The 70280-nt window shown below is 38.4% G+C and overlaps 1 protein-coding gene across 2 annotated transcripts; it reads left to right on the forward strand.

The window, feature by feature from the left end:
* The first annotated feature begins 30366 nt into the window (after positions 1-30366).
* On the forward strand, positions 30367-60130 carry LOC113925356 (vesicle-associated membrane protein 8-like). 2 transcript variants are annotated; one of them, XM_027600042.2, is made up of 6 exons: positions 30367-30511; positions 33871-33941; positions 37138-37234; positions 38927-39028; positions 46065-46223; positions 59792-60130. In XM_027600042.2, the coding sequence occupies exons 1-6, from the start codon at positions 30434-30436 to the stop codon at positions 59930-59932; spliced, it is 648 nt and encodes a 215-aa protein (XP_027455843.2). In that variant the 5' UTR covers positions 30367-30433; the 3' UTR covers positions 59933-60130. The 2 variants fall into 2 exon arrangements, with proteins under 2 accessions (XP_027455843.2, XP_027455844.2); XM_027600043.2 differs by lacking the exon at positions 38927-39028 and having other exon boundaries at positions 59792-60127.
* The last annotated feature ends 10150 nt before the right edge of the window (positions 60131-70280 follow it).

Below are 70280 nucleotides of genomic sequence, written 5' to 3' on the forward strand. Positions count from 1 at the left end.
CAGCCCCATCTCCCCACAGGCCCACTGTGCCTTCTCACCAGATCAATGCCAGAGCTTGATGATCAGATCACAGTTTGTATTACAGGACCCACCTGGGACCCTGGGTGCAGCCTTACACTGTGCCCGTGAAAGCTCAGATTTCCTAGTGGCAAAGATGGGTGGTGATGGATGTCTAGGACTCCAGAGGGCCACTGTGAAGATTAATGACTTATGTTTTGCAAAGTGTTTTTAAATCCCCACATGAGAGCTGCTCCTACAGCTGGCTGCTGCATGATTAGCATTTGCTTGTTTTAAATTGGTTGTTCCCACCATATTTCAAGGCCCTAAGAAAGACCCAGATTAAAAGAAATGCCCAGGACTCCACTGATGGCTTTTAGATTGCACTTCCCCAGAGGCTGATGGGCTGACAGAGACAGAACGCTCCTGTTCAGCACCACCTTCACAGAGACACACTGCATCTTGACTTTCAGATGTGGGATCAAGATCATGAAAGTCACATTTGAACCAACATCTGATGTCCCCCTTGAGGCCACACTGCAGACTGCCAGCACACTGTTGTGCTTTGGGAACATTGCCAGGCTAATGGCAAAATGATTTCTTATGGGACTAATGCAGGGGGAAAGACTGAGTGGAGATTTATCTTGCTATTTAGAGAAATAATTAGTAAATAAGTTTGAGTGATAATCACAGCAAATCCAAACCAGTTTAATATGTGTGGCTTCTAATGATGTGAAAATTGATTAGAAACTACACTCACAATCTGATTATCCTTAGAAAACCTGGAACAAAGACCAGTTTTGGAATTCTATTTTATTTCAAGACTGATTTTGGTGGGGGGGGAGGGGTTGACAATTTGAGGAACTGACACTTTAAAAGATAAAAATAAATTGCATTGATCCAATAAAGAGAAAATAAAATTACTGTACTGCTTTTCCCCTGTGAAGTATTTTCCCTGGCCTTTCAAGTTTTGTTAAAGAATATTAAAAGCATCAAAATGAGCAAGAGGTGTAATTTATAATTGTGTGACCCATGCACAGTCTAAAAGGTTTCCATAGTACCACTTGCACAGATTTGGAAGTCAACTTTGAAGTAGTTACAAGTGCTGCGAAAATCTGCATTTGAAAAGTTCTAATGGCTGGTGGAGTCAGAGTTTTCACAAAAATAGAGTAAACTCTTGCCCTCCAGATAAATTAGATTTTAAATGAATAGCTAGTAATAATGCATAAGGTAGTCACATGAATATTATCAAACATTATTGACTAAATGTGCCAAATGTAGAAGTACATTAGGAAAAATGGTGACTTCATCATGGCTTATTTTGAATTTTCAATTTTCTTAATATTTAGTTAAAGTCCAAGTGGCTTGAGGAATAATAATAAGTTCTATAGCCTTTGGCTTCTGGGTTATTCTCAGCAGTCCTCATTGAGTCTGTATTGAAAAAGAAAAAGAAAAATTTACAAAGGCCACCCTTTGACAACATCTTCCTATATTCTTGAATAAATTTCACAGGTGACTAGGAATAATATTGAATGGTTAGGCTTCAATAAGTAATTCAGAGAATATCCTTCTTTTGATCAGCTAAAAAGAAACCAGGGATTATCTGGCACTTAGTTATATTTTTACCATTTAGAAGTGGCAATATTCACTGAGACAGAGACCCAGAAAGTGAGGGACAAAGCTACATCTGCTCTATTCCCAGTTACAGTGCTGGTCCACTACATAGCTAGGTGCCATGGGAATGACAGAAGGGACCAGAGTAATCCAGTAAGCATATAGTCTTAACTAAGAATGTGACTACTAGGAGCCTAGTGGTAGGGCCTGAATAACAAAGAACCGAGTTGCTACTAACCTTAGAAACCCTGGAAAATGGCCAAATAACAATAACAATACTTACCACCTTTTCTTGAGTGTCTACTATATGACAGGCGCAATGCAAACATTATTACTAATATTCACAACTCCATAAGACCAGAATGATCATCCCCCTATTTTACAGATGAGAAAATCAAAGACCAAGAAATTAAATCACGTGTCCAAGTCAAGAAGCACAACACAGGAAAAGCATAATTCAAACACAAACTACTGTGATATCCCAGCCAGTGTACCAGACCCCTCCACAAACCCAGTGAGCCTGAATTGCAGAGCTGCAAATACATGTTTATGCCTCTTGTATATTTATTTACTTGGGTCTGTATTAGGGGCACAATCTTTAGTAACAAAAGCACAGAAATCGTATATAATGGTGATCATATTTTACACAATACGTATTGAGAGCTATCACCAAAAAATTACTTTTGTGTCCCTTTCCAGGTGTGATAGTCGGAATGGCAAAATCGAGAAAATCAAGAATAATATACCTAAATCAATCATGCACAAAGGATTTTGGATCGTCATGACTGGCTTAGACCAGTGATTCTCCAAGTATGGTCCTTGAACCATCAGCATTACCTCAAAGCTTGTTAGGAATGCCGCACCCCAGACCCACTGAATCATATACTCTGGGAATGGGTCTCAGCAATGTTTAACAAGCCCCCTCCCCCCAGGTGAAAGTGATACATGCTCAAGTCTGAGAATACTTAGGCTTTGACCAGTTCTGATTTGACCTCGGAAGCTAGAGCATGATCACATCCCTGAGGACACCTAAACAAATGTGGGGCTCTGACAGCCAGAGGGGTGTCTGACATTGAGTCTCCGAGTCAAATGCTCCAGGGGATCAGAGAAAGGTTAGAAAGGCCTCAAGGGAAACGACAAGTGAATCAGCCAGCAGGATGGGGAGAATTTCAAAGGACCAAAAAGGGCACTTCAAAAAGTGGAAACAAAATGAGAGAAGGAAGTCGCTATAGTTCCTATAGCCCAGAGCCGCTTAACTGATGAGGATTCATTTGTTGCAGATGAAGCAAAAATTCATTTCCCCTAATTTCAATCTAATATACATGAACACCCCCAACTCCTTCTTTTTCAATTATAAATATGCCTAAAGGAGAATTGTAATTTAAAGTACCTCAATGTGAACAAAGCAACTAATTCCCTTGAGGTTATTTTTCATATTTAAATTAACTTAGTGAGACCTTATATTACCCACATCATAGTTCCTCTGTATACCCAAATTATTACTACTTTTCTCAAATGACCAGTACAAATTTTAACAACAATACCTGGGGTAATATTTTCAACTACTGCTTTGAGGTTTTCTAATGTGAACAAGAAATGAATACCAAAATGTGGCAAATAAATAGGTTACAGATAAGTAACAGACTGAGGAGAATATTTGTAATACATAGACTAGAAATGGAGTTAATATTCATAATATATAAAGAGCTCCTACCAATAAAAAAGAAAAACAACTCAATAGAAAAATGACCAAAGAAGAAAACGGGTCATTCATTCATCATTCAACAACTATTTATTTTTTTAGATTCAATATAATTTGCGTCCTGACTCCACCCTTTCTAGTTGTGTGACTTTTAGCAGTTTTTTTTTCTTTTTTAAGTAAACATGGGACTTGAATTCATGACCCTGAGATCAAGAGTCCCATGCTCTACCGAGTGAGTGAGCCAGGCACTCCTGGGCTTTAGCACTTTATTTAACCTCCCTCTGACTTGGTTTTGTCACCAGTCATAAGCATCCTAATAATATACCAACTTCATAGGGTCTTTGTAAGTATTAAAATATATGTAAAGTATAAGAAGGCTCAGAAAATGCTAGAGATTGCTATTATTATGTTATACAGATTATATGATAAATACTCTACTAGGCACTAGCAATTCTCAAAAGAAGAAAAATAAATGGCCAAAAAAATAGTACAAGATGTTTACTATCAAAGATATGCACAGGTTTGTGGGGAAATTGCATTCTCATACTTTGTCAGTGTTAACTGGGGGCAAAGAGGGCGCCTGGGTGGCTCAGTTGGTTAAGCAACTGCCTTCGGCTCAGGTCATGATCCTGGGGTCCCGGGATCGAGTCCCGCATCGGGCTCCCTGCTCAGCAGGGAGTCTGCTTCTCCCTCTGACCCTCTTCCCTCTCGTGCTCTCTATCTCTCATTCTCTCTCTCTCTCTCAAATAAATAAATAAAAAAAAAAATCTTAAAAATAAATAAATAAATAAATAAATAAATAAACTGGGGGCAAAGATTGTGGAGCAGGTGGACAGTATCAACTTTAAATGCACATACCCTTTGATGTCAGAATTAGAACACTAGGAATTCACCTGAGGGTACTCAACAAAAGCATGAAAATATTCGTCACAATATTTTTATAACAGAAAAAAATGGGAAATATCCTGAATATCCATATACAGAGGTGATTAAAAGAAATATGGTACATTCAAATAATAGGAAACCCATTAAGAATAAGATGGATGTGTAAGTACTAAAATGAAGACATCTTCAAAATATATTGTTTTTCAAGAGTGTAATGTGATCTTTTTGTGGACATCTCAAAAGGATTTACACATTATATTGCATATGCATGAAAATTTTCTAGAAGAATAACTTGGTCACCTTGGGGTGAAGAACTAGAGATTAGGGGTGATGGATGTTAACTAAACTTATTGTGGCAAACATTTCACAATGAATACATACATCAAATCATTATATTGTATCCCTTGGACTAATACAAAGTTATAAGTCACTTACATCTAAATAAAACTGGGGAAAAAAAGAAATAGAGATCAGGGATGGGAGAAGGAGAGTTTCCTTTTAATTTTTCCTTTTTATACTATTGGAATTTTTCCAGGAATAGATATTATTCTTTCTATGAAATTACAGATTGTCTTTATTCCCTTCTTTATTTTTCAGTATTTTTCAAAAATCTAATTTAAAAAAAGAACAAATATTTATTCTCTCACACAGTTTCCAAGAATCAGAAATCCAAACACAGCTTATTGAGATGGTTCTAGCTGTGAGGTTGCAGGGAAGATGTAGGCTGGGGCTACAGACTCATCTGAAGGCTTGAATAGGACTAGACGATCTGACTACAAGTTCACTGACATGCGTCTTGACCAGAGGCTTCAGTTCTTCACTCTGTGGCCCTTTTCACACAGAAGTTGCTGTCTCTTTCTCAACATGGTCTCTATTTATACACCATCACTTCTGCTTCATTCTAATTCATTAGAAGTGAACCAGCCCAAATTCATGAAGAAGGGATTTAGAAGTATTAAAGAATTTGTAGACATTACAAAACCATAACAGAAGAGGAATATTTGGGAGGCAAAATTCAGAGGAGAAGGAAGTCAGAATCAACATATTGATGTAGATATGTGGAAAGAATACTGGCCTTGAATCAGGAGAGCTGGGGTTTATTTCCTGACATACAGCCAGCACATAATAAATGTTTGTTACATGAATCCATGAATAACAACTTGTCTGAGATTGTTTTCCAGTCTTTGGCCACGGGCATAAGAGCAGTCCCCACATTACAGAGCTCTCCTGAGGGCTGAGTGGAATAATGGATAATAGAGCTTTTTGTAAACTCAACACTTGTATCCAATGACACCTGGAGGTGAACATGGCCTAGAACATGAAGAAGGGGCTCCAGCACCCAGGAGTCCTTGCTCATGCCAGATATCTTCTCTACCTGTCTAGGGGCCTAGGACCTAGGGCACTGCTCCGATTCTAGCTCTCTATCTCTGCCCCAGTCAAGACTCCTTAGCACCCTACCACCAGTTGCTGCTACCAACCTAACATTTTATTTTATGAAACACCACCAAACTCTACCAGTATTCCCCATCTCAATAAATGGCAGCTCCATTCCTCCCATTGTTCAGGCCAAAAACTTGGAGCCATTCCCAACATCTCTGTCTCTCTCACTCCTCCTATCCAACCCATCAGCAAGTCCTTCTAACTATATCCAGAATCCAGCTACTCCTCACCATTTCTATAACCACCACCCCCTGCCAAACATGTCACCTGACACACCAACATGATTTCTTTACATGACTTTTTTCAACAAGCCATTTGCCCGGATCTAACATCCAACTCTGGATACAATTTCTTATGCTGCCACCAGCATTGTGTGCAACATTTTCCACAGGTTATATAACACATTATTATATAATAAGTAGGCATGATGCCTGCCTAATGGCACTACGTTACAACCATATCATAAGCAATCTGTGAGAATCATCTGTCTCCTGCATCCCAATACCCAGGCCTGACCAAGGTCTACCATGGCATATGACATCTAGAACTACTACGCTCTTCACAACAAGGAGGGGACACTGCCGAACACTGAGGTTTGCAGAAGAGTAAAATAAAGTATACATGGTCCTCTTTGATATTGTTGTACCATCCAATTTAATCAAGCCTTGAACTGCCAGGCCTGTCAGGTCAGATAATAAAGACTTTATTGCTTGAACTATTAGTTGGCTTTTCTGTTGCAGCAAAAACATCCCTATCAGTATAACAGCTATAACTAGGAAGGAGGGTGGCAACTTAGAATAAAAACAAATACAATAGGTCAGTTAAAAATAAAGTCATAAAATGATTTTAGAAACCCAGCACAGGAACAGAATAGATGATGCCACCAAAAATCTGAGCTCAGGTAAATATCAGCATTAAATTTAAAGTTCCAAACTACAAAGACAGAGAGAGGGAGAAAGGTATACCAGCTCTTCAGAATGAGAAAACCTTTTCCTCATGCTAATTCCATGAGATATTAACCATGAAAAGATAAAGGACACAGAATAACATAATGGAGGCACAGTGTGTCTGTAACAAAAACTGTTGATGCTTCACCAAATATCCATGTGCTCCTCTCTATTTCCCAGTCCCATAAATCCCAGTGGGACTGTGTCACTAACTCTTTTTTTTTTTTTAATGGGAAAATTTGTAGCTGCCACTACTTTACTTAAAACTATCTTTTAGTCCCAGGGCACCTGGGTGGCCCAATCAGTTAAGCATCTCACTTCGGCTCAGGTCATGGTCTCAGGGTCCTGGGATGGACCTGCATCCGGAGCCCCGCATCCGGCTCCCTGCTCAGCCAGGAGTCTGCTTCTCCCTCTGCTGCTCCCTCTGCCCCTCCCCCTGCTCATGCGCTCTCTGTCTCTCTCTCTCTCAAATAAATAAATAAAATCTTTTAAAAATATATATATTTTAGTCCTTGAACTGTGTCAAGTTGTTACTCTTTTTTTTTTTTAATTCCACTTAACAGTTAACATACAGTGTTACATTAGTTTCGGGGGTACAATAAAGTGATTTAACAATTCTATACATTTACTCAGTATTCATCATCTAAGTTTACTTCTAATTCTATTCACCTATTTCATCCAGACCCCCACCACCTCCCCTCTGGCAACCATCAGTTTGTTCTCTATAGTTAAGAGTCTGTTCTTTGGTTTGTCTCTTTTTTTCTTTGTTCATTTGTTTTGTTTCTTAAATTCCACATATGAGTAAGATCATATGGTATTTGTCTTTCTCTGACTTATTTCATTTGGCATTATACTCTCTACTTCCAACCATGTTGTTGCAAATGGCAAGATTTCATTCTTTTTTATGACTAATATTCCATTATATATATACACACACACACACACACACACACACACACACACACACACATATATATATATATACATACACACCACACCTTCTTTATCCATTCATCTATTGATGAATACAGGGGTTGCTTCCATAATTTGGTTATTGTAAATAATGCTGCAATAAACATAGGGGTGCATATATCTTTTCAAATTAATGTTTTGTATTCTTTAGGTAAATACCCAGTAGTAGAATTACTGGATCATATGGTAGTTCTATTTTTAATTTTTTGAGGAACCTCCATTATGTTTTCCACACTCCACCAACTTGCATTCCCACCAACAATGCACGGGGGTTCCTTTTTCTCTAAATCCTCACCAACACTTATTGTTTCTTGTGTTTTTTATTTTAGCCATTCTGACAGGTGTGAGGTGATCTCATAGTGATTTTGATTTGCATTTCCCTGATGATGAGTGATGTTGAGCATCTTTTCATATGTCTGTTGGTCATCTGGATATCTTCTTTGGAGAAAGTCTGTTCATGTCTTTGGCCCATTTTTAATTGGATTACTTGGGTTTTCTGACGTTGAGTTGTATAAGTTCTTTATATGTTTTGGACACTAACTCTTTATCAGATATGTCATTTACAAATATCTTCTCCCACTCAATAGGTTGTCTTTTAGTTTTGTTGATGGTTTCTTTTGCTGTGCAGATGCTTTTTATTTTGATGTGGTTCCAGTTTATTTTTGCTTTTGTTTCCTTTGCCTCTGGACACATATCTAGAAAAATGTTGCTACAGCCAATGTCAGAAGAAATATTGCCTGAGCTTTCTTCTAGGATTGTTATGGTTTCAGGTCTCTTGTTTAAGTCTTTAATCCATTTTGAGTTTATTTTTGTGTATGGTCTTCGGTTTTATTCTTTTGCACATAGCTGTCCAGTTTTCCCAGCACCTTTGTTGAAGAGACTGTCTTCTCCCACTGCATATTCTTGCCTCCTTTATCAAAAACTAATTGGTCATATAATCATGGGTTTATTTCTGGGCTCTCTGTTCTGTTCCACTGATCCATGTGTCTATTTCCATGCTGCCAGTACCATACTGTTTTGATTACTACAGCTTTGTAGTATATTTTAAAATCTGGTATTGTGATATTTCCAGTTTTGTTCTTCTTTTCAAGATTGCTTTGGCTATTCGGGGTCTTTTGTGGTTCCATACAAATTTTAAGATTATTTGTTCTAATTCTGTGAAAAATGCTGTTGGTATTTTGATAGGGATTGCATTCAATCTGTAGATGGCTTTGGTAGTATGGACACTTCAACAATATTAGTTCTTCCAATCCATGAGCATGGAATATCTTTCCATTTGTATCACCTTTAATTTCTTTCATCAACATTTTATAGTTTTCAGAGTACAGGTCTTTCACCACCTTGGTTAAGTTTATTCCTAGGTATTTTATCATTTTTGGTGCAATTGTAAATGGGACTGTTTTCTTAATTTCTCTTCCTGCTACTTCATTATTAGTGTATAGAAATGCAACAGATTTCTGTATATTGATTCTGTATCCTGCAACTTTACTGAGTTCATTTATCAGTTCTAGTAGTTTTTTGGTGGAGCCTTTAGGGTTTTCTACATACAGTATGTCACCTGCAAATTGTGAAAGTTTGACTTGTTCCTTACCAATGTGGATGCCTTTTATTTCTTTTTCTTGTCTTTTTGCTGTGACTCATACTTCCAGTACTATGTTCAATAAAAGTGGTGAGTGTGGACATCCTTGTCTTGTTCCTTATCTTAGAAGAAAAGCTCTCAGTTTCTCACCATTGAGTATGATATTAGTTGTGAATTTTTCATATTTGGCCTTTGTTAGTTGAGGTTTGTTACCTCTAAACTTTCTTTGTTGGGGGTTTTTACCATGAATGGATGTCATATTTTTGTCAAATGCTTTTTCTGCATCTATTGAGATGACCATATAATTTTTATCCTTTCTCTTACTGATGTGATCACACTGAATGATTTGCAAATATTGAGCCATGCTTGCATCCCAAGAATAAATCTCACTTGAGCGTGGTGAATGTTTTTTTTAATGTATTGTTGGATAAAGCTTGCTAATATTTTGTTGAGGATTTTTGCATCTATGTTCATCAGAGATATTGGCCTGTAGTTCTCTTTTTTTGTACTGTCTTTATCTGGTTTTGTACTGTCTTTATCAGGGTGATGCTGGGGCGCAATGGATAGTGCATTGGACTTCTATCAGGGTGATGCTGGTTTCACAGAATGAATTTGGAAGCTTTCCTTCTTTTATTTTTTGAAATAGATTGAGAAAAACAGGTATTAACTCTTCTTTAAATGTGTGGTAGAATTCACCTGTGAAGCTATCTGGTCCTGGACTTTTGTTTGTTGGGACTTTTTTTTATTACTAATTCAATTTCATTGCTGATAATCATCTGTGTCAGTTGATATTTCTCCTCTTTGATTTCTTGCTTGACCTATTCATTGTTTAGTAACATGTTATTTAACCTCCATGTATTTGTGTTCTTTCCAGATTTTTTCTTGTGGTTGATTTCTTTTTTTTTTTAAGATTATTTATTTATTTGACAGAGACACAGCGAGAGAGGGAACACAAGCAGGCGGAGTGGGAGAGGGAGAAGCGGGCTTCCCGCTGAGCAGGGAGCCCAATGTGGGGCTCAATCCCAGGACCCTGAGATCATGACCTGAGCCGAAGACAGACGCTTAATGATTGAGCCACCCAGGCACCCCTTGTGGTTGATTTCTATCTGTGGTTGGAAAAGATGCATGGTACAACTTCAATCTCTAAATTTGTTGAGATTTGTTTTATGGCCTAATATGTGATCTATTCTGGTGAATGTTCCATGTCATGTCACTAACTCTTAACAATGGAATATGAGCTGAAGTGATGCATCACTTCTAATCCAAAAAGGATGTACTTTATCCATACTCTCTCTCCCATCCATGCAGTGGTAACCAAGTACTCCAAGACATCAGAGTTGTGAAAGAAAAACAACTTGGACTCCCGAGTCACCTTTTGGAGGAGAGCCAAGCAGGGGAGCTACCCAACCTACATCAGCCTGTGATATAAAAGAGAAAAAAACCTTTGCTGTGGTAAGCTCCTGAGATTTTCAGGTTAATCTGTTCCATAGAACAGCTTAGCCTAGCTAGGCTACTACAGTCTACTTAATTAAGATTCTGGAATCAAGAATGTCATTTAAAAAAGATAACTAAAGTTTAATTCTTCTAAGTTGACCACACCCTTCCTTTTACATAACCATCCTCAGCCTGTCTCCCACACATACACAGAAATACACACTTTGGCATCTTTCCTTGAGTCCACTAGGCATCCTATATCTCTAATAGATGCCCCCTTCTCAGGGAAGTCTTTTTCACATCAATTCTATTTCATCCTTTCTCTGCAGCAGTTGAAAACAGAGAAGGAAGATGAGGGTAAGTTGAAAACACAAATTTAAATGATGATAAGAAAGAGAAAATCACCTGAATGTTGTATATATATTGGGAGAATCCTCTATTTTTCAGCAATAAAAATCATATCACACTAAATATATCACTTCAAATGCTCTGTTAAGAACTTCATAATCCATTGCTATAAAAAGTTTGCCAAACCAAAAATATTTGAGATCTCCAAACAAGAGATTTTTCTTGACTAAAAAAAAATCATTAGCACATACATTATTTCAACTATATAAAAATAAACTCTGAAGGAGCTGAACACTGAGAGGATAAAAGGGATAGACATGCAATGAAATACTGTTGAATTTCATCATTTCCGGGGCCAATTTACCCATTTTTTCCTCCCTCTGTCTTCCTGGGTATAACGCAAGTACTGATCTTCTTTTACTTGAGCTGCTCCAGCCATCACCCTGGAGATGTTTAATGCTGAGGCATCCTTTCTGTTAGATGACTAGGGAAGGAGTTGATAGATCTCTAATTCTAACCTGAGCCCCCCATACCGCCACTTGTACCCAGGACACTATCTCTCAAAATGACCACTAATTTCCTTTGTGAACCTTGAATCTTTCCCCCTTAAGTTCCCATTATTAAGTTCCTGCTTATGAGTTTATAGGAATCTTTCTTTGGTCCCTATTTCAATTTATTGTTCCTAAAATTATTATTACCAGTCCTTCACTCCCTCCCCGCAAAAAACCCTACCCCCTAAGTTTAGGGCATATACCCAAGTGTAGTTAATAATACTAAGTATTCATCAGGCCATATGCTAGCAGTTTTTCTACAGCATCTTTAAATCCCCACAACCATAACTCTAAGGTAGGTACCATTATTAGCCCCATTCTGCAAGTGAGGAAACTGAAACCCAAAGGTTAGGTAACTCGCTCAGAGTTTCTAGGCTAGGAAGTGGCAGGGTCACTGCTGCCTGACACTATGTAACTTAAGGAATTAAATGTGCCACAGTATAATGGGTTTTAATAAACTAATGTCTTGTCTAGAGGCCAAGACAATGAGAGTGATCATTGGGTCGACAGACCACATGATCTTCCTAATCTGTCTAGGGCCTCCCAGGCTTGGATGGATGGGGCAGCACCTGCTCAAAAGAGACCTGAGGATGTGTGTGCACGCATGACAGTGGCAAGTGCAGGGAGGGGAAGCTGGCCCGGCCAGGAAAACATATTACCCAAGTCAGTCCATAAATGGGCAGCTTGGATTAAAAAAGATTAATTTTTTCCACCAGTAAATCAAGAAAAACAAATGCAAACTTCATAATTTTTGGTGTTAGCCAAATATTTAGATAGGCTAATCCAAAAACTGAGTGCCCACAGAAGAGAATCCAATTTATGTAATGTCTGCACTGTGAGGATTGGGTCAGAGGAAAAGGGTCAGAAGGGCTCCTTTAAGGAGTTTCACCAGCCACTGACCATCTTCTCAGTGCTGGTTTGATCCAGCCTCATTTCCCACCTCACACCCTCCCTCCGGAATCAGAGTTAAATCCATCTCCTTTTTGGAAGGTTCTTTATCCTTTTAAATCTATGGTATATTCAAAGTTAAGGGGAAAAGACAAGATTCCACTTCTTTGAATAGGTAATACATACAAATATATAAATATATATATATATTTATATATTTGGTCCAAGAAATATACTCAAGCTCACACTCATTTATTTAATCAATATGTAAAGTTATAAACTAAATTTAACATCAATTCTCAAACCTTGAATTGAAGAAGAGCACCCTCCTCAGGCCACAACTAACTTACTGAGTTATATTAACAGTGCTAAACTGTCACTTAGCTTCCAAGATGAGAAAGTTGTGCAACAGTAAGTGAAAATTAAATAAGTATATGCCAGCCATCCCATAATTACCCCCCAAAGTCATCTTAATTCAAATTCTCACTTAATAAAGGCAATTGTTGGGCAATGTTTTGTGTGGGGAAAAGAACATTAAAGTCAAAATGTTTTAGTTCAAGTTCCACCACTAACTGTGTGACCTTGAGTAAGTTGATGAACCTCTCTTAGTCTCCATTTACTCATCTCTAAGATGGGTATAACCCTTCCTAAGTCTGCCTCACTAGGGTCCAATAAAATACATCTCAAATAATTAAATAAAATACATCTCAAAGTACTTCGTAAAATACAAAGCATTTAAAAAAAATACAAAGCAGTTAAAAAATACAAAGCAATTATAAATGTCAGGTATTATTAGTATTAATCTTTACTGATATAGCATGAGGAATCACTTCATTTTGTTCAGATCTAGATCATACTTGAGAAAAAAGACATTTGTTATTTTTGTATAATAGGTATCCACTTGTTTAAAAGGTGAATAAAATCTTCACAATTACAAAAACAAAAGCAAAACACTGATTCTGCACAGGATCTTTGCCACACATAAAGATGTGCACTTCAGACTCACATCTTAAATGATCTGCATTTCAGCTCCTTGTCAGGCTTTGAATCATTTAGGTCAGTATCAACAAAGATTCATTAAGCATCAGAGGTAGGGCACTGTCTTAGGAATTCAAGGCGAGCTCAGTGAAAAGCACTGAATTTGTACTTAAGTCTTAGATGCTGGGAAGCACCTCAAGAGATCATCGAATGTACCGAGTAAGTTTCTCTTACAGCTCCTGTGTCAGAGAAAGATCTCAAAGGATAAAAATCTGTTAATTATGATTAACATCTAGAAAGTGTGGTTAAAAGTAGGACCACCGCATCTGTTTTGTTCAAAAGTTTTAAGTAATAAATGCATATTGCTTTGTCATCTAAGGAATCAAACAAAATGATTTGAAAAAGCTGGTAAACTTTTTTTAAAGACTGAAGCCAAAAAGTATAGTCAAAGCCTTAGTTTCAAAGAACATCCTAGGGGCGACTGGGTGGCTCAGTCATTAAGCGTCTGCCTTCGGCTCAGGTCATGATCCCAGGGTCCTGGGCTCCCTGCTCGGCGGGAAGCCTGCTTCTCCCTCTCCCACTCCCCCTGCTTGTGTTCCCTCTCTCGCTGTGTCTCTCTCTGTCAAATAAATAAATAAAATCTTTAAAAATAAATAAATAAGTAAATAAATAAATAAATAAAATAAAAGTTAAGAATGTTACATCCTTCATCTTTCTCCTTTAACTCTGACTGAACCAGTCAGGGTTCAATGCAAGAAACAGATGCCTCTGGGGGCACCTGGTTGGCTCAGTCAGTGGAGCATGTGATTCTTGATCTTGGGATTGTGAGTTCAAGCCCTACACTGGGTGTAGAGATTACTTTAAAAATAAATAAATAAATAAATAAATTTTTAAAAAGAAACAGAAGGCCCTCAAGGCCTTTTAAGTAGAAAGGAATTTAATACAAAGAATTACGTTCTTACAGAATCACCAGAACAAGCTCTAAGTAGACTTCCCAACGTCCGGCCTGGGCAAATCTATAGAGATGCCTCACCTCACTTCCTAGGGCCGGTGTGGGGGTGAAGGGAGTGACTGTTAATTGGGGAAGTAACTTCACTGGAACACAGCCCTGTCTGTTTGGGTATTGTCTGTGGCTGCTTTTGTACTATAACGGAGAGTTGGATAGTTGTCACACAGACTGTGATCCTCAAAGTCTGAAATATTTACTATGGGCCCTTTAAGAAAAAGTTTGCCACTCTCCCTTTTATTCAAAGATGCAATGTTGAACTGTCAGAAGCAATATGTAATTTTTCACCTTCTCTTCTTGAAATGACACTTGAAATAAGCACCCAGGGCACAGAATGAGACACTAGGGAAAACAAGTCCTCACCAAGCTGTTTCTCATTAACTAATAAGAATTGTAAAAATACAGAATGATCCTCCTTGCAGGTTGGAATTTCCCAGCATGTTTCTTTACAAACTTTAAATATGTGAAATCTAAGAAAGATAAACAATAGTTTTATTTTTAAATGGTAATATTTATAGTACACCAGAAATTGCATCTTTGGCAACATCTAAACTTATGATGAAGAATTTTAGATGTGAACTTAAAAATGTATGTGGAGAACATGGCTGGTTTTGTTTGTTTGTTTCAAAAGTTTTAGAGAGGACATGCAAGCAAAAAAGTTTAAAGACCACTGGCCTAAAGAAGAAAATCATCTTTGATTTTCAGCAAGAGCCCTAGGTAGAGTTATAAACTCCCCCTTCCCAATTGGAATTATTAGAATTGCCCTCAAAGTTATCTATCTTCTACTATTTTTTAAAGATTTTTTTTTTTAGAGAGAGAATGCAAGAGTGTGGGGAGGGGTAGGGGGAGGGGGAGAGGGAGAGAGAGAATTAAGCAGGCTCCACACCCAGTGCAAAGCCTGATACAGGGCTCGATCTCACGACCCTGAGATCATGACCTGAGCTAAAATTAAGAATCGGTCACTTCACCAACTGAGCCACCACCCAGGTGCCCCATCTTCTTTTATTCTTATAAAGGTACATAGTACTTCTGTCCATTCAGTATATCACATTACAGAGGTTTCCAGAAGAAAAAGTGTATGTACAAGTCATTCTGTATATGGATACCTAAGTGAAAAAGCAAACTAACATTTATTGAGCATCTATTATTTACCAGATTCTCTACACCAATCATCTTATTAATTCCTCATAATTATACTGTGGGGTACATATTATTATATTAATCCTATTTTTCAGCTAAGAAACAAAACTGATACCAAGTGAGTTTAGGTAATGTACTTAAGCCCATACAGCCAAACTAGGATTCAAACCCAAGACTGACACCAAAGCCCGTGTACTTTCCACTCCCTGCACTGCTGGGTTCAGCTTTCTTATACCTCAGGCCTATACTTACAGGTCTCTGAATCCATGACATGCAAGGATTCGGGAACCTACAGTGATAATACTTAGTCCCTAAAAGATCCCGGTACTTAGCTCCCCTCCAGTCATCAGTTAACAGGAGCAAACTATGTAATGACCAGCGGGGCACCAGCACCACCACTCGGAACCGATGCCAGGCTAAAGACAAGTACAGGGCTACCTGGATTTACCAGCTGAACATCAGCCCTGACTATACCCAAAACCATAGCATTCTTAGAAAAACTGAAAAGGATAAACCTGCCCAACCACCTCAGTTTTCAGATAAAGAAGCTAAAAACGAAGAGATTCATGGTTTGCCAAATATGACACCATCAGTTACTGGCTTGGCCAGATTAGAGCACCAGTCTCCGGAATCTCCCATATTTTAATGATGGATTGAGAAGTGTGTGAATGACTGACCCAACTCTGCTTTCTTTCTTTTAGAATCTAAAAGAACATGAGGTAGCTTCATGTTTACAGTCTCCAGCACTAGAGCATGAGCATTTCAGGGATGGCTTCAAAAAAGCAATTAAAGGTTCAGAACAAATCTGTGACTGTTAAATGATTCCAGTCCTGATACCTGCCTACTTCTCTTCCCTTTGTACCTCACATCCGCTGCTGGCATCTGACCAAGGGAGAACAGTGCATCTTAAAGTGCGTGCAAAAACCCTAACTGCAGTCTGATTCAGGAGGTCTGAGGTGAGGGCCAAGATTCTGCATTTTTAATAAGCTCCCAAGTCCAAGTGATGCCAGTGAGTAGGAGGGACTTAAGACAACATTATATAAGGAGTATTACTTTATACAAGGATTTTTCTAAATTAAAAAACAAAAAAGAGGGTATGTGGGTGGCTCAGTCAGTTAAGCATCTGTCTTCTGCTCAGGTCATGATCCCAGAGACCCAGGATCGAGCCCCACATCAGGCTCCCTGCTCAGCAGAGAGTCTGCTTCTCCCTCTATCCCTCACCTCGCTCACACACTCTCTCTCACTGTCTCTCTCTCAAATAAATAAAATCTTAAAAAAAAAGAAAAGAAAAAAAAAAGATGGTGTTTAGGATTACCCAAATTAAGACAATTTGTAAAATCTATATTTTTGAGCACTGAACTCTAATCAGTAAGCAAGTAGCTTCATCTGATATATTAGGAAATGGAATTATCACAACTCTTTAGGAAAAAAAAAAAAACCTATTATATGAACATACCTACCCTGGATTACATTATCTCTTATATACTTTAATAAAGGTAATGCTACTGCCTGGAAAAATACCTACTAAAAATGTATGCTGCATTTTTCTCATAGTAAGAAATTCATGAGACTCTTTCTCTTTTACTTAATTCATTACTCTTTACACTGCTTTCTAAAAACAACTCCACCACCAAGTGGACAATACAAAAATTAGTTTATGTGATATAATATTCAGGCTTTTTTCCAATTCTACCCTCCAACTTCACAGGTTAGTGAAGGATTGATTATTAATTCTGGGCTAATTAATAGAGCCCCAGCAGGACTCTCTAATTCAAGACGGACACCCTCGAAAGATAAGCCATATCAAAGAATCATTTTCCAGGACCTTTTAAACAATGGCATCTGAACAGAACCGACATTGCTGATTAGGGAATGTATAACAAGTAAATATTTCCTCCGTGACACCACAATGATTAGAATACACAGTTAAAGCAGTTTTTTAACATATGAACTCATGCTAAGTATTAATTCACAACCACAGATCTTGAACAATGAAAGCAACATGGTTTTCACTGCTTTTATCTTGGATTTTTATAATTCTATACCTACTTCAAAAAGAGGGAAACAGAAACAAGCAACATTATAGGGAAGTATAATAGTCAGAGCACCAAGGCCCTCCCACCATCGTGCCCCTCCCCTTGACTCTGTCATGTAATTTATTTTGGCCAACAGGAAATTAGCAGATGTAACACAAGCAGAGGCTTGGAACGAGCTTGCCTGATTGAGTTTATTTATTCCTGTTTCTCTGCTATCACATGAGCACATGCCTCAAACAGTCTTCTGCATTTATCTATCAATTTATAGAATTTGTATTTGGGATTCTTGCCTCTATAAATAATTTCCCTCTAAGGACTTTTTTAGCTATATCCTACAGTTTGGCACGCTGTATTTTCACTTTGATTTAGGGGAAGTATAGATGAATTACTCGTGATTTCTACTTTGACCCACAGGTTAATTTAGGAATGTGTTATTTAATTTTCATATATTTTGAATTTTCCAAAATTCCTTTTGTTATGGATTTCTAATTTTATTGATTTGTAGTTATAGAACATATTTTGTAATGATTTCAATCCTTTCAAACTTACTGAGGCTTTTTCTATGGCCCAATATATGGTCTATCCTGTAGAACGTTCCATGTGCACTTGAGAAGAATCTGCGTTGTCTATTAGTCTGGTTGGTGTATAGTGTTATACAATTCTTCTATTTCCTTGTTGATTGTCTGCCTATTTATTCTACCTATTATTGAAAGTGGGGCAGTAAAGTCCCAACTATTATTTTTTAATTTTTTTTCCTTCAAAACTCCCTTCTGGGAGCTTTAAATTCATATAATGGGACACTCTGTTATTATGTGCAGATGTTTATGTCTTCCTGATGAATTATAAAATGTCCTCTTTGTCTCTAGTAACGTTGTCTCAGAGTCTATTTGTCTCACATTAGTATACCTATACCACCTCTTTGATTGCTATTTGCAAAGTATATCTTTTTCCATCCTTTTACTTTCAAACTATTTGTGTCTTTTAATCTAAAGTGAGTCTCCTGCAGACAGCATACAGTTGGATCATGTTTTTTAATTCATCCTACCAATATCTGCCTTTTAATTGGAGTGTATAATCCATTTATATTTAATTACTGATAAGATTTACTTCTCCCATTTTGCTATTTGTTTCCTACATATCTGATTTTTTTGGTTCCTTGATTCCTCTGATACAGCCTTTTGTGTTAAATATTTTCTGGTGTACCATCTTAACTCCCTTATCAACTCTTTTATTATATATTTTTGAGTTTGTTTCTTACTGGTTGCCCTGGTGATTACCAGTAACATCTAAATTTACAGCAATCTGGTCCTGATTAATACCAACTTGATTTCAATAGTATATTTTAAAAACTGCTCTAAATAACTCCATTCCCCACTACTCCTCTATGCTGTTATTATCATAAACTATATCTGTATACATTGTGTGCTCATCAACATACATTTATAGTTATAGCTTTATGCAGTTTGTCTTTTTATGCAGGGAAGGAGTAACAAAGAAAAACTACATTTATATTATCATTTAAATTTAACTATGTGTTTACTGGTGTTCTTTATTTCTTCATGTGGATTTGAATTACTGTATAATGTTCTTTTACTTAGTTTTTCTTACAGGGCAGATCTGCTCATGATGAACTCTCTCAGTTCCTGTTTATCTGGCAGTGTTTTAATTTCTCCTTGCCAGATACTGAATTTGTGGTTGACAGTGGTGTTTTTTTCTTCCTTTTTTTCCTTTCTTCTTTCTTTCTTTCCTTCAGCATTTTGAATATGTCATTCAACTGTCTTCTGGCTCCTCTGGCTTTTGATAAGAAATCAGCTGTTAATGTCATTGGAGTTCCTATATATGTAATGAGCCCCTTCTCTCTTGCTATTTTCAAGATTCTATCTTTGCCTTCAACTTCCAACACTTTCGTTACAATACGTCTAGGAGTGGATCTCTTTGAGTTTACCCTATGTGGAGTTTCTTTAACTTCCTGGATGTGTAGATGAATATTTTTCATCAAATTTGTGAAGTTTGCAGCCATTATTTCTTCATGTACTTTCTCTCCCTTTTCTTGCTCTCCTCTCCTCTGGGACTTCCATTATGCTTATGTTGGTAACATTTGTTGATGTCCCACTGGCTTGTGAGGCTTTGTTTACTTTTGTTCGTTCTTTTTTTCATTCTGTTCCCCAGACTGAATAATATCAGCATATCTGTCTTCAAGTTCCCTGATTCTTTTTTCTGCATCTTCAACTGCTGTTGAGGTCCTCTAAGTGATTTTTTTTTCATTTCAGTTTTGTACTTTAAATTCCAAAATTTATATTTGTTTCCTTTTCATAATGTCTATCTCTTTATTGATATTCTCTATTTAGTGAAATGTCATTATCACACATTAATTCTTTAGCTAGGGTTTGCTTTAATTCTTTGGAATATTTAAAACAGCTGATTTAAACTCTTTGTCTTGGGAGGCACGTGGGTGGCTCAGTCGGTTGAGTGTCTGACTCTTGGTTTCAGCTGAGGTTATGATCTCAGGGTCCTGAGATCAAGCCCCATGCCAGGCTCCATGCTCAGTGGGGAGTCTGCTTGAGATTCTCTTCCTTTCCCTCTGCTCCTCCCCCTGCACTCTCTCTCTCTCTCTCTCAAATAAATAAATCTTAAAATAAATAAACAAACAAACAAATAAATAAAGTCTTTGTCTTGTAAGTCCAACATCTGGGGTTCCTTAGGAACAATTTCTATTGATTGCTTTTTTCCTTTTATGGAACATATTTTCTTGTTTCCATGTATGTCTCATGATTTTTTGTTAAGAACTAGACATTTAAAATAATATACTGTGACAACTCAGACAATCAGATCCAACACCCCCACCTGCAGAGTCTATTGTTGCCACTTATTATAGTAACAGTTTGTTCAGTGACTTTTCTGAACTAATTCTGTAAAGTCTACATTCTTTGTCATGTTAGTGTCTCTACTTAGTTAGCTTATTGGCCAACTAATGACTGGATAGAAATATCCCTAAATAGCTGGAACTAATCAGTCTCCCAGGCTTTGCTGTGAGCAGCTCTGTGTAAGTGTTAGAGCATGCCTTTAAAACTCTGTCCACGGGATGTCTGGGTGGCACAGTCAGTTAAGTGTCCAACTCTTGGTTTCGGCTCAGGTCATGATCTCAGGGTCGTGGGACTGAGCCCCAAGTCAGACTCCATGCTCAGTACAGAGTCTGCGTGAAATTCTCTCTCCCTCTCTCTGCCCCCCCACTTGTGCTCGTTCTCTCTCTAAAATAAATAAATAAATCTTAAAAAAACTCAATTTATAATTCCACCTCAGCCTTCACTTCCTACTTGCATAAAATCTCAAGGTCATTCAGACATGAGAGCTTAGAGCCTTCTCACATCTTTCCCGAGCATGCTCAGAACTCTTTCATATAACATGGACTTCTAGATTACCAGAAATATGTCAGAACTTTTCAAAGTCCTTACGGACAGTGCATTCACCAGCTATTCCTTTTAAGCTTTTGGTTTAGTCTACTGTTTTCCCAACTGTTACCCATCACCTACAGCATCTGCAAGTTGAAACCCTTGCTTATAATTGTTTTGAAAATGTCCCCTGTGGGAGGAGAAGGTTTTTTAGCATTGAGTGAGCTCTGAGTCAGCCTTGTAAGTAAACTCTTCTGGAGAACCACTAGACAGATCAGATAATGACAATTCTATGAGAATGGGGCTTTGAAAGAGTTCCAAATTCATTCTGCCCTCTTGGGTGGCTGCCAAGTTGCCCCCAGGAATATGAACTGTTATTAAGACTACTGCATAGGGGCGCCTGGGTGGCTCAGTCATTGGGCAACTGCCTTCGGCTCAGGTCATGATCCCAGGTCCTGGGATGGAGCCCCACATCAGGCTCCCTATTCGGCGGGAAGCCTGCTTCTCCCTCTCCTGCTCCCCTTGCTTGTGTTCCCTCTCTCGCTGTGTCTCTCTCTGTCAAATAAATGAATAAAATCTTTAGAAAAAAAAGACTACTGCATAACTGGAAAGTTGGGGGTGGGATTAGGATAAGTTAAAATGCCAGAACTCATTATTCTTACTAAGATTCAGCCACTTAAATGATCCTTAGGTTAGCAAGCCTTTGGTTAACATCTAGATTTCTAAAAATTTAATTCTGAATTTTTTTAAAGTATAGATGACATATATTAGTTTCAGCTATACAACACAGTGATTCAACAATTGTATGTTACAAAATAAATTCAAAAAAAGATACCTTTTTTTCATTGCTTTTATGAAGGGGAATATTTTTGGAGGTCCTTTATTCTGCCATTTTTTCTGACATTCTCCCATAACCTTTTTTAAGCCAAAAATAACCCAAACTATGGCTAAGTACAAAAGCACTAGCAGCCAGACACCAGCATCATGGAAATGCAGAGTGAGGAGTTGGGAAGTAATAAAGACATAACAAAAAGCCTTGTGTCTTCTGTGAAATTGCTCCATAAGGCCCATTCAGAATATCCTCTAATTTCCAACACCTCTCTATCCTCCTTTAATTAAACCTGCTCTTCCTTAAACACCAGCACCAAGATGAATGGGAGTGAGCTAATTCAATCTTATTGATTCCCGGTTTTGTTTAATCACTAGAGTTGCTATTTTAATTACTAAAGATTGTTTTCTACTATTTCTATTTCAAATACACCTTGACTCAATTACAATATTTCTGCAGAGAAACGTGCTCTACATTCCAAACAATCAACTTATAAACTTTTTAAACCCAACAGACTTGTTAACAAAGAATTAGCTGTATGTCATTAATGGCTGAAACCCATACCATAAAAAAAATAAGTGGGAGAGCTGGTGACCTCTGAAGGTCTTCACCTGGGTTTTGAAGGATGGAAGAAGAATTAGGAGAATGTGGGGAAAATTATACGAACAAAAGCTCCCAGCCTGGAATTGCCATAATACGATCTCAGATTAGTGAGCAGACTAAATTCGCTATGGCAGTGATTGATGTGGGGAGAAGAAGAAGAAGGTTAAAGTTAGGGAGATAACTGTGGTTGGGGAAGACAATGGCAAAACTTAAACAACAGGCAGAGAATTTTGTCCTTGACTTGGAGGACAACAGTTCACAACCATTTTATCTCCTCCTCCAATACACCTGAGAGAGGCGATCACTCCCAGTTACAGAAGTGGCTCACAATTCAAGAGATCCTCAACTATAGGGATGAGGTGGTGAGAATGGTATCAGAATCTCTGGTGGGGGTGCAGAAGGGAGGGACATGAGAGACTTCAGAAAGCCCCACTTGAGATTCTGCTATTCCTTCCTTAACCACTCCACTCATTCCTCCACACCTCTTTCAGTGGGAATGGGAAGTCATAGATCTCTGAAGGAAACAGTGCCCTTTTGAAAATCCTTCATGGCTGTATCTCATGGAGTAATTGCCTAATTTCTTGAACATTAGACAAGTCTATTTCAGCACTTTCCAAAATAGGATTCATGAAATACTCATTTCATAGATGCCATCTGTTAAAAATGTTCAGTTCACATAAGTTTGGGAAATCCCACATACATATAATATCCCCTTTTACCAGAGATTCACAAACCGTATTTATTAGCCTGCTAAAGGATCTAAGAACTCCCACAGTAGAGAAATCTGTTCAATTTTTTAACAGCTTCCACACACTTATTTGATCACAGACTTATTCTCACAATATCTACCAACATCTTAGTATTCCACAGAAAAAACTGTAACACTGGCCTATATTCGCTTCTTTGTGGTTGCGGTTACGTCACATGTGATTCTGCACCTGCCATAGATCTGCTTATGCAAGACAATAAAGCAGGAAGTGCCCCTCCCCCCACTCTCTAGAAACCCCACTCCCTACAACCGTTCTGTCCAGTCCTCATTTGCCTCTCCAATTCCTCAGGCAGAGAGGAATCCAACCCCAGCCCTTTCAGTCCCCCTAAATGGCTTTATTCAGAAGGAATTGTGAATCAAGGCACATGGGTTCCTCCGTGTTTTTCTGGGACCCTCACCAATGCCCATCCCCTGAATCTGAGCTAAGTAACTGAGCTGACTAAAAGAGAAACTAGCCTGGAGAACATGAGGGCACTTGTGGGTCTTCCTGTGTAATTAACTAGAGGAAAGGGAAGGGCTATGAAAAGCGGCTAAGCAAGGAGCAAAAGAAAAGATGAGACGAGGCCTGTCGGGCCTGAATGAGTTACCAAAGAGAACAGGGTGAAGAGAACAAAAATGAGGAATGACCTTTTTCCTAGCTCTCCCTTCCTCTGTAAAAGTCCTGAGTGGCCTTTTTCATTCTTCCCCAGTAAGCTGCACCTGCTTTCTCCTTCAAAGCTGTGCTCTGTGCTCCCTCTGCTGGCCACGACCAGCAATTAGATTTAAAACCGACTAGACCAGAAAGTTCCGTTTGCGTGGCCTGCAGAGATGTCTGCCTCTACATACCCTCTCTTAAACCTGGCTATGCTTCCTAGCAAAGATGAGACTCCAACATCTTTTGTATTAGCAACAACAACAACAAAATGAAGGTAGGCAAATGGTTAAATAAATTATTGTGCTTCATACTATGAAATACAGCCTCCTAAATTGTGTCCACCACTGCATGAGGTGCTAGAGATAAAAAGATTGGTAATGGGGCACCTGGGTGGCTCAGACCGTTAAGCGCCTGCCTTTGGCTCAGGTCATGATCCCAGGGTCCTTTGAGCCCCGCATCGGGCTCCCTGCTCAGTGGGAAGCCTGCTTCTCCCTCTCCCTCTACCTGCTGCTTCCCCTGCTTGTACACTCTCTCTCCGTCAAAAATAAATAAAATCTTTAAAAAAAAATCAGTAACATTTGACCTCTGTTTTGGGGAAACTTATCATAGAGGAGAGCCCAAGAGCTAACACATTTCTCAAAAGGAAGAATTTTAGAAGACTTCTGTATCATGTGCCTTGAATGGTGATTCAAATATGTTCATTGACTCTGTAGAGGGGCAGCTCACATAGGCCAGGCTGTGTTTTCTTAAATGTGCATCTTAATGGATACATCTGGTTCCATGACATTACGGACTCATAATGATCATAACGGCCATCCACACTGGAACACCTACTGGGGGCCAGTCAATATGCTTTATGTATGTTAGCTCATTTTCTTTTAATATTTTATTTACGTATTTATTTACTTGAGAGGGAGAGTGGGGGGGTGGAGCAGAGGGAGAGGGACAAGAAGACTCCGCACTGAGCATGGAACCTGACGTGGGCTCGATCTCACAGCCCTGAGATCATGATGTGAGCCAAAACCAAGAGTCAGATGCCCAACCGACTGAGACACCCAGGCGCCCCAAGTTCATTTTCTGAATTAAGTTCAGAGATGAGCCAAGAAAGAAACTAAGGTTCAGAAATGCCAAGATTATACAACTAAAAAGTGGCAAAGTCAGCCTTACAGTCCAGGTCCGCTTGACTCCAAAGTCCCTTCAATCTCCTCCCCCTACACTATCTTCAATCATTATCTAGTTTTCACAGATATTGCGACCTGAGGCTCCCCTCCACTTGGCCTCTGAATATAATGGAAAAGCCTAATATGAGAGCCAACAATAGTATCCTACCTCCTGGTCACATGGAGGGTGGCACTCTGTGCTGTACATGAAGCCCCTGGCCTTTAGGAGTTTACAATATAATGGAGCAGGGGCTATATGTAAAATAAATTAAATATAGCTGATGAGGGATAGAAGCAGAAAAATGTTTAACTTTAGCCCACAAGGCTGACCTGCATAGTTCCGATAAGGATCAAATATGTGCTGGTTGCTACATCCCGAAAGGGACTCATGACTGCCTGGGTATCTCACTGATAGTTAATATTGAACTGAATGATAAGCACCAGAGAAATCTTGTGAAAGTAGTTTTACGAGTAGAAATTCAAAGAAGACATTTCTGATCTAATACCGCCTGCATGTCCCTTCCCCCCTGAGCACCAAGCATATAACCACCAGCTTCATACAGCAAAAGTGCAGCCCTTTCTGCCCACCTGTCCTGATCCCACGCTACTTAGATAAACTCACTAAGTTGCATCAGACAACATCTCAAGAATTCTTTCTTGGCCATTGCACTCAACAACCCCACATCACAGCCAACAGATTTTCTATATGCCAGAAACAGGGGCACCTGGCCGGCTCAGTCAGTACAGCACACCACTTTTAATCTCAGGGTTGAGTTCAAGCTCCACTTTGGGCGTGGAGTCTACTTAAAAAACAAAAAGAAAGGAATAATATATGCCAGAAACAGCCAATTTGAAGACAAAATGGGGAACAAAATCCATAAACAAGAACCGCCAAGGGATGCCTGGGTCGCTCAGTTGGTTAAGCATCTGCCTTCGGCTCGGGTCATGATCCCAGGGTCCTGGGATCGAGCCCCGCGTCGGGCTCCCGGCTGGGCAAGGAGTCTGCTTCTCCCTCTCCCACTCCCCCTGTGTGTTTTCTCTCTCTCTAATAAATAAAATCCTTAAAAATAAATAAATAAATAAAAATAAACAAGAACAGCCAAAATACCCTAGAATAAAGATTTAAAAAAATTGGCAAACCTTTATGAAGAAACTTACAGAGCTTTTATAGGAAGATATAATAAAGAATAACTAGAAAGTCAACCCATGTTCCTGGATGAGAAGACTCAATACTGCAAATATATTAACTCTTCCCCATTTGTTCAACTTAAAGCAATTCAAGCTACAGGTATTGAATCATTGTGATATCAGCACAGAAACAGACGTGTTAATCAACTCTAAAATCCAATTAACAACGTTGTGGAAGAATTTAGTTTATGGCAAAAGTGGCACTTCAAGTACATGGCTTGAAACAACTGGCAGTACATTTGGAAAAACACATACTTCTCCCTCACAAGAGACACAAAAACAACTTCCAGTTGGATTCAAGATTTAAACATTAAAATAAACCAAAGTGACTATTAAAGAAATATTTTTATATGGGAATAGGAAAGGAAGCCTTGCCTAACAAGCCACTAAGTTCCAACATCATAATAAAAAGTAGGGACATGGTTCACTAAGTAAGAAACAAAAATGTCTGCAAAAGAATAGCCACCAGAAAAGGGGTGCCTGGGTGGCTCAGTCATTAAGCATCTGCCTCCGGCCCAGGTCATGATCCCAGAGTCCTGGAATCAAGCCAGGGCTCGATGGGCTCCCTGCTCCGTGGGAAGCCTGCTTCCCCTCTCCCTCTGCCTGCCGTTCTGCCTATGTTCTCTCTCTCTGTCAAATAAATAAATAAAATATTTTTAAAAAAAAAGAATAGCCACCAGAAAGAAAAGGAAAATGATAAACCTCAGAGGAAAATATTTGAAATATATGTGATAGTCAAAGAAAGCTATATCTTAATTTAAAAACGAAACAACAGATTTCCGAAAAAATAGTATGCATGTATCCATTAATGTTAAATATAAAAATGTATCAAAACAGTCAAAAATAAAGTAGATGATGATGATGATTAGTGGGTTTTTTATGGGTTGGTAAAAATAAAGAGACTTTTACTGCTGTATTGTTTGAATTACTACAGCAATTACATGCCATAAGGAAAATATATATAAATATTCTCATTTTGAAGAACAACAGTGAGTAAAAGAGGAGTCCTTCAGAGGAGAACTTCAATACTAAAGAAGGAGTATTCTGAATCAGTGAGTGCTTGATGCTCCCCAGCTTGTGGAATATTTACAAACTCTGCAGTGACCTAAGAGATTGGATGATTCAAATCCTGGTGACTTTCCCGTCTGTGAAGCTAACCTGTATAAAGCAATGACAGTAGATTCGCTAGTCAATGAAAGCAGTCATGAAGTCTAAAAGCTTGAGTTAAAAGAAATGGACAATAGTCCCATTTCTCCTTCCCACAGATCAAGCTTCTCACCACTCATTGTGCTCCGCCCTCAAGGTTTTGTCAAACTATCAAGGAAGAGCTAAAAATGCCTGCGATGTTTTATATTACCTGCTGCAGCTGTCATTGTTATTCTCCGCATAAAAATAGACAACAAAGAGGGCGGGGAGGGACCGAGGCGGAAGAGCAGGCAAAGAAGGAAAAGATTCTCTCCTCTTAAAAGTTTCCAAATAGGTTTTAGCAAGTCCCTGAAGAGAGAGTATATGAAAAGAAAAGGTTTGGGACCGCAGAAGTCAACATTAATGCCATAAATTGGGAAGAATGCCCGGGGTGGTAGGAGGTTCCCCCCCTAGACTTGCTGGAGTGTCCACAGGCAGGAGGAGGGCAGAGTCTGAAGGAAGCAAGCCAATTAGCCAGAGTCCCCACTGGAAGGTGAGGGGTGATGGAATGTGGTGATGAGAAGACTCTCAGTTAATTGGGAATCCAAGGCCTTGCTGCCCAGGTAGGTAAGGTCTAAGAGCTGCTCCCCACATGACAACAAAGTGACAGCACGACAGGAGCGGTGGCAGCGTGCCGTGTTGGCCAGAGGCCTGAGACAGCCTCTCGAGCCTCCCACGGCCTCAGAATAGCATGAGGGGGCAGGGGAAAGTTTTCCTCCCCTCAAGAGGGCTACAAAAGTGGCTGAGAGAGAACCAGAGTGCCCGAAGGGGCCTTAGGGTTTCCAAGGGGAGTGTGTGAACTGATGACCAAAGACAGAAAACGAACATTAGCAGCAGGTGCCACCTTAAAAAGCTGACCTTCACAAGTCAGACCTCCCCACACTCACAGACACCACCCCTACCCCATATAGAAACAGGGGAAGGGGTAAATCCTGAGTTAACTGAGGAAACCTGGTGTTGACTAGATTAATCCTCAGATATCAGGTAAATTGGGACTCAAAGAGAGAGTGTGGTATCACTTAAGTTTTACATTTCCGTAGGTCTAAATGTGTGGGCTGTGCAAAATGAACCCATCATGCCTGCTTTACAGGATTGTTTTAACGTGACAAGGTGAGACCAGGATGGGGGAGGCCCCATATACACCCTTCCAACTATCAGATGCTTGTTGTCATTCCTACAGCTCATGATTTCATTGCCCAGTCTCTTTCGCGCCACTAGTTACTAAACACAGGGGGTGCCGCCATGTGGCCAAGTTTATTCAGCTTATTTTTACCGTGAGCAAGAATACTCCAACCCATCACCTCAGAATTAACATATTTCACGTTCCCACATTGTATAAACAATGTGACCAGTGCTCTTAATTCAGTGACCCCACCGGTAACACAAGATAGTCTCTCTAAGCTGCTAAAGCACATTGAAGATTTCCTTTATACAGGAGGAAACATAATTCAACAAAGCATTTTTCTCAGGAGCTACAGTCCAGACAAGTTTTGCTACTTGCTTGTCAAATCCAATTAGATTGCACTGGGTTAAAATAAACTCCATTGACTACCCGTCTTCACCTCTGCCAATCACCCCAGAAGGACATCGATTGTTTTTCCTTTAGAGTTATACCAGCAGGAGCAAGAAAGTAATTCTCATTAGTGTATTTATCACACTAAGGGTGCAACTGCTTATCTGCGGTATGCTAACTATTTTGCATGACAACTTAATTTAAATTTGGCAACTATCCCCATTTTATAGATTAGGAAACTGAGTCTCAGAAAGGTTAAGTTACAGTAAGGGCGCAGAGTATGTGGCAATGCCTATATTTAATCCAAGTTTGACTTCTTTTCACTCTACCACGACACCCTGCTAATGAGAATATATACACTTATCTGAAGCTTGTATTTTTAAAAATTCTTGTCGAGGAACTCAAGATCCAGGATAAGTCATTCGACCACCCCTCCCCCTCTCATCTCCTACCCACTCTACCACACACCTTTCCTCTGCCACACGCACTCACATCCTTTCCCTAAACCCCCACCTGCCTGCTCTCCAGCCTTTACAGAAGCTGTTCCCTCTGCTTAGAGTGTCCCAGCCTTCCTCCCCACTTAGAGAATTCCAACCGGACCTAAATCAGGCGGGGACTGAAAGCTTTGCTCCCTCTCCCAAGGAGAATTAGCAGCCTCCACTCCAGCTTCTGCAACTTAGTTTATCTTTCCACCACAGCCCACACATACCACCTGGGATTGGCGTCTGTCTGCACATGCCTCTGTAACCACTTCCAGAAAGAACCCCTCAGAGCCAGGGCCCAGGGCCTGCATCCTAGCATCCCGGCACTGTGAGAGTTCAACAAACACTTGCTGAATTAATGGATGAATTTCATTTTAAATCAAGGTCTGTACTTTTCATGTTCTAGGCTGTGAATGAAGTGTAGGCAGGTAGTTCTGTGAAGTACGCCGGCTCTCACCAAATGACTTTTTTTAATGGGTTAAAAATTTTTTAATTTTTATGATTGTGGTTAAATAGTCATAACATAAAATTTACCATTTAACTGTACATGTTTAAGTGTACAATTCTGTGGTATTAAGTATATTCATTGTTGTGTAATAATTATCACTATCCATTTCCAGAACTTTTTCATCTTCCCCAACTGAAACTCTGTACCCATTTCACACTAACTCCCCATTCCTCCCTCCCCCTTCTCCCCTACCCCCTCACCCTTAAAACCACTATTCTAATTTGTCTCTATAAATCTGACTACTCTAGGTACCTCATGTAAGTGTAATCATATAATATTTGCTTCTTTTATGACTGGCTTATTCACTTAGCATAAAGTCTTCTAGGTTCATCCATGGCCTAGCAGGTGTCAGAATTTTCTTCCTTTTTAAGGCTGAACATACCACATTTTATGCATGCATTCAACTAGCGATGGATTTTAAGAATAACCAGGAAGGAGAAAGGTTTCACTCACCCAAAGCCAGTTTTTCCCGAAACCCCGCCCGGTCTCATCATAGGCTCAGCCCAAGCCAGGGATGGCCCCGCCTCCCTCCCTGCCAATCAACCGCTCCTCGCGCCTGCGCAAGCACCGCCCAGAGCCCCGCGCCAGCCACCGCCCCTAGGCTGTCCCAGGCGGTTAAGTCCGGCCGAAGCTTTTCCTTCACTGGCCCGCCCACCATGACGATCACCTACAGCTGTATTGCTAATGGCCGAGCGGTCCTAGCGGAGCTGGCCCTGACCGGAGGCTCCTATCAGGTACCCCTGGGTCCTGACCGCCACCTCGGCAGGCCCCGCCTCTTCAAGGGTGGTGCCTGCCGGGCCCGCCCCTCAGGACGCGGCGCCCCCGGGCGGCCGGGAGCAGGCCGTGGGGGGCGAGAGGCCCCGCCCTGCGAGAGGCTGGCTTCTGTGAGCTGCGGAGCCTGCGAGCGGGTATTGAATCCCGACCGCTGGGCCGAACGTGCGCCGTCTAGGGGTTAGGGTTGGTGGTGCACGCGACCCCTTTGGAGGAGACCCTTAAATATTTTAACTCCCCTGAGGAGAAATGACTTTCAGTTCAGCACACATTTATTGAACATGTGTTAGTTGCATCATCCCGGGGCAAAGGTGTAGGGGATGCAGCAATGAAGAAAAGACGGGACCTGCAGTTGCCCTTTGATGAGCTCATTGTCTCTTTATGACCAAGGACTATATTTCGTCCTACAGTGTAAAAGCCTTCCAGTGGAGACAGGTCGAGATTGCTCCTGTAGCATTCAGGATGGTGGCTGCTCGCTGACCACAGCAGAGGTGATAGCAGGGTGGTTGGCTTGGAAGCCTTATAAGAGTCAGTCTTAGCCTGAGACAGGAAAGAGAAATGTGGGCTCCACTCAGATGGAACAGCACGGTGTGTTTGGGGAACCTCAAGAACCTCAGTGTGGCTAGAACACAGGGGCGCGATATGTAGGGCTAAAGATTAGGTCAAGAAAGCGGACAGAGAATAATTAATGAAGAGTCCTATACTGTTTGTTTTCTTATTGTAGGGAAACTGGAGAGCAATTAAATAGAGGAATAGCAGGATCTGATTCATCTTTGGAAAACTTGGTTTGGTTATAATATGGAAGGTGAATTGGAGGGGAGAGAACCAGTTAGGATGGCATTGTTGTAGATTCTGTAGGAGATTGAAGGGTGTGAGCAAAGGGCAGTGAGGGTGCAGATGGAAAGGAGGGGGCAGATCCTAAAGGGATTGTAAAACTAAGGGAACTGAGTCATGCCTAGAATGATTCTCAATTTTTTTTCAATCATTTCTCCCCAGAATTATTAAGACATAATTCACATATGACAGTGTATAAATTTAAGGTGTACCACATGATGATTTGTCAAATTTTTTCCTCAGGTGGCATTAAACAAGATTGAAACTACAGATGGAGGAGCAGGATTGTGAGGAAGTCAGAGGAAGTGCAAGGGAGGAGAGTATAGTTTGGGACAGGTTGAATTTTGTTGCCTCTTGGCAACAAAATTGGACGTGGCCAATCTATTCGTGTCTTTCTTCCTCCACCTTATTCCCAAAAGATTTAAGTCAACAAAATGTCCAATACGTAGCACTACTAGGTAGCACTCAGAGGGTCATGGCTAAGAGTTGAAGCTAGTAGAAGAGGGTAGAAAAGAAAAGTATGAGAGTGAGGAGAGAAGAGGACCAAAAGGCAGAACACTGTTTAGGAGCAGGAGAGAGAAGGGGACCCAAATGAGAGCAGTGGCGTCCTGAAAGCCAAGAGAAGAAAGTTACAAGAATGTTTTATGCCCCAAAGAAGTTGAACAAGATCTAAAAGGTGTTTATTGGACTCTACAATTAGAAGAAGATTGGTGGGGGTGCCTGGGTGGCTCTGCTTTTGCCTCAGGTCATGATCTTGGGGTCCTGGGATCGAGCCCCACATCGAGCCCCAGATCAGGCTCCCTGCTCAGTGGGGCGTCTGCTTCTCCCTCTCTGTCTCCCCGCTGCTCCTGCTCTCTCTCTTGCTCCTACTCTCTCTCTCTCAAATAAAATAAATTTAAATCTTTAAAAAAAAAAAAAAAAAGATGATTGGTGACCTTACAGGTAGCAGTTTGGAAGAAGTGGTAGAGGCAGAAGCCAGATTGCTTGAGGCCAACTGAATGGGAGATGAGGAAGTCAGGAGAGCAAAGTTAGATATTCTAAGAATTTAGAAAGGGAGTGAGATGGGGTGAAAGCTGAAGAAGCATGGTGCGGGAAGGGGCCTTATTTTTCAGAACAGGAAAGACTTTCAGCATATGTAGGCTATTGGGAAGCATCTAACTTGGTTCCGGCTCAGGTCTAGAGGTTGTGGGATCGAGCCCTGCCTCGGGCTCCGCACTCAATGCAGAGTGTGCTTCAGATTCTTTCTCCTCTCCCTCTGCCCCTCTCCCTCTGCCCCTCCCCACTCATGCGCTTTCTCTATCTCTCTCTCCCTCTCCCTCTCAAAGAGGGAGAGGGAGAGGGAGATCGAATCTCATGGGTTGTGAGATCAAGCCCCACATGGGGATTCTCTCCCTCTGCCCCTTCACCCACCCCCAAGCACATGTGCTCGCTCGCTCTCACTCTCTCGCTCTCAAATAAATAAATAAATCTTAAAAAAAAAAAAAAGGGAATGTGGCTATTCAAGTCTTCCTAGGTAACTTTCAGGTTCCTTTCACACTTCTAAAGTAAATTAATAGGACTCCATACAATTAACCATATTTAAGATATTCTGAATAATCATCAACATCTTGCACATTTTCCCCCAGAGGATGAGCCTTACAAGAAACAGAAAAAAGAGACCTTGAAAATTATTTGTTTCACAGAAAGAAATCAGTGAATAATATTGAATAAAAATTGTTTATCTTAATCAAAATAAAGAAGAATGCAGAAAGAAAGAAAGAAAGAAAGAAAGAAAGAAAAGAAAGAGAGAGAGAGAGAGAGAGAGAAAGAAAGAAAAGAAAGAAAGAAAAAAAAGAAAGAAAAAAAAAAGCAGGCTTAGGATATTCAGAGAATAAGCGCTGAATAGGTTTTTTTAAGATTTATTTTTATTTTGGAGAGAGAACGCACACAGGGGAGGGGCAAAGGGAGAGAGAAAATCTCAAGCAGACTCCCCGCTGAGCATGGAACCCCCACCCCCACCCCACCGCTCAACACAAGGCTCAATCTCATGACCCTGAGATCATGACCTGAGCAGAAATCAAGAGTTGGACACTCAACCATGAGCCAACCAGGCGCCCCAAGGGCTGAATAGTTTTAATCCATCAACATTTTTAGGTATAGTTTCAGTGACTACAAGTCACTGAAAAGATGTTTGATTAGATAGTGCTTCCCAGCCTTAAAGCCAGATATAAGATGTGACTCTAAGACTGATTAGTGCAACCTGTATTTGCACACATAAGTATACACACAAGTATATGTATATTTGTGTAATTTTCATATTTTTCTTCAGATTCAAATGACTTATTTCATAACTTACCTCTTGCCACACGTTATGACTAACTACCCATTAGTTCTACTAGTGAACACTTGCTCTTTAATAAACCAATCAGACCATTGGTAAATTTAGGGAAAGGATTAAGTAAAGACACTACAGTGTTCCCCAAAGTAAATGCTGGTAATTTATTTTTAGGAAGCAGCGGCAACAGTGCTTAAACTAGTGCTTCTTAGAGCTGAGCCAAAGACCATAATGCAGATGGGAAGGTAAGGTTTATTCTCATAAAAGACTGCTTTTTAACAATAGTAATGACATGAAGGAAAAAAAGGTTAGTTGCACGTGCTCTCAGTTGAACCCTCAAAAAGGAGAACTTCCATATGTAAAAGGTAAGATCAAATGAGAATAATTAACACCAAATTCAAGATAGTGGTTACCTCTGCAAAGGGAAGGGAGGAAAAAATGAAGTTGGGAAAGAATAGCCATGGGACATGAATTGTATCTGTAACATTTTACCCAGATGGCAGGTCTAAAATATTCTTGTTATCTTATTCTCCAAACTTCTTTAGTATACCCAAAATATTTCATTAATGAAAAAGGAAACTTCCACTTGAAACATCTTTAATAAGACCACTCTAAGCTATACTTGGGACACTACATGGTATGGCCTAAGCCAGTCTTGACACCATTTTGTTAGTAAAAGAACAGGTGGGAAATAAGAGCATCTATTACTTCTAGACTCATCATTTTTCTTTTTAAGAGCAGGTTTGTTTTAACCTTTATATTGTAAGAATAAAACAAAATACAAAAACCACATCAAGTGAAAGTATAGCTTTGTGAAGCTTTACAAGGAAACCTCCCCACCACCTGCAGCTACCACCTAAGCCAAAAATATGGAATCCTGCCAGCCATCCCCGAAACGGCCGGCCATGCGTCCTGTCCCATCCACAGTTTCGTCCCTCTTCCCCACCATTCCAGCCCCTATAGCAGTCACTTACCCTGGGTCTTCACTGCCTCAGCACCTAAATACGCAACCTCAGACACAAGAGCCTAATCCCACACGGTTTTTTTCTTTCGGTGTCTTTTACACCTCTTTAATCTATACTTTTCCCCCTCCATCCCTTTCCTTTCCTTACAGTTTATCACTGAAGAACCTGTGGAGTGTAGTTTCCCACTCTCTGGTTTTGCTGACTGCAGAATGCAGTTCACCATGTTTCACGCGGCTGAATCCATAGGCTGGATCCCTTCCGAAGACTATAGGTGCTTTTTTCCATCAGATGGTACATGTGTCTACCTGTATCTCCTTTTGACATGCTAGCAGCCAGTACTATTCCTTGCTGATACCCTAGAGCCATTCATTGACTGGGGAGTGCAAAATGGTGATATTCTAGTTTTGTTCTCACTTATTAGCCAGCATGATTTCAAAAGGAGATTCTTTTCTCATCTACTATTTGCTTTCCTAGATTATGCATTCTAATTTGAATCTTTTGAAGATCTCTTCCTGAATTCCTGATTCATAAATCCAACTGCCTATTATGCATCTCTGTTGGATGTCTAATGGGCATCTCAAACTTATGTCCAAAACCAAGCCCCCCCTACAGTCTTGCACGTATCACTTTTCCAGTTCCTCAGGCCTGAAACCTTTGTGATCCTCGACTTTAGTCTCTTTGACATCCAAACCCAATCCATCAGCAAATCCTGTTGCCTTTCCCTTCCAAATATCCGGAATCCGACCGCCTCCAGCCCTACCATGGGAACCATGCCACCATCATCTCTTGTCTGGGTTCCTCCATACAAAGTGAGGTTCATTTTTGTCATTTTTTTTTATTTACAAGAATTTCTCTCTTAGAGTTTGATTTAATAGCTTTTATAATTATGCAAAACATGCATGTGGTTCCAAAGTCAAAATGAGAAAACAACTTTAAGAAGTCTAATTCCCCCCCCAAAAAAAGAAGTCTAATTTTCATTCCTGTCCTCTCCACACTGTTCTCCCTTCCCCGCAGACAGATAACCATTTTGACAAAGTTTTCAGTTTGTCATTTTCTTTTTCTTCTCTTTTCTTTTCTTTTCTGTAAGAGACACATGCATATATGTGCATTTCCCTTCAGGGAGCATATGAGAATGATAGATAAATGGTAGTACCATGTACACAGTTTTCCTCATCTTGCCTTTGTTAATTACAGTGTATCCTGGACATTGGGTATTCAAGTTTTTTAACTTTTAAAGATGGTTTCTGAATGTTACTCACTAATAACGTACTAAGCATAAATTTAAAATATTTCTTTCCTCACATCCAATATCAATTTACTTCAAATCACATATATACCTTTCAGGGAGATGATAGAATTAGCAACTCTTTTTCAACAAAGACTCCTCCCAAAATAATAATATTTTCAAGTAGAGATTATGTGTATCAATACCATCATTAAAAATATTTGTAGCATATTGTATTCATATGATATGAAGGATTTACATGGAAAGGGCGGGCACATTAAATTTTTTGCCTCTGGGATTATCTTTTCTCCCTGTTTCTGAGATCTGTCATTTTTCTGTATATCCAATTTAGCATCTGACCAGGTCTATTGCCTGCTAACCATTTGGATATAGAGTGTTCAGAATGACTAGATTCAAAGTCTAGGCACCAAGCAACTATTTTTTCTTTACCATATTTTTAAATTTTCTGGATTGTTGGGCAGTAAAGATGGAGGCACTTTCCAGGAACCTTCTAGCTTCCTAACATGTGACTCTGAGAAGGCACAAAAGGTCAGCTAAGATACACTTCCACATACTGTAGGGGAGTTTAATTTCCCCCTCCCCAATATTCAGAATATTTAGTGTTGGCAGTTTACAACTTTTAAATTCTAATCTATCATACTAGAAAGCCAAGAAGTACCAAAATTAAATATGCCTTCCTAAAGATATAAGGATAGTAAAAATCAGTGAACATAGCATTTTCTATTTGATGAGAATCTTTATTCAGTCTTGGAATGAGTAATTATCTATCAAAGCCATTTTTTAAGATTTTATTTATTTATTTGAGAGAAAGAGAGCACAAGCGGGGGGGCAGGGCAAAGGGAGAAGCAGACTCCCTGCCAAGCAGGGAACCCGTCATGGGGCTCGATCCCAGGACCCCGCGATCATGACCAGAGCTGGAGGCAGACACTTAACTGACTGAGCCACCCAGGTGCCCCATCAAAGCCATTTTAAATATAGATAGATAAAGAGATTCTCTTTATTGTATTTCATTTTTATTGATGAAATTTTAAATACATATTCTAATCTTATAGTTTTTATTTAACATAATTTAATTTTTCACATATATGAAAGATTTTCTAATTCTCATTATAAAAAGTTACCTATACAACTTGTATACTACTACTGAGAGCTTGGAAAAAAAGTAGATTCTCTGTGAGGGTACTTAATTTCTTCAACGTTATCATGTAAATGAATTTATTCTTTTCAAAGCTTTGTCTACCATACTCTCTTTATTGATGGAATCACTTACCTATGTGCCACAGACAATGCCTTGGATACCATAACACCATCTGCATTTCTTAAAAATGTAAGTAATTTCTTAATACTACTTTAAGGACTTTTTCACTTACTGAAATTATGAAGTCTCTTTTTTTTAAAGATTTTATTTATTCATTTGAGACACAGAGATACAGAGAGAGAGAGAGCATGAGCCGGGAGAGAGGCAGAGGGAGAGGGAGAAGCAGGCTCCCTGCTGAGTCAGGAGCCCAATGTGGGACTTCATCTCAGGACCCCGGGATCATGACCTGAGCCGAAGGCAAACGCTTAACCATTTGAGCCACCCAGGTGCCCCATGAGGTCTCTATTTTATAGTGTGTTCGTAGTTGTGTCACTAACTGAAAGCAGATCACTCATTTGTCTATAAAACAGAGCATTAATGACCTTCAGAGATTTCTTTTTTTTGACCTTCAGAGATTTCTTACCCCTATCCTTCATCTGTCCTGTTTCCACACTTCTCCAGACCCTAAAGCAGGTCTGCAAAGACTACCCACACAGATCTATTAGACTCTCTCCTAGTATTTATCTTGTTCTTTACACATAAGAGAGAAATTAAATTTTCCTAATATTTAATATACCATTTCAATAGCATGTGTATTTAATTTACAAATAGGAGTGCCTGGGTGGCTCAGTCGGTTAAGCATCCAATTCTTGATTTTGGCTCAGGTCATGATCTCAGGATCATGGGATCAAGCCCCACCTCAGGCTCCCTTGCTTAGTGGGGAGTCTTCTTGGGATTCTCTCTCTGCTCCTCCCCCCAATTTGTGCGTGCTCTCTCTAAAATAAGTAAATAGATCTTTTCTAAGATAAATAAATAAATAAGTAAAATATATTAATGGAAAAATCAGTCAGCAATACTATAGTGACTAACAGTTATTTTCAGTCATATTCATGAAACATGCACATATTTGTTAGTGTACTGTCTTACTTCAACACAACTCAAACTGTAACCACATATAGAATAATCAAGGATTCTAAGGACTAATATTGAAATTCACTCTCCAGATACACCTTGATAAGTGCTAGAGTCTGGATGCTAAACACTGTTAGTAATTTAAGTGACTGTACTTTAATTGTTCTCCCTCTCTGCTACTATGACAAAACATCCGAACTTTACCACCTTTCCAAAACCAGATACCAAATTGCTAACCACATACATTTTACCACTATTTCTGGGGAATACAATATGGAGTACAAACAATTGCAAGAATTCCTTCTGGAGACTTTGAAATGTCCTCTAACAACCATAAAAGTTGTTGGAAAAAGAAAAAAAATAAGGGTTTGAAAGATAGTACCATGACATTCAGTTGGGATTGTTTCATCATTGTTGAATGGATTTTGAAGGGAGGAGGAAGAGGGCAAAATAAAAAACACTTATTTAGAAAAGATCATGGAATCCCATCTCTCTCTGTGTGCCAGAGGTGAGCATCTGCTCTTCCCCTCAAGTCCTCAGACATACCAAAGACTCAAAGTGCTATTTGCAGTCTCACTGTATGAGATTGTGATCTGTACTACAGCAGCAGAGAAGAATGGGCAAGCACAGTTGTCCTACATACTGCATCTTTGATTGGAAAGGACACCCTGCCACCAAAAAGCTAGAAATAGTGTGGAAATAGAATATTCTTTTATTTCACATTTCTGCCAGACTTTGCTTCAAATGAACTCTGTAATTCTCCAGTTGAAATTATCTAAATAGGTTAAATGTTTCCATTAACGTCCCCAGGTTAGTGATACTTTTCTGAGAAATCCTTTGATGTTGCAAGAACATTTTTCTCCTTCAAATGCAGTTGCTGCAGATTTTCAACAAGTATTAGGAAAGTATATGGTATGTAACCTTCAACTATACTCCTAAACATTGTATTACAGCTGACAAAACTGTATGGAATTAGGAGAGAAGAGCTTTAAAGATGAGTGAGAACAGAGAACTTCTATCTTTATATAATGACAAAGAATATTCTTGATATACAGATAAGTGAATAAAGCAAGATAGATAAAGTATGTATGGTGTACTATTGTTTACTATTCTTATTTGCAACCATTTAAGAAAGAGAGAATAAATACAAATATACATATTTGTTTGCTTATAGTAAAAAACAAGGGGGGTGGGGGCAAGGAAAGGATAAACCAAAAACATTTTAATGGTTGCCTATATAGTGATAGGGGACAGGAATAGAAACTAGGCCTCTCTGAATGAAACTTGTTTTGCAGATTTGACTTTGGAACCATGTAAATATTTTACATAATTATAAAATAAAAAATAAAATTACATAAAATTATAAAATTAAATATTTAAAAAAATGTCCATAGAGTGAAATAAGACAGTCAGAAGAGGACAAATACTGTGTGATTCCACATATATGAAATACCTAAGTAGTCCGAGTTATAAAGACAAAAAGCAGAAGGGTTGTTGCCAGAGCCCGGGGAAAAGGGATGAGGAGGAATTAGTGTTTAATGGTACAGAGTTTCAGTTGGGGAAGATGGAAAATGTTCTGGAGATGGTGGTGGTGATAATTGCCCAACATTGTGAATATACTTAATGCCACTGAACTATTAAGTTAAAAATCATTATAATTATAAACTTTGTTATGTATATCTTACCATAATTTTTTTAATTTTTAAAAAGTAATCCCTAAAACTCAAAAGAAAAAAAAAACAAGAACCTAATTGTGTATTGAGTTGATGACTTGAAAGACAGTGAAAATTTATTTCAAGTGACTTTAAAACACAATAATCTGATTGTATATTCCTAGTGAAATTATACCCTAATGACAAAAGAACTAAAAATAAATCTTAAAGTATTTATTTTCAAGTGTCACATTGTTAGTGATAACATTGGTGTTGCTATTCTAAAATTGGTTTATATAGATATACTACTTTGAGTAAGAAAGTTAATGTCATTAGGAATCAAGATTTTCAGCAAGAGTTGCAAATATAAGGTCAAAGAATTAAGTAAAACCTTATAATCCTAAATTTTAATTGAAAATTAAATATTTTTAAAAGAAAATCATACTGTGAAATTTTTAATTGAAAATTAAATATTGAAAGCTCCACTGACTGAGCCAGCCAAGCACCCCAAAAATTTTTTCATTAAAAATATATTACATGATATATTTTCTCTTTAAAAAAAAAAGTATTTCCTACCCTACCTACTGAAAAACTTTAGAAATAATGAGCAACCCAAAAGCAGTGTGCCCCCTTAGCATCTAGATTATAGTCTCTAAATACCATTTTACACCAAAAGGAACCAGGCCTGATTGCAGATATCAGGCAGGAAACATAGAAGCCAGAAGCATTTTGTCATGCCAGAAACAAGGAAGCTATCAAAGTTCACTGTGCTCATGGCAAAAGACTTCAGGAGCCAACTTAAAGAGGCTAACACTGGTCAGTAATGGAATAACTTGAACATCGAAAAGAATAATAACTGCAGTGGATTGTAACACATCAAATATGTTAAATTCCATGAGTTCCTAGATACTATCAAAGACAAAATAATCCCTCATCAGTCAACCTGGAAGATACTAAGGATCCACCTCAACACTCTGAAAACCAATAAATAAAGACTCAACCATTTATTCTGACTTTCCTATATGAACTGTACCTCAAAGAAAACAAGTAGTTGATAGGGAAAATGGTTTTTTGGTCTTTATAGAAGTATTCCAGCTAATAAACAAAGAAGAGGTGATAAATTTCACTATTTTATAATCCCTGATGAAATCATTTATCTAAGCAGTCATCATCAATGACTGAAAAAATTAGGTGAAAAGCTGTGAGGAACTTCATAACAGATGAAACGGGCTCAAAACACCTAAACCCATTGATTATTCCTAAGGTCACAATAACGGAGATGATCAATCATTAGTTATGTTTCCTACTGTCACACAATGAGTAGTATAAAGCACACATCTGAAGTATACTTGCCCAAAACATCAAACCTGAATATGATCAAGCCTTCATATCTAACTACCAGTTTGCAGGAAATAGAGAGATCAGTGACCAATTAAACGATACCACAGCAATGCAATCAGCAAAATCCAGAATATGAGAAAATCTACAAGACAAATAATCCAATTTCTTCAACAAATAAATTGCAACAGGGAAAAAGTTAAGGAGAACTCATAGATTAAAAGAGACTTACACATATCAATTAAATGTGGACTTTGGTTCCTGGATCAATAAAATAAATGTTAAAAAAAAACCAACAATGATTTGTTTTTGATAAATTTGTACACAAACTGGATGTTTGATGATGTTAAGGAATTTCTGTAGATGTGATAATGTTGTGGTTTCATTTTTAAGAAAAATGAGGCCATATCTTTTAGAGATACAAACTGAGGCATTTACAAATTAAAATAATATAATGTCTGGGATTTGCTTTGAAATAATGCATTTGAGGAAGGGGTAATCAGTAGTAGTACAGATGAAACAAGATTGGCTATGTGTTGATACTAGGTGATGGGCACTTAAGGATTGATTATACTGTTCACTTTGCATTTGTGTATGTTTGAACTTTTCCATAATAAAATATTCTAGGTATACCGGCTTTAGTTTTCTATTATGTATCTAACAAATCCTACAAATCAGCCTAAAACAGCACACGCTTATCGTCTCATAGTTCGTGTGGGTCAGGAATCCAGGCCCCACTTAACAGGTTCTCTTCTCAGGTCTCACAAAGCTGCGGTGAGTGTCGTAGGCCAGGCTATGTTCTCATCTGGAAGCTCGGGAAGATTCAGCTTCCAGGCTCATTTAGAACCTGTTGCAGGATTCATTTCTTTATAGCTCTTCCAGGGATGCAGCTTTTTGTTGGCTGTTGGCCAGGGGACACCCTCAAATCCTAGAGACTGATAATAGTTCTTGCCACTTTGCCATCCTCAGTATGGCTGCTTGCTTCTCAAGGCTAGCAGAGGAATCTCTCTACTACAGTTTACTAAATTTTTTTTATAAACTTCTGGGGGTTTTTTTCTAAGATTTTATTTATTTATTTGATAGAAAGAGACACAACGAGAGAGGGAACACAAGCAGGGGGAGTGGGAGAGGGAGAAGCAGGCTTCCCGCCGAGCAGGGAGCCCGATGCCAGGCTCGATCCCAGGACCCTGGGATCATGACCTGAGCCAAAGGCAGACACTTAACAACTGAGCCACCCTGGCCCCCCCAGTTTACTAAATTTTATATAATGTGACATAATCACAAGAGTGACATCCCATCACCTTTGTTATTAATTAGAAGCAAGTCATACTTGGAGGTTCGTTTCAAGGATGTGATGCATTGAGGGGGGTGGTCACCATAGGGTGTGTCCACCACAATGCCTGAAAAATAATTAAGGATAGATGCTTTTATTTCAAATTCATAAATTTTCTTGTGAAGAATTCTGCATATTCAACACAGCCAAAATATATTATTGACATAGCTCCCTGAAAATTAGTTACCATATGAAAATATGCATATTTTAAGCAGTTAACACATCTGACATCAAAGAAATTTCTGTTTAACATTTATAAACTAACCTGGTAAGCATTAAATCTGTGGAAAATTTTATAAAAGTTATTGAACTTCTTATACAATAGTTAACAAAATAAAAATAGTTTTGAGAAATTTAAATACGTGTGTGTGTATGTGTGTAGAAGCTTAACATCAATGAATGGACTATGAATACATTATCTTAACAAAACTTAAATGACTCCCTTAGGTTAAAAAAGATTAAGCATTTTTTAAAAGGAGAGAAAGAGAAAAAAAGGAAAAGAAAAATAAAAAATTAACCATTGATCTTAACTTGATTATATCTGCAAAGACCTTATTTCCAGATAAGGTCACATTCACAGCTATCTGGCGTTAGGAATTGAACCTATCTTTTTGGAGGGACACAATTCAACTAGCAACCTCTTCTTTTCTACATTTACCTAGTGAGCTCCTCACAGAACATCAATTGTAGATTGCATGATCCAATAACCAGCAAGATCAGTGTTCTGTTTAAGATGGATTTGAGGGGCGCCCGGGTGGTTCAGCCAGTTGAGTGTCTGCCTTGGGCTCAGGTCATGATCCCAGGGTCCTGAGATTGAGCCCTGTGGTGGGCTCCTGCCCAGGAGGGAGTATGCTTCTCTCTCTCCCTCTGCCCTTCCTCCCACTCATGCTCTCTCTCTCTCTCTCGCTTGCTCAACCTCTCAAATAAATAAAATCTTAAAAAAAAAAAAAGATGGGGGCTCCTGGGTGGCTCAGGTCATGATCTCAGGGTCCTGGGATCAAGCCCTGCACTGGTCTCCCTGCTCAGCGGGGAATCTGCTTCTCCCTCTCCCTTTGCCGCTCTTCCTGCTCATGCTCTCTCTCTCTCATTCTCTCTCTCTCTTGCTCCCTCAAAGAAATAAATAAAATACTTTTTAAAAAGATCTTAATTTTTTTAAAAGGTGGATTTGATCAATTGCCAAAGAGCAGGGGGTTTTAATATTATTTTTATTTAAAAACTAATGCTCATTAATAAAGTAAAATAACATAAAATATATAAAGCAAAATACGCTTTATTTTGAATACAAAGCAAATATAAAGCAAAGCTTTAAAATATAAAGCAAAATACAATCTCAGTCAAACCCTTGAGGTGAGCACTCTTAACAGACAACCTAGCGCATAACCTTCCAGAATTATTTATATATAAATATGCATATAAATAAATATATAATAAATATATCTGAATATACATTTTATATGCATGTATGTTTGTAATATATGTAACATAAGTTTATACATACCTTTTAAATTCACAAAACTGAGGTCATTAATGCAATGGGTAAAGGCTTAATCTCTGGAGCTTGAGTCTGTCCTTGTTTTGTTGTGTAACAATTTTGGTACCTTATTATTTTCAGTCTCAGTTTTCGTTTCTTTTTTTTTTATTTTAAGTAGGTTCCACACCCAACGTGGAGCCTGAACTCAAGACCCTGAGATCAAGAGTCAAGCACTCTAGCAACTGCATCAGTCAGGGACCCCTCAGTTTTCTTCTTTAGAAAATAAAAGATGATAAAAATACTACTTTATATGGTGGCTTGGGAATTAAATGAGTTAATATGTGTGAAGTGCTTAAAACAGTACCTGGCACATATTAAGTGTTCAATAAGTTATTATTTGATATTGTTCTGCAGCTGCAGCTTACTTTTTTAATATAACACTCTATTGTAGAGATCATTTTTGTTAATATGGATAAAGTAGAAGACAAAAATAGGAACAAAGGACAAGAACAATGAATGGAAAACAGTAACAAATATGGTAGATATTAGTCCAACTATATCAATAATCATTTTAAAAGTTAATGGTCTAAATATAGCAATTAAGAGACAGAGATTGGATCAAAAAACTGTCAAGAGAACGAGAAGACAAGCCATGGACTGGAAAAAAAATATTTGCAAAAGACACATCTGATAAAATTACAGACCGGGAGAAAATATTTGCAAAAGACACATTTGTTATCCAAAATACACAAAGAACTCTGAAAACTCAACAGTTCGATGATAAACAATCTGATCAAAAAATGGGCCAAACGGGCACCTGGCTGGCTCAGTCAGTAGAGCACGCAACTCTTGATCTTGGGGTTGTAGGTTTGAGCCCCATGTTGGATGTAGAGATTACTTAAAAAAATAAAGTCTTTAAAATAAATGGGCCGCTGACCTGAATAGATGCCTCACCAAAGAAGATCAAAGAAGGTGGCAAATAAACACGAAAAGATGATCATACATCATTAGGGAATTGCAAATTAAAACAACAATAAGATACCCCCTACCTATTAGAAAGGCCAGAATTCACACTGACAACACCTAATACTGACAAGGAGGTGGGGCAATAGGAACTCATATTCACTGCTGATGGGAATGCAAAATGGAACAGTCACTTTGGAAGACAGTTTGGCAGTTTCTTACAAAACTAACCATACTCTTACCATACAATCCAGCAATCACACCCTTGGTATTCACATAAGTTGAAAAATTATGTCCACACAAAAACCTGCATACAAGTGTTATAGCAGCTTTATTGATAATTGCCAAAGCATGGAAGCACCCCAGATGTCTTTCCATAGGTAAATGGATAAACTGTGGTACATCCAAACAATTGACTATCATTCAACACTAAAAAGAAATGAGCAAGCAAGCCATGAAAAGATATGGGGGAATCTTAAATGCATATTACTAAGTGAAAAAAGCCAACATGAAAAGGCTGCTTGATTCCAACTCTATGACATTCTGGAAAAGACAAAGCCATGGTGACAGTAAAAAGACCAATTGCTACTAGGGCTTAGGGAGAAGGGAGGCATGAATAGGTGGAGCACAGAGGATTTTAAGGGCAGTGAAACTGTTCTGTATGCTACTGTAATGGTGAATACATGTCATTATGCATTTGTCCAAACCAAGGGAATGTACAGCACCAACAGTGAACCGTAAAGTAAACTATGGACTTTGGGTGATAATGATACATCAATAGAGGGTCATCCATTGTAGCAAATGTACCACTCTAGTGTGGGATGTTGATAGGGAGCTGGGGAGTCAGGGGGTGGAGGAGATAAGGATATGTGAGGACTCTGTACTTTCCACTCAATTTTACTGTGACCCTAAAACTTCTCTTTAAAAATCTATATAAATCTATAAATAAACAACTTAAAAAAAAAAAAGACTTCCACCACTGATTGAATACATTGAAATATCACTCTCCTGTCCATCCCCCCTACCTTTTCTTAGCAAGATTAAGGTGGAACAATCTGAAGCTTAGTTGATTCCTTATGCTGAAAAACAAGTGAAATGTACCTTTGACACTTTTGTTCAGTTTGTACAATATATTGTAATAGATTTTAATTATAGAAAATAATATTTGTATTATATTTCACTTCTATATAGATGAAATACAATAAAAATCAAGATGATAGCTCAATATCTACACTGAGGAGTCAAGTAACTGATGTAAAAAATATTATGTCCCAAAATATTGATGAAATTTTGGAAAGCGAAAACAGATTGGATATCTTCACTGATAGAACCAATGATCTGCAAACAACTGTAAGTGATGCTCACCTGTCTTGATATCTAAATAGTGCTCAAAACAAATGGCCAAAAGCAAATACATACCAGGGATACTGTGAGATAATCCTATGTTGCCAAACTATGGCTTTATCAAAAAATTATTGGAATGCAACTAAAGTATTTTTTAATTATAGAACAATGAAAATTAAAAGTCCATTAAAGTAGTAGGTGGTTATCTGCATAACAGATATATTTCTTACATTAAGAAACAGACAGCTTAGTCAACAAATAAATTGCAAGGGAAAAAAAAAAGGGAGAACTTACCAAAACATTGGTTTAAAAGGTGTATCAATTGCAATACTTATTTGGAATTTAACTCAAACTATAAAAATGAAAATTTGCAACTTCAGGAGATAATTAGGTATTTGAACTCTGACTGGATATTAGATAACATTAAGGAGTATTATTAATTTTTAGATATGATAATGGTATTATAGTTATGCTTTAAAGAGTCATTACTTATTAGAGATACATATTAAACTATTTTGAGTGAATTTATATAATGTCTGAGATTAGCTTCAGAATAGGTCAGGAGTAGAATGGGGTATAAATGAAACAAACTTGGCCATAAATTGATAACTGTTAAAACTGGATGTTGAGTGTGCCTGGGTGGCTCAGTGATTTGAGTGTCTGCCTTTGGCTCAGGTCATGATCCTGGGTCCTGGGACAGAGCCCAGAGGTGGGCTCCCTACTCAACAGGGAGTCTGCTTCTCCCTCTCCCTCAGCACCCCCTCCAGCTTGTGCTCTCTCTTTCAAATAAATAAATAAAATCTTAAAAAAAAAAAAAACCTGGATGTTGAGTATGTAGGGGTTCATTATACCATTCTGTCAACTTTTGTATATGTTCAAAATTCTCTATTAGAAAATACTTTTAAAGGAATCAGTGAGGTTTGAATAGTTAATTACCTTAGACCACCTTAGAGCATTTTAAATTTTATTTTTACAGATCTTTTCTAGAAACACAGCCACCATGTAAAACAAAATATGCACATACTTTTTACTCACCAAGTTCTACTGATTCTACCTCCTAAATCCTTTTTGTTCTTGGCCTTGTTTTTTCACTTTTAGATACAACTTATTAAGATATTATTTACGTAAAATAATATTCACCCACTTTAAGTATAGAGTTTGATGAATTGTACTTGTGTACAATTGTGTAACCACAATTAAGTTATAGAATAGCTCTTTCATCTTAAAATCTTCCTACTGCCCTTTGCAGCTGACTTCCCCTACCCTGACCCCAGCTACAACTGATCTGTTTTCTGTCACTATAGAGTTGCCTTTTCTAGAATTTCATATGAATAAAATTATACAATACATATTGTGTCCGACTTTTTGACTTAGTAATAATTTTTTGATATTCATGTTGTGTCTGTTAGTATTTTATTCCTTTTCATTGCTGGATAATATTCCACAGAATGGCTAAATTCCACCTTCTGCTCATTCAGTACCACTCATTATGTCACACCACACTCTATTATTTCTTTTCTAACTATTGTCTTCCCTCTATTTAATTGTTCTCCCTATTTTTAGTTCTATTCTACTCTAGTCATCCTCCACACTGAAACTAGACTATTCTTTAAAAATGCAAGTATCATGGTTTCCTTTCCTATGCAAAAGTTTTTTTACTTTGGCATAGTCCCAATAGTTTATGTTTGCTTTTGTTTTCCTTGCCTAAGAAGACACATCCATAAATAGGTTGCTAAAGCCAATATCCAAGAAATTATTTCCCATTTCTTTTAGGAGTTTTATGGTTTCAGGTCTCACATTTAGGTCTTTAATCCATTTTGAGTGCATGGTGTAAGACAGTGGTTCAATTTCATTCTTTTGAATATAGCTAATTTTCCCAACACTGTTTATTGGAGACTGTCCTTTCCCCATTGTATATTCCTGCCTCCTTTGTCATAGATTAATTGACCATATACGCATGGGTTTTTTTCTGGGCTCTCTATCCTGTTCCATTGATCCATGTGTCTCTTTTTGTGTCAATACTATTCTGTTTTGATTACTATAGCTTTGTGGAATCTAAAAAATAAAATAAATAAACAAACAAAACAGAAACAGACTCATAAATGCAAAGAACAAACTGGTGGTAGCCAGAGGGGAGGGTTTGGAAGAGCAGACAAAATAGGTGAAGGACAGGGGCACCTGGGTGTCTCAGTTGGTTAAAGCAACCCACTGTTGGTTTTGGCTCAGGTCATGATCTCAGGGTCGTGAAATCAAGCCCCATGTAGGGCTCATGCTTAGTGCAGAGTCTGCTTGAGATTCTTTTCCCCTCTCTGTTCCTCCCCCTCTGTTCCTCTCCCTGCTCTCTCTCTCTCTTTCTCTCAAATAAATAAATAAATAAATAAGATCTTAAAATAAAATAGGTGAAAAGGGCATAAGAGGTACAAACTACCATTTATAAAATAAATCACAGAGGGGTGCCTGGGTGGACAGCTGGTTAAGCAACCGACTCTTGATTTTGGCTCAGGTCATGATCTTAGGGTTGTGAGGTGGAGCCTGCTTAAGATTCTCTCTCTCTCTCCCTCTCCCTTGACCCTCCCCCTCCCTCCCTCTGAAAAAAATCACAGAGATGAAAAGTACAACATAGGGAATATAGTCAATGTAATGATATTGTCTGGTGATTGATAGTGGCTACACTTATCATGGTGAGCATTGAATAATGTACACAATTGTAGAATCACCATGTTGTACACCCGAAACTAATATGACATCGCATGCCAACTATGCTTCAATAATTTAAAAAAATTTAATAAGATAAAGTAAAATGCAATTAGGAGTATTATATATAGCCTTCTCTATTTTTTTTAAGATGTCTGTATTTATTTTTAGAGAGAGAGAGCACGCAAGAGAGCAGGGGAAGGGGCAGAGGGAGAGAAGTCTCAAGCAGACTCCCGACTGAGCACAGAGCCTGACACAGGGTTCGATCTCACAACCCTGAGATAATGACCTGAGCCAAAATCAAGAATTGGGTGCTTAAGGGACTGAGCCACCCAGGCACCCTTATCTATATATAGCCTCCTTAAACCCTCCCATGGTGCACCTTTGTCCACACAGGGTAGAGTCCAACTCCCCTAACATAATGAGCTTTCTTCAGACTATATTTCTAGTCATATCGCCAAGAGATCACAATCTTGTGATTTATAAATCTCAAAAACTACCAAACTATTTGTAGGCCTTCAAAATACATGTTGTGTTATTTCACACCTTTAAACATGCTGTTCCCTCTCTTTTTCCTTGCCCTGGAAAACTTCTACTCACTCATCAAAACCCAACTCAAGGGTCATCTCCCCATTGCCCAGACTGAGTTTATCACTCTCTCATCTCTGCCATCCCTGCAACTTTTATTGATTGATTTATTCAACAAATATCTTTTGAGAACCTATTGTCTGCCAGGCTCTATATGAAGAATTAAGAATATAATGATGAATAGTTACATACAATCCTAGCAAACAAGCCCTTAGCCTTAGTTAAATTAATACTATTTATATGAGCAAAGCAATCCTTTACATCACTTTTATAGCAGAAAAAAGATAAGGTCATATCAGTTTATATTATTTACAAAGGAGAATCAATAAAGTAAATGATTGTCTAAGATTGCATTTGTATTTTATGAAAGTTATAACACAAGAGCTCAGATAATACTGTCTAAGCCATTTAGATTCATTCAATATTCATTAAAAAGTGTTCTTCAGGGGCCTATTATGTACAAAATAATATGTTGGTCATCTTCAGGAATAAAAGAATATAAGATGTTTGCCACAGTTTAATCTACTGCAGAAAACAGATTTATATAAACTTAACTGCAATATTAAGTGTGGGTTAAGTGTCACAATAGATGGATAAAGCATAACAGCCAAACAGTGGAGAACTGACATTACATTCTTACAAAGCATTTTGAAATGACAGTTCTAAAATTCCACAATCAGTATTAACTCATTCTGTTGTATTAGGAAGCATGTATAGGGGCACCTGGCTGGCTCAGTCAGAAGAACATATGTCTCTTGATCTCAGGGTCATGAGTTTGAGCCCCATGTTGGGTGCAGAGATTACTTAAATAAATAAAAAAATTTTTAAGAAAAGGAAGCATGTTATAGTATTTAAATAGTACATGGACAGAGGCCATAGTTGGGAATCAAAACTATTTTATTATGAAAATTTATTTCAAGCATATGAAAAAGTTTTCAGAATAATACATCTAATGCCCTTGTAATCATAAGCCTACTTTATCTGACCTAATATTTTGCCATATTTGATAGGGGCCTTTGTTTTTAAAAGACGTATGATTAAAGTCTCTGTGTACCTTTCCCAAGCCCATTCCACTCCCGCACCAGAAGAACCACTCTCATGAATTTGTATGAATCATTTGTATGCATGCTTTGATTCCTCTGGTATGTATCTGTAGGTACATATGTATCTACATTCTTGGTTTGCATTTTTAACTTTATATTTGTGACATTATAATGTACATATAATGAACTAAAACCTGAGTTTTTAGTTCAACATTATGTTTATGAAATATATTCATTTGGACACACTTAGCTCTAATTTATCAATTTAATTTCTGACAGCATATCATTACTATTTAAGTAAACATAGTGTACTTATATTTTCTCCTTTTAACAAATATTAATGTAGATTCCAACTTTATTATGAACAATACTGCCTTGAACACTCTCATTCATGTCTCTTGGTACACTTTTGCAAAACCATTTTTTTTTTTTTAGATTTTATTTATTTGAGAGAGAGGGAGAGCACACGCACACAGGGGAGGGGCAGAGGAAGGGACAAGCAGATTGGCCACTGATGGCAGGGCCTGACACTGCTGGATCTTAGGGACCCCAAGATAATGACTGAGTCAACGGAAGTCAGACACCCAACTGTCTGAGCTACCCAGGCGCCCCTGCAAAACTATTTCTAAGACAATGATCTGTAAAGTTTTTTGATCATGCATACTTATTTGTAAAATGTTCTTGAGAATGCATTTAAATATATATATCTAAATTATATATTCTTCTATAATAACATTTTAATAAAGCACACAGAAAAACAGAAATTAAAAGAATGGGATGAAGATGAAATAAAATATTAGCTAATTTGTTTTTTTAAGAAGATGAAAGCTGTTCCTCTCTGATTAAGAAAAATATTAACAATAATGTATTTTAATGATAGTAATTTGTGATTAAAAGTCAGATCTGATTACAATTACTATTTATCTCTAAATATGGCAGATGGAGTACTCAAACTAGAAGCAAAAATATATCCTCTTTGCCATGTTTTTGTCGTTCACGTTTGCCTTATTGGCATAATTTTATGTATCTATTTAAGTAATCTCTACACTCAACGTGGGGCTCAAACTCACCCCCCTGAGATCAAGAGTTCCATGCTCTTCTGACTAACCCAGTTAGGCACCCCTTTATTGGTATAATTTTTAAGCCACATGTCTACTTTTCAGTTTAGTTTAAACTAAATAATATGGGGTACCTGGGTGACTCAGTTGGTTAATCATCTGACTCTTGATTTCAGCTGAGGTCATGATCTCAGGATTGCGAAGTCAAACCCCACGTCAGACTCCGTGCTGGGCTTGGAGCCTGCTTAAGATTCTCTCTTTCCCTCTCCCTTTGCCCCTCCCGCCCCCCCCCCCCCCCCCCCGGCATGCAAGCTCTCTCTCTAAAAAAAAAAAAAAGTTGCCAAATGTTTGAATAGATAATGAATAAGGGAATAAAAATATGTTAAAAAAAAAACTCCTTTCCCCAGCTTATAAAGTATTGTTTCCTAAAATTTTTAAATTCTGCTCCTTAAACATGGATTTTTTTTTAAGATTTTATTTATTTATTTGAGAGAGACAGAGATAGCAACAGAAATAGTAAGAGAAGGCAAGAGCAGGGAGCAAGACTTGGGGCTCAATCCCAGGACCTGGGATCATGACCTGAGCTGAAGGCAGGCACTTAGCCAACTAGGCCACCCAGGCGCCCCTTAAACATGGATCTTTAAAACATCTGGAATTTTATTTTTGCACATAGTATAAGATAGTAATCAAAATTTTATTCTTTTCTTTTCAAAAAACCAATTTGCCCAAACACCATTTATTGAATAGCTCAGCCTTTCCCATTTGGTTTGTAATGCCAACCCTATCATATATCATGTTTTCATGTTTTCTTTCTTTTAATTTATATATACGTATTCTATTCTACTGATCTATTTCTTTATCCTTGGACCAGTACTATACTGTTTTAGTTACCGTGGTTTTATAAGAAGCCTTAATATCTTATAGTGCAAGATACTTTCTACTTTTGGAAAATTGTGTTGGCAAGTCTTTCTCTTTCAGTGAAGTTTAGAATCTACTTCTCAAGTTACACTCACACACACAAACTGTTGGGATGTTAGTTGGAATTACATTAATAGGAGGAGGATTGACATCTTTAAAATATTGTTTTCCCACCTCTGAACATGCTGTCTCTTCATTTTTCTAGTTCTCCTTCAAAAGCTTTTTTTGATTAATAGAAACACAATCAATTTTTGCATACTGATTTTGTATCCTAAATCTTAGTGAACTTTTTCATGATAAAATTGTTATCTATGCATTTCTTTACATTTTGTACATTGTAATTTTATCATATATAAATGACTGTATTTTTTCATCCTTTCCAATATATATTTCTTTTTTAAAGATATTTTTAAGTAATTTCTACACCCAACATGGCCCTCGAACTCACAATGCCAAGATCAAGAGTCATATGCTTTACCAACTGAACCAGCTAGGTTCCCCTATTTTATTTATTTTTTATTTTTTACTTTTTTTGCTTGTCTTACTATGTTAGCTAGCAATGCCAGGAAAATGTTGAATAGAAATGGTGATATCTGAAATACTTGTTTTGTTCCCAATTTAAAATGATTATTTCTAATGTTTCCCAATTAAGTATTAAATTTACATTCAGATTTTGATACTTTTTAACAAGTTACACAACTTCCTTTCTATGCCTCATTTGCTAAGAAATTTTATCATGAAAGGGAGTTGAATTGTATCAAGTGTTTTTACATTGAGATAATGATTTTTCTTCTTAAACCTGTTAATATGATAAGTTGCACATTAAATGTTTGTGTGTGTTGTAGGATCCAGTTTTATAATTTTACCTTTGTTGCCTCAAAAGACTGACTCTAGCAATGTATAAAAGCTGTATACTACATGCCATGTGAGGTGGTATTCTTATATAATTTTTATAGTCTATCTTGTGCCTATGGTTGGTTTAATTTCCTCATTCCTAAACTCACAATTTTTTTTAACATTTTATTTACTCATTTGAGAGAGAGAGAGACAGAGAGAACACAAGCAGGGGGAGGGGCAGAGAGAGAGAGAGAAGCAGACTCCCTGCTGAGCAGGGAGCCAGATGCAGGACTCGGGACTCATCCCAGGACCTGGAGATCACAACCCGAGCGGAAGGCAGACCCTCAACCATTTGAGCCACCCAGGTGCCCCAACTCTCTTAATGTTTCAATCAAGTTGTTTTTTTTTTTTTTTTGTCTTTTCAAAGGACGAGATTTTGGTTTATTTATAATTCTGTTCAAAATTGATGATTGATGATTTCTAATCTTTTTGTTTCTAGTTCTTTCCAATGCCTGTAGCCACATATAAAGCTCTTTTCTGGACAATATTCTGAAACCTGGTTATTTGCTTCCTTGCCCTCGTGCCTCCCTCTCAATTTAAAGACAACTACCTTGAGGCCGTAAGGCTTGGATAGATACCTTATTATACCCTTAATTTGATCTCTACTGCAGGGCAGAATCTTTTTTTTTTTTAAGATTTTTTTTATTTCTTTAGAGAGAGAAGGAGCTGGGGTAGGAGCAGAGAGAGAAGCAGACTCCCTGCTGAGCAGGGAGCCCGATGTGGGGCTTGATCCCAGGACTCTGGGATCATGACCTCAGCTGAAGGGAGATGCTTAACTGACTAAACCACCCAGGCGCCTCAGAATCTTTTTTTTTCTAATTGAGGTAAAATTAGTATTTTAAAGTATATAATTCAGTGGCGTTTAATACATTCATCATGTCGTATACCCAACACCTTACTAGTTCCAAAACATTTTCATCCCCAAAATGAAACCTCATACCCATTAATCAATTATTCCCCAGCCCCTAGGAACCACTAATTTGCTTTCTGTCTCTATGGATTTACCTATTCTGGCTGTCTCATATAAATGGAATCATACAGTCTATGATCTTTTGTGTCTGGCTTCTTTCATTTAGCATGATGTTTTCAAGCTTCATCCATGTTATAGCATGCATCAGTAATTCATTCCTTTTTGTGGCTGAATAATATTCCATTGTATGGATATACCTCTACTTGTTTATCCATCAGTTGGTGGACATTTGGGTTATTTCTGCCTTTTGGCTATTGTGAGTAATGCTGCCCCGAACATTCGTGTACAAACTTATGTTTGAAAACTTCTTTTCAATTCCTCTGTATGTATACATAAGAATGGAATTGCTAGGTCATATGGTAATTGTGTTTAACTTTTTTAGGTAACTTCCAAACTATTTTCCACAGTGGTTGAACCTAATAATGTAAGAGGGTACCCACAAGTACCCACCAGTAGTGTAAGAGGGTTCCGATTTCTCCACATCCTCTCCAACACTTGTTCTTTTCCTTTTTTTTAATTATAGCCATCCTACTGGGTATGAACTAGCATCTCATTTTCTTTTTCTATTAGCATCTCATTTTGATTTGCATTTCCTCAATGACTAACGATGTTGAGCATCTTTTCACATGCTTATTGGCCATTTATAGATCTTTGAAGAAAGTCTATTCAAGTCCTTTGCCCATGTTTTAATAGGTTTGGGGGGTGCTATTGAGGAAGGGCAGAATCTTAAGGGGCATTTGACATTAAACACCTTTTCAATCTTATTTCCTACTGTTTGGACCAAAAAAACATCAGCTTATCCAATGTTTCAGTGTTCCACATTTCGGCACCCTCTCTTTTCCTCTTCTTGCAAATCAGCCATTTGGTACCATGATAAATGCAGCCAGTAATGAGAACTCACACCACTATCATTCTGTTTTCCAACATTTTCTTCCAAAGTGACAGTCAATAGGCAATTTATTTACCGTCCAAGTTGTCACAGGAGATAGTAAAACTATCAAATACTTTATTCTGAAGAACATAGGTCTTTATCTTTCTGTGAAACATACTGCCCTAATAGTTTCTTCACAGGTTTTACCTACCCTGATGGTTAAACCAATGCCACGTTTCAGATTCTTGTAATAACAACATCTCATCCTACTACCAACTGAAATATTAGAGAAACACTAGCTGTACCAACATACCTCAGTTTTCAGTGTTTTAACTAAATAGAGGTTTATTTCCCGGTTATGTAACAGTCCAAGACAGTTTTTCGGTGGGCATACTTTCACATGGTAATCCAGGAACCCAAGCTTTTTCCATTTTGTGACTCTGCCATTGCCTTGGGCCTCAGAGTCTTTCAATTTCAGGTGGAAGATGGTTAAACAGGGAGTGGAGAAAGCACATTTGCTTATATCCACTTGAGACCCAAAGTGATACCCATCACTTCTACTCTCAACCTATTGGTAAGAATTAAGTCTTATAGCTTTGCATAAGTGCAAGAGGCAGAGAGGGACACAACATAGGGTGGGGTGAGGAGCCTGAAAAATGTGGCCTGCGATTGGAGAGTCTCTTGCTAGCAACAATTCTACATTATGGAAGGGGAACTCAAGTCTTCAGTGGCTAGTTGGCTGTCTTTGTCCCATCTGCACTAAAGGAAATTCTAAAGGAAGTTTTTTGGTAGTTAGAAAATTACCTGAAGAAAAGTCTGAATTTCAGCAAAAAATTAAAGAGCAGAGAAAGTGGTAAAGGTATAAGTAACATTAAATGAATATTTACTGCAGTACAAGTGGTGAGAAGTGGTTGGATTCTCAATATACTCTGAAGGTGGAGCAAATTGGAATTGCCGACAGATTGAATGTGTGGTGAGAAAGAGTTAAGGAAGACTCCAAAGTTTTGAGCTTAGTTAACAGGAAGGATGAAAATTCAGTACAGTTCCATTGCTCTCCTCATGTAAGCCCAGAGCTTAGCCTGCTATGCCTATGAGCAGTGAAACCCCAAACCCTGGACGACAGAAGCCAACATCCTCACCCTCCCAAATACAGAGGAGCTGCACCATAAGTGCAATTTTTCACTGCTTTCCTAGATTCCTGCACCAGGCCTTACTCTTACTTTCTTCCAAACTTAGGTATGAATTTAAGTTTGCTTGTTATATTTTATCTAGCATTCTGTGTAGTAATAGTGGCAGGAGGGTTACGGGGTTCCCTAATCCACCATATTGCTAGATCTAATTTTTATTAAATTATGTCTTTTTTAAAAAAAGATTTTATTTATCCATTTGAGAGAGAGAGAGAGCGCACACAAGCAGGGGGAGAGGCAGAAGGAGAAGCAGACTCCCCAATGAGCAGGGAGCCCAGGACCTGGAGATCATGACCTGAGTCAAAGGCAGATGCTTAACCATCTGAGCCACCCAGGTGACCCAGATTATATATCTTTCTTATGCAGAAAGTGGCATCATCTAAATACCACGAAAATATGGCAAAAACAATTTAAGAGATTTTATTTCTTTACTGCCTTACCTTTCAAACAAATTTCACTTTTATGCATATATGATTACATGAAGAAAAAATGACTTCATCTTTGAAGCCAGCTGAATAGAGGCAGCTCAATAAAATATATTTGACTGAAGTATTTTAGTTTTTCTCACAATATTTTCATACAGATAACACATAATCATTCTCACTAAAACCTCCATTTTTTGCCTAGCAAAATTAGTTCTCTTTTCCCTTGGTCTTTAGGTAAAAGACTACTGAATGTTCTTAGGAAGCACATTTGGCTTTTTAATAAAAACTAGAACAATAAGCTTTCTCTCAGTCAGCCTACAGGTAGATATGGGTCATGGATTATAATTGGGCAGATTAAACAGGTACATTTATCTTGGTATACTCTCAAAACTCTAATAAAATGATAGGTAAAGCAATAATTAGGAATTTTAATGTATAAAACACTAGGATAAGAAACGAGAGAGGGGCACCTAGGTGGCTCAGTCAATTAAGCTTCTCTTGATTTCAGCTCAGGTCACAGTCTCAGGGTGGTGGGATTGAGCCCAGCGACAGACTCCACACTGTGCTGGTTTGCTTGGGATTCTTTCCCTATCTCTCTCCCTCTGCCCCTCCCCCCGCTCACACTCTCTAAGATGCAATAAATAAGTTAAAAAAAGAGAAAAGACAACAGGTAAGAAACGTCAACAATTTTGGAAGCTAGAAAATGGGAGTATGAGTACTTGATAACCTCAGTAGAGCAGAAAACTCAAGACATAAGTTTGTAAGCAGAAGACATTAAGATGCAAGCCGATCTGGGCCATAGACTTGGAAAGGATCAGAAATTGGAGATACATGGTACTTGTAAAAGTAGACATGCAGTATAAGTCTAGGAAGAGACTGGGTATAAAGTCTTTAAAAGGAACGTGTTACCTGTAGAGCCCTTTCCCTACTTTTTACAGCCATATTGCTTCCTCTCCTTATCCCTGACAAAGGATAATAAATGTTATTATCTAAAGACAATAGATCAGCGGCGCTTAGGTGGCTCAGTTGTTAGGCGTCTGCCTTCAGCTCGGGTCATGATCCCGGGGTCCTGGGATCAAGCCCCGCATTGGGCTCCCTGCTCTGCGGGAAGCCTGCTTCTCCCTCTCCCACTCCCCCTGCTTGTGTTCCCTCTCTCGCTGTGTCTCTCTCTGTCAAATAAATAAAATCTTTAAAAAATAATAAAATTAATTAATTAAAAAAATAAAGACAATAGATCAGAGGCTCTAAACTCAGACACCAGGTGCAGTTGAGGCCAGAGTGACCAGCATATTAAAATCAGATGGATTAAGTGAAAAATCTTATCCTGAATATCTATATTTTGACTATGGTGACCACTCCAACCTTTGTCTACAGAGAAATAACAGTAATACATCCCTGAAACAAGAATAAAAAGCTATAGGAAAGCTTATTCATAGAAAAGAGATCTTTTGGAAATTAAAACCATAGTAAAAATTTAAAATTCAATGGATTTATTCTAATATAAAGTTGAGATATTCTCTCAGAAAGGAGAGCAAAAAGAGAGAGAGGAAAGATAAGGAAGACAGTGACTCAGTCTAAGAGATCCAACATACGAATAACAGGAGTTTCAGAAAAAGAACATGAAGGAATCAAAGGAAAGAAAATCAGAGTCATACAAGAACTAAGTAACATGAGTTTCCAGATTGAATGAACAAAACAAGGACCACAGCAGGGCATGTGATGCTGAAATTAAAGAACATCAAAAAGGAAGAGAGATTTTAAATGTTTTCAGACAGAAAAAACAAAGTCTCGGCAATTAGAATAGCACCACATTTCTCAGTAGCAACATACAGGTGCTAAAGAGAAACAGAAGAATGTTCTATGTTAAGCACTGTTGATAATATAGCAGTGAGTGAAACATACCAAAACCCCTGCCTTCATGGAGCTACATTCTCGACAAACAAAAAGTAAAATTTACATCACGTGGAGCACCTGGGTGATTCAGTCGGTAAGCATCCAACTCTTGATTTCAGTTCAGGTCATGATCTTAGGGTCATGGGATCGAGCCCCATGTCAGGCTCCACACTGAAAGCAGAGCCTGCTTAAGATTCTCTCTCTCTCTCTCTGTTAAAAAAAAAAAATTACATAATGCTAGGTAAGAGATAAGTACTTTGGAGAAAAATAATGTATTGAAGGGGAGTATTATTTTTCTGGGATGGAGATGGGGTAGCAATTTTTTTAATTAATTTTTTGAGAGAGAGTGAGGGGGGGCCAGAGGGAGAGGGAGCAGGAGAATCTCAAGCAGACTCTGTGCTGAGCAGAGCCCGACATGGGGCTTCATTTCATGACCCTGAGATCATGACCTAAGCTGAAATCAAGAGTCGGCTGCTTAACCAACTGAGCCACCCAGGGTCCCCATGGGGGGTAGCAATTTTAAATAGGGTTGTAAAGGATTTAAGTAAAATCAAGTGAAGATGAGGAAACTGAAGCTCAAAGAGTTAGTAACTTGGTCAAGGTTATGGAGTTAATAAAACTAATAAAAGTACAACTGAACACAGTAAGGAAGGCATCTGGAATCTTGGTGCATATTATAAAAGCTGTTCAGACTTATTGAGACTCTGGGATTGGTCAAAACCAAGCTAAATCTTTTTTTTTTTTATAGATTTTATTTATTTATTTGAGAGAGAGAATGAGATAGAGAGAGAGCACGAGAGGGAAGAGGGTCAGAGGGAGAAGCAGACTCCCTGCTAAGCAGGGAGCCCGATGCGGGACTCGATCCCGGGACTCCAGGATCATGACCTGAGCCGAAGGCAGTCGCTTAACCAACTGAGCCACCCAGGCGCCCTAAATCTCTTCTTTTAGACAGCTCTGAGAAGTACTGGGGTGTGCCCATTAATTCAGATACAGAAAGAAAACATTATATTTGTGTTTATTTTTATTTCAGGCCAAAGAATCCCAAAAAACAAGAAAGATTCTTAGGAGGATAATATGGTGGAAACACTTCAGAAAGATCATAATCCTCACTGTGGTAATTCTCCTTTCAATTATCATCATTCTTTTAAGTACAAATGTAATAGCAACCTAACTTTTTCTCCACATGCCCAGCAGTTACCAATAAATGGTTGTGCAAACACAGAATTCCACAACCAACCATTATGAAAGCATTCTCTGGTGGTTAAGAAGCCTGGAGGAAGAGGGGCTGGACATTCTTCCTTGTCCCCTCAGTGTGCCTTGACTCTTGTCCCTGTACCTCTTCCATTTCTGTAATCCCATTTTTTTCCCACTGCTCCAGCTACTTCCCCAGCCTCTCTACCCTCTGTTAAGATTAAGAGCACAAACCGTGGAATCAGACCACTGAAGTGTAACTCCACTCGGCCACATACCAGCGAGGTGACTTTGGACAAGTTATTTAACCTGTGCCCCTGTCTCCTCATCTGTAAAATGGAGCCAATAATACTGCATAGAACTATATCTACCACACAGTAAGTGCTATTTAAGTGTTAACTATTACTTAAAAGGAAAAAATGATTGCATTTGTGACACTGATTAAATCTCTATTATCTTGCTCCTTAGAAGAAAAATGACTGTGAACTTGTAATTCCCTTAGAAATATGAGTCTTAACATGAGAACACAGTCCAGAAATAGACATTCACCTCTTCTACATATTCTTTCATTTGAAATGACAACTCAAGCCATTGTTTTATACTAGACACTTCGTTGTGTAAAAATTTTTAAATTAGGAAGCTGTATTATTTCCCTAATAAATCACTGGTCCTATTTTACCACCCTAACAGCCTTTTTTTTTTCACATGATACACTTCATCCAGTAACCTCAAATCACTAAGATTTCTAATAACTAAAGCATCCAACTTCACTTTGCAGTTGTTAACGAGGCTTCATGAGTTCCTTCGGCTCAGGTCATGATCCTAGGGTCCTGGGATGGAGTCCCCGCATCCAGCTCCCTGCTGGGTAGGGAGCCTGCTTCTCCCTCTCCCTCTGTCTGATGCTCCCCCTACTTGTCCTCGCTGTCAAATAAAATTGTAAAAAGAAAAAAATCATTTAATGGGGTGCCTGGGTGGCTTAGTTGGTTAAGCAACTGCATTCAGCTCAGGTCATGATCTTGGGGTCCTGGGATCAAACCCCACCTCAGGCTCTGCTTCTCCCTCTCCCTCTATGCCACTCCCCCCCCCCCAGTGCTCTCTCTTCTCTCAGATAAATAAAATCTTTTAAGAAATAAAATTAAAGGGGCACCTGGGTGGCTTAGTTAGTTAAGCGACTGCCTTCAGCTCAGGTTATGCCAGTCTCACATTGGGCTCCCTGCTCAGCAGGGGAGTCTGCTTCTCCCTCTGACCCTCCCGCCTCCTCTCATGTGCTCTTTCTCTCTCCCAAATATTAAAAAAAAATTAAAATGAAAAATAAAATAAAAATCATTTAGTGATCCATAGGTTAGAATAAAAGAAAAGGGGTTCCTGTCTGCTAGATAATTCATTTTAATTCTGATAATGATCAAGTATCCGCATTTTTTTTAAGGTTTTTTTAAATTTATTTGACAGAGACGGCACAAGCAAGGAAAGTGGCAGATAGATGGAGAGGGAGAAGCAGACCCCCAGCCAAGCAAGGAGCCTGACACAGGGCTCCATCCCGGGGCCCCAGGATCATGACCTGTGCCGAAGGCAGACGTTTAACTGACTGAGCCACCCAGGCGCCCCTCAAGTATCAGCATTTTAATTAGGCACCAAGGTTGTTCGTCCAGCACAGTATCACCTTTCCATTCACACAAAATACTTTTTAAAAGATTTGAAATGTTAGAAACTTTGGAGTTTAATTCATATCCAAGGAAAAAAACGGGTGATATATGGAGTATATACTCTCTAATAGAATGTACTAAGTGCTTTGAGCAAGGAGTGTCATTAATTTTACAATGACAAAGAGGTAAAAACTGTTAAGTATAATGTAAAGCACATAGAACAGTGGCTGGCACGTAAGTGCTGTGTAAATGTTTGTTCATAGTATCTTTATTTTGCAGATGAGAAAATAGCCAAGCTAAATGACATGTTCAGGGTCACACAGCTAGAAAGCTGAAAATTTTATTCAAGTACCAGCTGTGGTATATATGAAACCCATATCTTTAATTCAAAGTATATTATCGACGCCTTAATTGTGGGCCAGATAAGACACAAGACATGAGTATTTTTGCTTTTTGTAGGTTGGTAGATTGTTCTGGGGAGGGTGGGGAGAGACAGGAACGTGAGAAGAGGAATTGTCATGTATTTTGCTGCTGTTATTTTTGAGGACTATATAAATGTGTCTCCTAACATTCCTGTGATTTATAATTATGTATAAAACAATATATTTGTGGGGTGCCTAGGTGGCTCAGTCGGTTAAGTGTCTGCCTTCAGCTCAGGTCATGATCTAAAGGTCCCAGGAAGGAGCCACGAGTCAGGGAGCCTCTACCTCTGCTCCTCCCCCCACTGAGGCATGCTCTCTCAATAAATAAAATCTTTAAAAATATATACGTTTCCTGATTGCGAGTGAGTACTAGCATATTTATTGCTAGAAGACATGAACTTAAGGATCACCTAATCTACCCCCTCCCCTATTTTACCTATTAGGATGCCAACACCCAGGAGCCTAAAAAGTGAAGAACGTGACAAACTCCTCTCCACTTGTAGCACACTTAAATAAAGCACAGGCTATCACCCTGGTTCCAGGCAGTAAGTTCCACATAATGCCTGCTTTCCTAGGCAGTCTTAGAGCTTAAGAGTTAGGAAGAAGAAAAGCACTTGTTTAATAAGGAGCGTTTACCTGCTATTTGTGCTACATTTGTCAGAAAATACCTGAGTAGAAAGAGACAAATATTAAGGCAATCTTAGACTTTTCATTTATTTCTGCATTCAAATATTGTTCAGCTCCTACTCTGCACCAAAACAATTCTAAAACATTAGGATTTCTTATAAGTCACCATATTGATAGAGACAACTGATGTTTGAGAAATTAGTGGCTATGTATAGAAGCATAAGAAATGGACCTAATCCCAAAGGAAGCTTACATTACAGTTGAGGAGGCAAGACCAATAAAAATCAAACACATTAAAACAACGTCTACTTAAGTGGTACACTGCATGGCAGAGAATAAATTCAAGATAATGATCAACACCAGCTCCAGTCACTGAGGAAGACTTCATGGGTCGTAAGCGGGATAGTAATTGAATCTTACTAGAAATTGAACTTATCTAAATAGGTAAAGGCAGTCACCAGTTAACAGTTACATGATTGAGCACTTAATATATGCCAATAGCTGTTTAAGTACTTTATATATTTTTTTTTAAAGATTTTATTTATTTGGCAGAGAGAGACACAGCGCGAGAGGGAACACAAGCAGGGGAAGGGAGAGAGGGAGAAGGAGGCTTCCCATGGAGCAGGGAGCCCGATGCGAGGCTCGATCATGACCTGAGCTGAAGGCAGACGCTTAATGACTGAGCCACCCAGGCGCCCCTTTATAGAGATTCTTATTCTCACAACAACCTTGAGGTAGGGACTATTATTTCCATTTTACAGTTAAGAAAACTGAAGGACAAGCTGTGTCACTTGCCTGATTCCACTGGGCTAGTAAAAGGAAACAGGATCAACAAATGAAGACACCGCTTGCTGTGGGGGTGCGGGCAGACTACACCAATCATGCACTCATCCATCAAATGGCCTGCAGCAGAGCTCAGCCTGTGGTTCTCTTCGTTTCCCACACTCTCTAGGGTGCTTTTATTTACTCCCTTGACATTGCTTTCTCCAGCAAATAACCTCTTCTGAATTCCAAACCGTTTTCCAACTCTCTACTGGATACACCCACTTGGATATCATGCAAACACCTCAAATTTTAAATCCCAAAACTCAACTATTCTTCCTCCTTTCCCCACAAAAACGCTTACGTGACCATATTTCTTACCTCTATAAAGGGTATTACGCTATTCTGTAATCCAGACTGTTTTAGCCTACTTTCCGCTCATCTCAGGAAGCCCAGAAGAGTTATAGAAGCAAATGTGGGGAGTCCTAGCAGATGCTCAGGCAAACTTTAAAAAGGGCACTCATCCCATCGTGGTTGACAGCTGTGTCTATCCCAAGCCTGGCCATATTATACTCTTCATAATTGCCCAGCACATATAAGTGTTAATACTTGGTAACTTTTCATATGCATGATTTCCTTAACTCTTCAACCATCATAGCATTAAATATGAAGCTTTGGTTTTCAACCCTAAATCATCAGATTTACCTAAGTAACATAGATGCCTGGGTTCTACCACATGAAGAATCAACTTAAGGCTGGGATATGGCCTCAAAGTGTGTGCTTAATCTCACAATAAAGTTGAGAACCACTAATCCCAAAGCACTTTCACATGCCTATCATAACACCCATACCTGAGGAAGACATAACTTTCAGTTGAAAAACTGATGCTTGAAGTTAAATTTTATCTGCCCAACATCACAGGGCAAATGACAGAGCTGGACCTCAGAAACATTCATTTGAAATCATCGATTCCACTGAATGTATTAAACTAGAAATTGTTTTAAGTCTGCGAGATAGAATGTCTCACACATTTTAATAAATCTGAAAAAGGATTATTTTAACCTGTTTTAAAATTTCATATTATCTCATTACAGAATCACAGCAGAGATTAAAAGAAAGCCCATTATTTAATTTTGCCTGATTTTTAGAACAAAAAGGCAAATCACAAGCTGGTTATAGACAGGTCATTTGTGGCGGAGCAGACCTGCTCGGCACCACACCATGACCTGCCATAATGGCAACCTCTCATTTTGGCGGGCCAGAAATAAGACTTGACCCATATTCCTCAAAAAAAAGTTCTCAAGGGACACATAGGAAATGGAATAGTGAAAACAATGTTATGTTAGGCTTCCTCTGTATTTACACTGAGTATGAATACCTTGGCTAACATTAGTGCTACTTTACACATCTAATTCAATTTGCCATCCTCTGAAAAATATACACATCTGCAAACATAGTAGACGCCTACCAGCACTTTCAGTGGCCTCACAGCAAACCCAGTAGAGGCCAGAGACTGAACATCTCCATACAGAATCTTCCTACTCTATTCTTCCTCATGAACATTCTGAGAAAACTCAAAATTACCTTTTTGTTCCATTAAATTCAGTGACTCAACTTAAAACACTATTTGACCCTTATGCCTACTCTTTCAAAAGAATCCCAACATTTAACATTGTTACATTTTAAACATGACAGTTGTCTTACCTTTTCAACTAAGAAAATAGGACCTGTTATTCCAAGGTATTCACCCAAGAGGGGAAAGCTTAAATTTAAAAAAAGAAAAAGACAGTGCAAAAAATGCATGAGTGCTTTAAGAGTTTAATTGTAAGACAAGTGCACTACATTATAATTTGAACATAATCTTCCAGAAAATTTAGTGCAAATTAAAACCCCACTAAAGCCCCCTATAAACTTAATATGAAGACTAAAAATAGGCTTCTAGAAATGGAAACACTTGGTTCTAACAGAATTTGCTGGGGAAGGTCTTGAAAATGTTAAGTGGTACAGAGAACATCATGTTAGTTTAAAATCAAGTCAACCAGGTACTAAAAAAAAGACATGCTGATAAGTCTTAATACATAAAACTAATTGACTAGTAGTAGCATGCTTTATATATCAATGATTGTAGAAGCAGTGTACAACAAATTTCTGAGCATTTCAAAGTTTTATTGCCTTAGCCAATTTAACTACACTGTAATAAAGAGCCATCTTCCAATTTTTTTAAAGGGTTCCACCTTCATTAGTGATTGGCAAGTGTCTTCTAAAAATGCGATTAATCCCTGTGTAACCCAAGGCCATCCATTCAACCAAAAAAAAGGCATTTATAAAATTCCTTTTCTCGAGTACTTATTCAAAGCATAGCTTCCATGACATGTTAAATGTCACTTTTAGGTAATGCCATTAACAGACCTCTTAAGTTTCTTCCAATATTTTATTTCTGAGAGAAATAGAAGATCCAGAAAAGTAACCTTGCATTCAAATTCTAAAGTGCAAACAGAATATAGCCTATCCAATTACAAAATAAAATGTATACCAATTAACCTTGAAGTAAACAATCTTCCTATCAAGTGACTTGTTTCTCAAAATAGAATTTTAAAAATCCAATAACCTCTATCGCTTAATGAATTAATGCATATCTGTACTTTCTCTGAAGACTTTAAGCAAGTCCTCTCGTGACCACTGAAGTAACTGATTTGAACTGCTCTTAACAAAGAACACCTTGCTCTTACTTAGGATCGAATTCCTATGAAGCCTCACCTTTTAAAAGTAGCACAATTTTGAAAGGTCCTTTTTTCATGCCCTTAGAGCACCTCTTCCCCCCCTCAAATTTACAGGGTTTACTGGGGAAAATTAACACTTAGCAGTTACCCACTGCTTGCTTCCTAAATTGCATAGTCCCTTGGATACCAGTCATTACCTAAGGCTACCGTACTACAGCCATTCAAAATGGGAGGCTGCTGGAATTACTGGAGAACCTAAAAGATACTAAGGACAGTGGGGCAGTATGTAACCACACCACAAGACAATTTCAGAGTTGCTAATTATAAACTCATAAAGGAATAGATGAGTGACATCAGTGACAAACCAAAAAGGGGCAATATGCAATGAGAGCATGCATAATGCCTGTAGAGAATTTAAAACTCATAAAACCAACTGGCCATGTTCCCAGGCTACTGCTACTCCTGCATCCCTTACCCCACTTGGTACACTACTGCTCATTGTCATCTTGTACACTCACTAGGATACAAAGTCTTTCCAATTTTTTTTCAAGCTAGACTTAGGAGTTCATGACAAAGACTTGAGTGGTGTTAAGTTTTATGGAACATGCACCTTTGTCTTTACACAAGATAAAAGTAAAAACAAAAAATCCTTATGAAATAGCATATTTAACCATCTTCAAGGGACAATATGTAAAACTTTAGTGTAGCTAAGAGCACTTGGAGGGGGGTTGTGATACACAACTTCCCAGGCAACAGTCCCAAACAATTCTGATTCTGATATAAATGGGCTGCAGGCCTCTTTGAAATGAGGAGGATTATAATCAACCCTTCCCCAATTTACCAGATCATAGGCAACTAACCGCAATTAATAAGCCAGGCTGATTCAATTTGCGGAAGCGGATATTCAATCTTGCCAGAATCATTTTAGCTGTGGAAATTTCAGGCTGGACTCTCAAACATGGTCAGCAGTGAAGAAGGGATAAAGAATGTACTCTCAGCCTGTCAAAAGTCGATAGTAAATATCAGTTTTCATGAATAGTTTGGAGTCATGCTTAAATGCTAGAATGCTGATAAATTACATAAAGTAAAATGCTCCCAAAGAAATTTACTGAGATGTGTTAGTATATTATATATGGACCTAGATTTTGACATTTCAGGTTAATCTGACCCCAAACCAAATAAAATTATGCATTTCAGAACCAACACAAATGCTGTGGTAGATAGTGGGTTCAGTTCTGGTTTTCAAAATTCCCAATACCTCAAGACCCTAAAGTACTTTTTAAAGTACAAGATAACAATTTCAGAGAACTTTTTCAAGCAGTAAAAAAACAGAAGCACATACAGAATGCAAAGGTCTAATAACTTGGATCCTAGTATTAATGAAACCACCTTTCAAATTATCTCAGCATGAATGACACCTGGACAGAAACACCACATAATGTATTCTAACTTGTACACAACAATGAAGCAACTGCCAACCCAGTGTGGAAATAATTATGTAGTAAACAAAACTTGCAACCTTATAAAACTCATAAAAACCAAAACCCCGACAGATTATAACTCACCTGGTAGAATACATCTAGTAAAGCAAAAGGTATTAAAACTTGAACTAGGACATCAGACCAAGCAGCTCACACATTACTTGAAAAGAAGTGGGACTGATAGCTCTGGTAAATCTACAAAACTGGTGAACTTAAATCAAAGCTACCTAACACTGTCCATTAATAAACAGAAATTCATTCTATAATAAACTAGCAAACTTGTAAAATTTACTTTGTTGGCCAAATTCTGGAAGGTACTGTTCTAGACTACTACCCGTATTTTAATTTACCTGCCCTTTTATGTTCCCCCCAAACCTTGCTTCACCATCCACCCCCCCACAAATAAAAAAGGGCTGTTAAAAAAATAGACCGTATCACTTCTAGTCCCTTCTGAAATCCTACTAAATCCCAGTAATTTAAAAAGCTGGGGGGCAGAGGGGAGGGGGCGACGGCGCGGACAGTTAAAAACCATGAGGACAAAGAATGGGAGAGGAAACAACAGCAACAGAATCTTGGAAAACTGCAAAGCTTATGAACAAGTGGTAATGGGCTCAACAGACAAGAAAAAACCAAATATGCTATCAGCAATGAGGGTATCTCACTGTACCACAGAACCTCCCAAAGGCCCAGCAATTGACAGCTCAGGTACCTTTAAAAATAGAGGTAAAAAGGGGCGCTTGGGTGGCTCAGCTGTTAAGCATCTGCCTTCGGCTCAGGTCATGATCCCGGGGTCCTGGGATCGAGCCCCGCGTTGGGCTCCCTGCTCAGCGGGAAGCCTGCTTCTCCCTCTCCCACTCCCCCTGCTTGTGTTCCCTCTCTCGATGTCTGTCAAATACATACAATCTTAAAAAAAAAAAAAAAAGAGGTAAAAGGACTAAGAGGCTTAGTTCAAAGTCTGTTTGACAAGCAGTTAAACCCCAAGTTCCTCTGTACTGATAGAGAACCCTACATTCCTGGCAGAAAACTAGGGATTACCTGAAGTGGATTAGGAAAGGTGGTCTTTGTACTCAATAGGCATAGAGCAAACAAAGTACTTATTCGGAACCTTCAGCTGTCTTCCCTCACTGGAATCTCAAAAACACTGACAGCCAGGTTTGTTACCCTTCAGGTAGGAAAGTGGACAAAGATTTCTGGTGAATCTGACCAGTTTAGGAAAGGGGAAGGGGGAGAGAGATTATCAAGGCGTTCCTAATAAAATGAGTCTGATCACTCAATAGTAAACCCCAAAGTTAACAAGCCCTAGTCCAATTCACAACATCCAATTAGCCTTTACATGGTCCACTCCTAAATATGAGCCAAAGATCACCAAACATTTGAGGGAAATTTATAATATGAAAGGCAGAAGCTCAAGCAACAGGAAAGTAAAACATCTTGGAAACAAACCTTTGACGTTATTACTAATAACCTCAGAGATGAGGAAAAGGTAAAGTATCCATGTAAGAACAACGTTGCTGTTTATAACACAGGTAGAAAGGGGAGGAGTCTTAGAAATTAGATAATTAAAACCTTAAAAAAAAAAAAAAAAGCTGTAAGATTTAAGTTGTAAAAATCACTCCGAACACACTGCAATGGAAAACAGATGTCTAGAGCTCACACTCAAATAAAAATTCCCAAGAACAGAAAAGATTAGAGTGCTGGTGAATGGGATGAGCAAAGAACCATTTCAGTAGTAGTCCCCAGAATTGAAGAGCAAGTTTTAAACAATGACAAGACCCACAGAGTGCCCAACACAATGGATAAAATCATCCTGTCATAAAATTTGAGAACACTGGTGAATACAGATAAAACCTTGAGCAATTTTAAAAGTAAAAATACCTCATATGAACAATCAAGAACCAAAGTACCATCCAATTTCTTCACGAAACCTAGAATTCTCTATCTACAGCAAAACTGGTGATCCACTTAAGAGGGCAGAACAGACCTTTTCAGACAGAATGGTCTCAGAAGCAGAAAGATGGGCTACACAAAAATAAGCTCTGAAACTGAGGAAGTGGAGTATCTAAATGGACAGGGAAACAGAAGCCCAGAATGATGGCAAAGTCCCAACTCAACAGTTAATCAACAATTTCTAAAGGGCAATGCGTTCAGATTGAAATAATAAAAGAAAAACATGAAAGTGATAAATTGATCTGCTAAAGGGAGAAATTCTGGAACTAAATCAGTGCCTGATACAAAAACATACTCCTCTAGGTCAAGACCCAATGCCTGAAACAGATCAGAGAAGAGCACTGCAATGTGACTGAGAATATATGGAAACAAATATAAAAATCAAGCTGCTTTTCCTTAACCCTGCAACTTATATAAAAAGTCAGAAGTGGGAATGAATCATCCCCCAAACTCAAAATATTAAATCACTGGGGGCAAAGAATTAAAGCTGAGTACACTTTAGTCTGTTTTCTAATTAAATCTACCAAATGATGGGCCAGAGTGACATTCTAACATTATAACAAAGAATCAAAATCAATCACACAGCTTTGTTTTAGCCAATGTAGGCAAAACTCGCTTCTTAAAACCTAGTTTTAATCAGTTTTAACTCCTTTTTTAAAAAGGTTTTGATGTGGACTATTTACATAAAATAAGCACAATGCTGCTTAACAATCCCAACACAAATTC

This window comes from Zalophus californianus, chromosome 2 (assembly GCF_009762305.2).
Source record: "Zalophus californianus isolate mZalCal1 chromosome 2, mZalCal1.pri.v2, whole genome shotgun sequence".
NCBI lineage: Eukaryota > Metazoa > Chordata > Mammalia > Carnivora > Otariidae > Zalophus > Zalophus californianus.

What these genes read in the sequence shown, in the direction of transcription:
- LOC113925356 (XM_027600042.2), top strand. Translation starts at nt 30,434, where the DNA reads ATGACGATCACCTACAGCTGTATTGCTAATGGCCGAGCGGTCCTAGCG. An exon ending in CATCTGCATTTCTTAAAAAT is followed by an intron (nt 37,235 to 38,926) that starts GTAAGTAATTTC and finishes TAACGTCCCCAG; the next exon opens with GTTAGTGATACTTTTCTGAG. An exon ending in AAGTATTAGGAAAGTATATG is followed by an intron (nt 39,029 to 46,064) that starts GTATGTAACCTT and finishes ACTTCTATATAG; the next exon opens with ATGAAATACAATAAAAATCA.